This window comes from Pyrus communis, chromosome 7, assembly GCF_963583255.1.
Source record: "Pyrus communis chromosome 7, drPyrComm1.1, whole genome shotgun sequence".
NCBI lineage: Eukaryota > Viridiplantae > Streptophyta > Magnoliopsida > Rosales > Rosaceae > Pyrus > Pyrus communis.
Window position 1 is genome coordinate 9,847,818 of NC_084809.1, and position 71,429 is coordinate 9,919,246.

The 71,429-nt window shown below is 37.2% G+C and overlaps 4 protein-coding genes across 5 annotated transcripts; 1 reads left to right on the plus strand and 3 right to left on the minus strand.

The window, feature by feature from the left end:
* Positions 1-19,998: 19,998 nt before the first annotated feature.
* On the minus strand, positions 19,999-20,816 carry LOC137740523 (uncharacterized). Its single transcript, XM_068480371.1, has 2 exons — positions 20,727-20,816; positions 19,999-20,583 (listed from the first exon to the last, which is right to left on the minus strand). The coding sequence occupies exons 1-2, from the start codon at positions 20,814-20,816 to the stop codon at positions 19,999-20,001; spliced, it is 675 nt and encodes a 224-aa protein (XP_068336472.1).
* Positions 20,817-52,811: 31,995 nt separating this feature from the next.
* Positions 52,812-54,710, plus strand: LOC137740524 (uncharacterized). The gene is made up of 4 exons (XM_068480373.1): positions 52,812-53,335; positions 53,779-53,845; positions 53,936-53,971; positions 54,279-54,710. The coding sequence occupies exons 1-4, from the start codon at positions 52,812-52,814 to the stop codon at positions 54,708-54,710; spliced, it is 1,059 nt and encodes a 352-aa protein (XP_068336474.1).
* A 676-nt stretch (positions 54,711-55,386) lies between these two features.
* Positions 55,387-60,565, minus strand: LOC137739509 (uncharacterized membrane protein At1g16860-like). Its single transcript, XM_068479102.1, has 5 exons — positions 60,278-60,565; positions 57,854-58,828; positions 57,453-57,608; positions 56,805-57,016; positions 55,387-55,918 (listed from the first exon to the last, which is right to left on the minus strand). Exons 2-5 carry the CDS (start codon positions 58,748-58,750, stop codon positions 55,726-55,728), a joined length of 1,458 nt encoding a protein of 485 aa, XP_068335203.1. The 5' UTR covers positions 58,751-58,828; positions 60,278-60,565; the 3' UTR covers positions 55,387-55,725.
* A 2,298-nt stretch (positions 60,566-62,863) lies between these two features.
* LOC137739406 (uncharacterized membrane protein At1g16860-like) lies at positions 62,864-67,404 on the minus strand. 2 transcript variants are annotated; one of them, XM_068478974.1, is made up of 6 exons: positions 67,137-67,404; positions 66,987-67,029; positions 65,255-66,209; positions 64,532-64,687; positions 63,496-63,707; positions 62,864-63,381 (listed from the first exon to the last, which is right to left on the minus strand). In XM_068478974.1, the coding sequence occupies exons 3-6, from the start codon at positions 66,140-66,142 to the stop codon at positions 63,189-63,191; spliced, it is 1,449 nt and encodes a 482-aa protein (XP_068335075.1). In that variant the 5' UTR covers positions 66,143-66,209; positions 66,987-67,029; positions 67,137-67,404; the 3' UTR covers positions 62,864-63,188. The 2 variants fall into 2 exon arrangements, with proteins under 2 accessions (XP_068335075.1, XP_068335076.1); XM_068478975.1 differs by lacking the exon at positions 66,987-67,029 and having other exon boundaries at positions 67,137-67,403.
* Positions 67,405-71,429: the final 4,025 nt, after the last annotated feature.

Consider the following 71,429-nt stretch of genomic DNA (forward strand, 5'->3'; position numbering starts at 1 on the left):
AGTTGCTCTATTACGAGCCTTTGTACTTCCTTCTGGATTTGAGACTGATGAGGCAGCAGAGCCTTCAATTGCCCCTGGTTCAAACCTGCTGGTCCATATTGTTCCTCGGCATATCCTGCTCGTCTGTGCCGAGGTCGCGATGCACGTGGTTCGTCTTGTGCTACTTGCTGTTCCCCCTACCAGTGGAACTTGAGTTGGACTGCTCTCATGCTTTCCTTTATCCGTCATGCAGTTATCTACTCCGGCGTCACGCTGGATGATCTCCTTATGGGCCTAGCTTCATGTAAACGCTTCGCCTGGAATGTCTTGAGTGTTCATCGGAGTGTGAACCCAACCTCGAATGCACACTGACTTGATAGTTTAGTCAGGAATGAACACTTCTTTGTGCATCTAGGTAGGAGAAAAAGTTTTCTTGATGGCCTAAATAAAAGTGCACACTACCCGAACGCACGGTCCATGATGGACTGAGCGGCTCTTTGCCTGGACGTCACTGGAATAAGTCATATTCTTCCGTCCTTGTCTGGCTTCGGGACACCTCGTTCGGGGCGCGCTGCATCTCGATCCATTTGAGGAGTTGGTTCACCAATGTGGTATGCTGTACGAGGGTGCTCGTCAAATTAGTGACCTACTAGAGCAGGTAGTATTTGCCATTTGGATTGGAAGAATCTGGATAATGGGCGTTTCCATATGTGGTAGAAGTATAGTGGACTGCAGGTATATAGCTTAAGCCCATAGTGGGCATTCCTGCAGAAAAGTGGGGGTGAAAGTAACCCTGAATCGATCGCAAAACTTATGGTCAGAATCTGAATCACCGGAGATGGCCTTAGATTGGTTTGAGCCATGAGCCTGGTTGTCAAAGCGGGTTGCGGGGCGGGCCAACTCGGCTGGATGTAGGCAAGTATGCAGGGGCTCCTGGCCTAGCCCGTATGGCTACTAGCCTTGGGCTTACACTATGCGTTGGGCCGGTGCTAGCTCATCGCAGGCTTGGGCTTGGTTGGCAGTTGACTGGGCTTAGCTAGCAACGGGCTGTGCTAGCAGCTGGATAGGCTTGGGCCACTTACCCGTGGGCTACTCTTGTTGGCTGGGGCAGGTTTGCTGGGTTCTTGTGGGTCTGGACCTGCGGTGCAGCTTAGTTTGCTGCTGCGGTGGGTTGAGTCTTCTGCCCTAGGCTTACTATGGTAATTGCCAGGCTTTGGGCCTCCTAGGCTCGGCTGGTGGCTTCGTGGACTTGGTCCTCCTGCCCATGGGTTGGTGGATAGACCTGGGCCTCCTGCCCAGGATTTTGGTTGTTTGTGCACTGTAAAGGCAACAATGTATGAACTTGGGCTGTGGCCTGGTGGCCTTGTCGTGGCTGCTGGGTCACGGCGGTGGTGGTGACAAGGCTCCGTGACGGTGGAGCTCCGCTTGCCATCGCGTTGAGCCTTGACTATCTCCGTCACGTGGTTATGTCCACGTCTCCACTGTACGGGGTTCCGTTCGTCGTGGTGAATGTCCTACCATTGTATCTTTTTTCGAAGGATTGATCAAGAAACTTTTTTAAGAAAAATTAATTGATATGACATGTGAGAAATTTAATGTAACAGAAAATTCAAGAAGCCAAATGCAAGAGGCTTCTTCAAGTATTTGAATCAGCTTTCAATGAAGAACCAATTTGTTGATGCAAATTTCTACTGTCTTCAGTCTTGACGAAAATGCACATGCAAAACAATCAACACCTATGATCAAATACCTAAGCCTCACGCGTCCACGAGGTGGGAGGGGTTAGGCCAAAAGATCTCTGATGCCTAAGTCAGTTTCTCTGATGAGAATAAAGTGTTTAGGGCTTTTTAGGATAGCAAAAACCTTTGAAAATTGGTAGAATATGGGGTATTTATAGGGATAGAGCCGACCACAATGTTAGGGTTTTACCCTACACGTGGCGGCATTCTATTGGCCAAGGTTTTTGGAGAAATATTCTCAAGATATTAAATAGGAAATAATATCTTGAGATAATGGAGTAATTATCCCTAATTGATTTAAATTGGGATTACTTACTTGATTGAAGTCAATCTTCAATTGGGAATGTATTAAAGATAGGATTTGGGTAATTGATCTTTATCTTTAATGCTTTGACCTTTCCTTACCAAGGGCAGGTGAGCTGTGAGCAGTTGTAGTTAGCTGCTAGGACCTTCAGGGGTGTAAGCTGCGCGTGGGAGCATCTGAGAAGCCTGCCCATTTATTAAGGGCAATCTTGTCTTTCTTGAGAAAAAGTCCACGTGTCGCCTCTAGAATTTTTGGGATTATTTTAGGCTCCACAATAATGATGATGATGATGATGATAATAATCATCATAATAATAAAATAGAGTGAAAGATACATTTGGCCCACTGGCATCCTATCCTGATCGGCTCAAATGGAGGAAGAATCGTCATTGTTGAGAGTGTCAACCTCATATCGAGAAAATAGGGAACCTCAAGTTTTTTTCATAGTATCATAGTAGGTTGTTCTGCATGTAATGCCTAACGGCCATACATGCTCTACATCGCCTGATTTGTGTTGCCCACATGCTAAGCTTGAAAGTTCGCCACACTTGAGGGGGCGTATGGAGATATCAATCTCACATTGATGAAATGAAGGACCTTGCATGTTTTACTTCCTATATTACCAATTGGTTTTACGATAGAACCACTACTATAGAAAAGTGTTTTCCTGACAACACTTGTTTTCTAGGATACAATAACCACATCCTTATAATAGTAGCACTCCAAAGCATAAGGCTCTAGCGAGCCATGATTGTATTGAACTCTCTCAAAGACTCACTTAATTGTGAAAAGTTCCTTTCTCCCACTCATCAAATAAATTCTGGAAACAACTCTTCGTTTTTAGGATTCACATTGATGACAATTGCATCTTCAACATAGGAATCACCCTTGCCCCAGAATCAGTCTTAACCAATGCTTTAATTCAAGCTGAACTCAACGTGTCATGATACACTTGGAAATATTTTGTCCACCAATAAGACGGATTGAACTTCCCCAGCATGTTCAGATGGACAAACCAATATAAGCATTGGTAAAAGATGATAGACAAATAACTCAATTATTTATTTATTTTTCTATTTCACATTCATTAACTCAATATGATAAAACTCGGATGACATCATCCCTTGATGCATCATCACGTCTCAACACATTACCCTCGAGGCTGGCTAAAAAACTACATTTGGCCCACTAATATACGAGTACAGAGCCTTTCCGGATCTAAAAAAAAGGAGCCTAGGGATCAAATGATTCAGGCCATTGAAATTTGATCCAACGGCTACAAACATGGTGCCTCTCTAAAAGTTATAATAATTGTAGTCGTTGGATCAAATTCAACGGCCCAGACCATTTGATCCCTAAGCTCTGTTTTTTTAGATCCAAAGAGGATCTGTACTCCTAGTATTCTGTCTTGATCGACCGAGGTGGAGAAACAATTTTCATACAGTTGAGAATATCAATGTCACAAAAAGAAAAAGAGGCTATTCTCTGTATTGCTAATTGGTTTTATGGTGGAACTTCAAGTTTCTTCATGGTATCAGAGCAGGTTGCCCTGCATATGATTCTCAACAACTACACGTGTTCTATGTAACTTGATTTGTGTTGTCCACTTTCTAGGCTTGAAAATTCGCCACACGTGAGGGACCGTGTTGAGAGTATCAATCCCACCTCGGAGAAATGAAGGACCTTGCATGTACTTATAAGTAATTGAGCTACTTCCCATATTGTCAATTGATTTCATGATAGAACCTTTACTACAGCAAAGTGTTTTTTCGGTGACATACAATTTGTCGCTTACAACTTTGGGCAACGAAGTACATATTTCCTCGCATATTTGGTTTTCAAATTTTTATTTTGTTTATTTATTAAAATTTCATGATAGTAGGCGGAGAAACAATCATCATTGTTCGAAGTATCAATCCCACATCGAAGAAAAGGACATTATATGTGCCTATAAGTAATTTGCGTACTCTTTATATTGCTAATTAATTTTATAGTAGAACCTGAACTTTTTTCGATCATTGTATTTTCATTTCTTCGAGACAACTCCCGTTACACTAACTGTGCTACCTTCATCAATATACCTGCAAAATACGATATTTTAGTTTAGATGTACAAGCACATTAATTTGCTTCTATCAAATTCAAACTACTTAATTGTATGGAAAAGTTTACAAAGCTCTTTCACACCACGTATACAATATCAGTAGTCATCAGTTAACCACGCACATTTAACTTCCTATACTACATCCAATTTATTGTTTAAAAATAACCGAAGTATTTGTTTACTCGGATTTAGTACCAGGTTGGTTGGTTGCCATAGGATAGACGGACAAATGCCGTATATTTCAACCTAAAAAACCCAATCAAATCTGTCCATTGGCCACCCAACTTCATGTGCCGGTTTACTTCCAGAGAATATGAACACTGGCTATTCAAAATTACACTATAAAATCCATACAACGGGTATTTAAATTTAACTCATCTATAAGAAATATATATTATGAGGGGAAATATCATTGAAGCCTACCATTGTAGAAATTAAAAAAGAGCTTCAAGGTAAATTAATAGCCTGATAACTGTAAATTTACACTAAAGAAAAATTGTATGATAGAGTTATTACCTTTCTTTCAACGGCATCATGCAGTCATCATTTGAAAGATTCCTCTCGCCCAACCACCTAATAAACTCTAGAGACAACTCTTCATTTTCAGGATTCACATCAATGACAACCAAATCTTCGACATAAGGAGTCGTCATTGCCTTGACGTATCATGATACCCCAATAAGACATATTGAACTTTCTCAGCAAGTTGAGATGGACAAACCAATCTAACCACTGACAAAAGATGATATATAACTAACTCGATTATTTCTTTCTTTCTATTTCACGTCCATTTAACTCTGTATGACTACAACATGTAAAGTCCCCTCTTCGTCAAATCCAAACCCACCCACCCACCCACCCACCCACACCACCCCCCCCCGCGCCAAAAAAAACACAACAAAAGCTTTCAAAACAAAAGCTTTCAAAACCCACACAACTTCTTCACTCCTACCAGCATCGCGAACAACGACGAGGATGATGATAATAATAATAATAATAACAGAGCTAAAAGGGTAAGTCCACAATTTACTTTATTGCTAAATTGGGATTACATGCCATTTAGAACTACAGTCTGGTGGTACTCCTCTTCACTTGTAAGTGAGAGGTCTTAGGTTCGAATCTGTGGATGGCAAATTCGATACCAAATTAGGTTGCCCATCGTGTGGCTTAACCGAGCTCCCACTCCCCCTAGTGTAATATATTCGATGTACTAAAAAAAATGGGAGTACATAATTCTTTGAGAGCAGCTCCAGTGTGTGCTGGAGCCTGAAGGACAGGCCGCGAACAGTGGCAGAGAGCTCGAGCAAGCAAGCCCAGCATGTGCTGGCGAGGGAGCTCGAGCAGGCTTGAGGGAGAGGCCCAGCACGAGTTACCAGCCCGAGAGCCCGAGGGCAACGTTACGCAAGGCTGACATCTGGGCGACGTCAGCCATCATCTCCTCTGCATTTTTGGGCCTCAACCTTACAACTACTTGACCTCCGTCGTCCTTGGAAGAGAGGATCCTCTTCGAACCCAAACCCACCGGAGCCTCCAGATCCATCTTTAAAGGCCAAGTTGGCATCGTGGGCTTTCCTGGAGTCGGCATCGTGCTTTCCCGAAGCCGGCGTTGTGACTTCCTCGGAGATGTTTGTTGGAGAAGATGCAGAAGATGCATAATTCAGGAAGAAGTTTTCCGATAAACAAACAAAGAAGGAAGAAGGAAGTGAAGAAGAAGATGCATAATTGAAGAAAAAGAATTGAAGAAGAAGCATAACCAAATCTATAGAGAAGAAGGAAGAATGAGGAGGATCCGGAGATAAATTAATAACATAATATTAATTTATACAAAGTAAATAACATAATATTAATTATAAATAAAAAATATTAATATTTTATTGTCTATTACCAGGGCTATTCAGTGTAGGGGTGGAGATGCAAAAGGCAGTTACTGTTTATTAAGGGCAGTTACTATTCACTGAGTGAATTAAATAGTGAATAGCCCCTGGGGGGGGCCTTTGCAACAGTGGAGTTGCTCTGATGCATCATCACATCTCAATCTGAGGCTAGCTGGAAAGGTACATTTAGCCCACTGACATCCTATCCTGATCGACTCAAATGGATGAAGAATCGGGCTGGAAATATACAACTGGCCTACCGACATCCTATCCTGATTGGCTCAAATAGATGAAGAATCGTCATTGTTGAGAGTGTCAATCTCACATTGGGAAAACGGGGATCTTGCATGGGCTTAAAAGTAATGGGCTACTCCCTATATTGCCAATTGATTTTATAGTGGAACCTTAAATTTCTTCATAGTATCAGAGCAAGTTGTTCTGCATGGATGCCCAACTACCACACGTGCTCTACATCACTTGATCTGTGTTGTCCACTTGCTAACCTTGAAAATTCGCCACACGTGAGGAGACGTATTAGAGTATCAATCCCACATCGAGAAAATGAAGGATTCTACTCCCCATATTGCCAATTGGTTTTACGATAGAACTACTACTACATATAAGTGTTTTCCCGACAACACTTGTTTCCTAGTCCTTATTATAGTATAGAGTATCAATTTTAGAAAATGAGGACCTTGCATAAGTTTATAAGTAATTGGGCTACTCCTTATTTATTACTAATTGGTTGTTTCTTCATGGTAACAGAGCAAGTTGTCTTGCATATGATACCCAATGGCTACACGTGCTCTACATCACTTGATTTGTGATGTACACGTGCAAGACTTGAAAATTCGCCAAGGACGGGTGTTGAGATTATCAATCCCACATCAGGGAAATGAAAGACCTTGTATGTGCTAATAAGTAATTGGGCTACTCCCTATATTCCAATTGTTTTTTTATTTTATTTATGAAACCACTACTACTAAAAAGTGTTTTCTCAATGAAATACAATTCGTCACCTAAAAACCTTATGAACTTGGGCAAAGTTCGAGATGCAAAAATTTGCGCAATGAAAAATATAGCTTCGCAGAGGAATCAAAAGTAATTTTCAAATGCGACATCTACAAAATTATAATTTTAGTTATTTTAATTAGCTAGAACATCAGGCAACCCCGTTCCCCCCTCCCCCAACCCCAACCCCAACCCCAACCCACCCACCAAGCCTCGTGGATTCCAGCATAAATTCGCTTACCCAAAAATTTTGAGACACTTTTGAACATTGAAACCCCAATTATCATCACTACATTTAACATTGTGAACATAACTATCATAACCACATTTAACATTGAAAACATAATTTTTCCAAGTCTTGCGCAACAAACACAAACGTCTAACCTTCTAGAAAAAGTAATGTGTAAAACAAATTTTGACATCAAATTTGCAAATCATATGACGTGTCACCAATATTTTTAATTTAAATACTCATTCATTGCTTCTACGTATCAATTAAAGACTTGAAAATATCATTATTTTTTCAGTCTCATACTGACAAGGTTAACAAATAACAAAAAAACCTCACGATTAAAAATAAATTAGTTTTTTTGGTTCCCTTTTCTCAATACAAAATAAATTAGTTTTTCCGTATTTCTAAACTATTGAGGTTGAAACTATGTATTAAAAAGGCGAAGGCGTAGGCGAGGCGTACTACAGATAGCTCCGTCTAGGCGAAACCCTTGAGGCATGAGGCGAAGCCTCACAAGACTTAAGATTTTTAGTATAGATTATATATAATTTTATATATTATATAATATTTTGGTGGAATACTTAAGAGTCTTAAAAGAAAAAACAAGAATAAATTTTTTCAAAAGAAAAAAAAAAAACTATGTATTAAAAAGGCGAAGGCGTAGGCGAGGCGTACTACAGATAGCTCCGTCTAGGCGAAACCCTTGAGGCATGAGGCGAAGCCTCACAAGACTTAAGATTTTTAGTATAGATTATATATAATTTCATATATTATATAATATTTTGGTGGAATACTTAAGAGTCTTAAAAGAAAAAACAAGAATAAATTTTTTCAAAAGAAAAAAAAAAAATATAGCATGTCACATCCCTGCCCGGGCCCTCACCACATCCTGGGCTCGACTTTACCATAGCACGATATTGTCCGCTTGGGGCCCCGACCACACCTTCATGGTTTTGTTTTTGGGAACTCACACGAGAACTTCCCAGTGGGTCACCCATCATGGGATTGCTCTCGCGCGAACTCACTTAACTTCGGAGTTTCGACGGAACCTGAAGCTAGTGAGCTCCCAAAAGGCCTTGTGCTATATGGAGGTGGGCATGTTTATATAAGGCATAGAGGATCCACTCCCCTGGGCGATGTGGGATGTAACATAGCATTACACAAAAACAAAAACAAATAAATACTTATTTTTCTTACTGGTCAGTTACTTATTAGGAATATAAATTTATAAGATATTTTTATAGAAATGAGTTTTTATAAAGCTATAAAATAATATTAAAGAGAAAGAATCAGCTATAAAATAAATTTATATGCTTTAGGATGTTGGAAGTTCGAAGTGGGGATGCTGGACAGCTGGAAGTCACTTTAAAGAGAAAGAATCAGCCAAAAAAAATAATATTAAAAAAAAAAAAAGTAAGCAAATGAAAGCATAGCAAAAGACGCCTTGCTATTCATCTTCTTCAAGCAGCATTGTTGCATCTACAGCTTCCATATTCAATCGAAATTTTCCAGATTCTAGCAGCTCTTACACAAAAACGACGCCCAATTGACCGCCTTAGGCCCACCTTAACCGCCTAGGCGTGCCTCGACCATGTCTGGGAGAATTTTCGCCTTCTCCCACTGGGCAGAGGCGATTTCATTGACGCCTCACCTCCGAAGCCCCTAGGCGTGCCTCTGGGTGCGTTTTTTAAAACACTGGTTTGAAGTGCTTTTTTCCGTATTCTTATATAAAGTTCCAATACATTTTTTGGCACCACCCAGGGCCTTACAAATCTTAAGACCGGCACTGCTTCACTCCTACAATCTTTGCCAACAATAATGATGATGATATTGATAAAAATAACGATGATTAATAATAATAAGAAGAAGAATAACAATAATAAGAACAACAACAACCAAAGAACAACAACAACAGAGGGAAAGAATATACCACCAGGGCCGGCCCAGGCCCAGTGCAGGTAGGGCGACCGTCCAGGGCTCAAAAATAATGAGGGCACCAAAATTATTAGGGCGGTATATTTATATATGTTTTCATAAGAATATAAATTTATAAAATTTGGTTCAATGACATAGAAATTTATCTAGAAGTGGTGGTTTTGTCATTTGAAAATAGGGAGGAGGTCTTGGGTTCAAAACACCACATGTGCTTATTTACCTTCCAATTTTTTCAAATTTCTTTTCATAAGAGTATAAATTTATAAAATTTGGTTAAAGGATTAAGAAGTTTAATTAGAAGCAATGATTTTTGTTGTTTAAAATTGATGAGAGGTCCTAAGTTCGAAATGCTATGTGCATGTTTATTCTTTTCAATTTTTACAAATTTTTGTTTGGTTGTTAATTTATTTTTACTTATTAGCTAGTAGCTATGTGGGTTGTTATTTTAAATATTTGTTTCAATTCAAGTCTAATATTCAACAATGAGTAATAAGTAGAGCAAATTTGCAAATGATAGGATGTGTCATCAAAATGTTTAATTTAGTGACTATTCATTACTAATACATATCAATTAAAGACTCGAAAACATCATTATTTTTTGAGTCCCATATTGACAAGATTAGTAAATAAGAAAAAGCACCTCATGATTTATACAAAAATACTTTCAAAGTTCAGATGAAAAACAAAAGTCATCATATATCTACTTCTAAGCCCGGAGTTTTTTGGTTTTCTTCTTTCAATACAAAATAAATTAGTCTTTCTGTGTTTCTAAATTATTGAGTTTGAAATGTTTTTCTAAGTATAATTTTATTGATGTCTTATGTGTGAAAATAAATAATTTTCTTATATAAAGTTAGGGAACTTTTTTTTAACATCGTCCTGCGTCTCAAAAATCTCTGGACCGGCCCTGTATACCACCAAAGGAGAAATACCCAAAAGGGCAAGCACACTAAACTGGGATGACATCATTCTTTGAGGCATCATCACATCTGAACACATGACCCTCAAGGTTGTTTAGAAAGATACATTTGGCCCACTGGCATCCTGTCGTGATCGGCTCAGGTGGAGGAACAATCATCATTATTGATAATATTAATCTTAGATCGGAAAAAAGGGGGCCTATACCAACTCCAATTTATTGTCTTTAAATAACCCAAGTATTTGGTTGGTTGGGTCAAACTATCTTAAGGGTAAACTTTAGGGCGCATAGAAAAAAACACCGTCACTCGGCCAATCCAGGATTCTAACATTAGATGGTCATAATCAAGGTACGTTAGACACTTGTCAGGTAGTGGGTTGGAGGCTATCACCCATGTGCTTAGACGAGGCCTAGACGGATTTGAATAAATTTTTTATATATCAAATAAATAAGTCCATATTTACACTTAAAAACACTATACTTGTATTGAGAGTTTGAGTTTTATTATTCTAATTAGATTTATTATTTTAACATACACAAATATCATAATTTATGCTTTAATATTTTAGTGAATTTGATGGTATGAGGTGAAAAAGTGATTACGACTTCGTAGTACTTTACAAATAAATTCTCTCGAAGACTCACTTAGTGAACAACGATTGAATTCTCTCAAAGACTCACTTAATTGTGAAAAGTTCCTTTCTCCCACCCATCAAATAAATTCTAGAAACAACTCTTCATTTTCAGGATTCACATCAATGACAATTGCATCTTCAACATAAGAAGTCACCCTCGCCCTAGAATCAATCTTAACCAATGCTTTAATTCAAGTGGAACTCAATGTGTCATGATACAAGTGAAGAAATGATTTATTTTTTCTGTGTCACTACACTTATTTCATGATATATGGAGTACCTACTTGAATACTAGTCACTTATGGAAATATTTTGTCCACCAATAATACGGATTGAACTTTGCCCAGCATGTTGTTGGACAAACCAATGTAAGCATTGGTAAAAGATGATAGACAAATAACTCAATTATTTATTTTTTTCTATTTCACATTCATTAACTCAATATGATAAATCTCGGATGACATCATCCTTTGATGCATCATCACGTCTCAACACATTACCCCGAGGCTGGCTGGAAAACTACATTTGGCCCACTATTATCCTGTCTTGATCGGCCGAGGTGGCGAAACAATTCCCATACAGTTGAGAATATCAATCTCACAAAAAGAAAAAGAGGATCTTACACATGTTTATAAATAAGTGGATTATTTTTTATATTGCTAATTAGTTTTATGGTAAAACTTTAAGTTTCTTCATGGTATAAGAACATGTTATCCTGCATATGATTTCCAACGATTACACGTGTTTTACATAACCTGATTTGTGTTGTCCACGTTCTAGGCTTAAAAATTCGCCACACGTGAGGGACCGTGTTGAGAATATCAATCCCACATCGGAGAAATGAAGAACCTTGCATGTGTTTATAAGTAATTGAGCTACTCCCCGTACTGTGAATTGATTTTATGCTAGAACCTTTACTATAGAAAAGTGTTGTTTCAGCGACATACAATTTGTCGCTTAAAACTTTGGGGAATGAAGGACATATTTCCTCGCATATTTGGTCTTTGAATTTTAATTTTGTTTATTTATTAAAATTTAGGGATAGTAGGCAGAGAAGCAATCATCATTGTTGGGAGTATCAATTACACATCGAAGAAAGGAGGGACATTGTTTGTACTTATACGTAATTCGCCTGCTTTTTGTACTGTCAATTAATTTTATGGTGTAACCTTAGCTTTTCTCGATCATCGTATTTTCATTTCTCTTAGACAACTTCCATTACACTAATTGTGCTTCCTTCTTTAATATACGTGCAAAATACGACATTTTAGTTTAGATGTACAAGCACATTAATTTGCTTCTATCAAATTCAAACTACTTAATTTATGGAAAAGTTTACAAAGCTCATTCACACCACGTATACAGTATCAGTGGTCGTCAGTTAACCACGCACACTTAACTTCCTATACTATATCCAATCTATTGTTAAAAAAAAAAACCGAAGTATTTGTTTACTCAGATTTAGTACCGGGTTGGTTGGTTGGCATAGGAAAGACTGACAAATACCGTACATTTCAACCTAAAAAACCCAATCAAATCTGTACATTGGCCACCCAACTTCATATGCCGGTTTACTTCCAGATAATCATCATCCGCCATTGTAGGATTATAGTCGAATGTAAACAACTCCCGTTGGGCCATAATTTCCTTCTTTTTCTTATCAAAATAGGCCTTACTCATTGGAGTGTAATCCAAAGTGTTCCTTTGCATGTTCCTATAATCCATCTTTTCTTGAACTTTTTTTGCCCGTTCTTCATGCCTACGGTTCATTTCTTCCACAGTAAAGGCATTTTGCTCCACCATTAATCATAATGAGGCGCCATTTCCTATTGAAAGGCATAATCATCTTTTGCCTTCCCCTTTACCTTCAATTTTCGGGCCTTGTTTCGTCTCATAGCCCTAGGTATGGAACCTTCACCCGAAGACGGATTTTCTAACCTTGTTTCTTGAATGGTAGAAGATCCATGTTCATCCCCAACAACTGGAGTAGGAGCAACTATTTCTTGAGGTGGATTTTCAAATAACACACACCCTTTACAAATTTCCCAACAACCATGATGATTAAAGGGTTTCGAGTTGTCTTCCATATACAATTCCTCCGCTTGGCGTACCTTGAAAATATAATTACAAAATTAAAGGAAATTAATTTATGAAATTAAATACAATATAATTAAATATTTAAAATAACTTGTGAACACTGGCTTTTCAAAATTACACATTAAAATCCATACAACGAGTATTTAAGTTTAACTCATCTATAAGAAATATAGAGTGAGGGGAAATTTTTGGGGTTTTATAATAGATGGTCCTTGAAATTGTCCCTCACCACCGAGATGGTCCCTGAAATTGAAAATCAATCAATATAGTCCCTGAAAATAGGTGTCACAAATCAATGTGGTCATTCTGTCATAATTTATTTAAAATTCCGTTAAGTGCTGATGTGACACATAAATGGGTCATATAAGCCATTTTTTTTCTCACAAGTCGTTCTTGAAATTGACCCGCGACATCAAAATGGTCCTTGAAATTGACCTGCGACATCAAAATGGTCCCTAAAATTGGAAATCGATCAATGTAGTCCAGCAAGTAAGTGTCCTAAATCAATGTAGTCATTCTGTTACAATTCTGTCAAAAATTATGTTATGTGCTAATGTGACACATAAATGGATAACACAAGTCTAATTAAATTTAAAAAATTACAAATAGGTTTAATAATTTAATAGTTAATAAAAAGTTGTGAACCCAAAAACCCAGTCCTGTAATCACCTATAACTGTGGTCAACATTCCTCTACCTCATTCGCTATCTATTCTCTAAAAAAAAAAAAAAATCTCAATGCACTCATCTTTACACACTTCGACACCCTTCACCGAATTGAACCTAGATCGAGATCACCTTTGGTGACGGCTTGACTGATTGGCAACGACTTCTAAGACATCACCGCTAACATTTAAAAGGTTAACATCCTCACAACCTTAATCTTGGATAGCTTATTCGGCACTTCCCTGATGGTTTGGTGACTCAAAGAACCGTCACCTATGCCTTGAGATAATGAGGTTATAACCGAGGTGCGTCTATTGTTGGTTGAAAACTATTTTCAAACCCCCTCTTAAGCCTTGGGCCTTTGAGAATTTATGGAAGGGATCTCTCTTCGTAGTAGACCCTACTACAAGAAAAAAATTATATTGTGCAAAATTGTATTTAGGCAATTTTTTTTAACTAATTATTAAACCCATATGAGCACATAACAATTTTTTTTTTTTTACAAAATTGTGGCGAAATGATCATTTTGATTTGCGATGCCTATTTTCAAGGACTATATTCAACGATTTTCAATTATAGGGACCATTTTGATGGTGTGGGTCAATTTCAAGGACCATCTTGATGGTGTGAGTCAATTTTAAGGATCATTTGTGATAAAAACCTGTATATCTTGTGGGGCCCATTTATGTGCCACATCAACACTTAACGGAATTTTTAACAAAATTGTGACGGAAGAACCACATTGATTTGTGACACCTATTTTCAGGGACTACATTGATTGATTTTCAATTTAAGGGACCATTTTGATGGTCAGGGTCAATTTCAGAGACCAGTTGTAATAAAAACCTAACATTGAAGCCTACCATTGTATAAATTAAAAAAGAGCTTCAAGGTAAATTAATAGCCTGATAACTCTAAATTTAAACTAAAAAAAATCATATGATAGAGCCATTACCCTTCTTTCAACTGCATCATGCAGTCATCACTTGAAATGTTCCTCTCGCCTAACCACCTAATAAACTCTAGAGACAGCTATTCATTTTTAGGATTCACATCAATGACAACCAAATCTTCGACATAAGGGTTCACCATTGCCCCAGAACCAGTTTTAACCAATGTTTTTATTCAAGTGGAACTCAACGTGCCATGATACACCAATAAGACACATATTAAACTTTCTCGGCATGTTGAGATGGACAAACCAATCTAAGTGTTGACAAAAGATGATATACAAATAACTCGATTATTTCTTTCTTGCTATTTCACAATCATTAATTCAATATGATTAAATATGTAAAGTCCCTGCTTCAACAAATCCACCCCCATTTCCTACCAGCATTGCGAACATTTACGGCAACGACGATGACGACGATGATGGCGTGACGATGACGATGGTGATGATGATGATGATGATTGTCGACACAAATTTTTCTTCCCATCCCCTAGCTTTCTTTTTCTCTTGCCCTTGCAAAGAGTCGTCTCTTGTTATTGTTCTTATTCTCCGTGCCGCACCAAGGTAAGAAAAATTGAATTTTCTTCTTCTTGAAATTTGGGGAGTCTTGGGACTTCAAAAATTGGCTCGGCAGGGGCCGAGGGTGTGGGTAACACACAGCAAGGGAGCCACAGGGTGCTATGCACCATAGGCAGTATGGTGGTGCAGTGCGAAAGTCGGCTGACATGGGCCTGGTGGACGGCTCGACTCGGGTTGAGGTGGCTGGGCACTAGGGAGTAGAGAGGTCGGCTTGGGCCGGGCCTTCAGGGCTGCTGGGCATGGGCCCGTGCAAGTGTGAGGCGATAGAATGGGAGAAACTGGCTCGGGTCAGCTTTCGGGTCTTGGTAGCTTGGGCTGAGAAGCCTGGGTTTGCTTTGGAGCCCCTGGGCGTGCGAAGGAGGAAAGAGGGAGGCACAAGCCTCCTTTTATGTTGGGCTCAGCAATGCGGGCCGCGCATAGGAAAGAGGGAGTGAGGGCTGTGCCCTTTTCTAGCCTGGTGGTGTAGATGAGCTGGGGCGCTGGACTTTGCGGTCCTTTGCTTTTTTTTTTTTTTTTTTTTTTTTTTTTAAACTACTTTCTAAATATTTTTCCTCGTACTTATTGTAGGGACTTTGAGATGTCTTCCTCCGATCGCAAAAGTGACAAGTATCCTCCACTTTTGTACCATCAAGGTGGCTCTTCCGGCAAGGTGGGCTATTTCAAGGCTGCGCATGTCAAGATCAATTCCGACGAGCTGTTTCGAGATTTTCTTGAGGTGCATAAGCATGCAATTCCATTAGGGGCTCACGTTAAGTAGGTGATAAATGATAGCAGACATGAATCACGGGGCGAGGGTGCCACTGCTAGGAAGAGAGCTATTAAATTCCATTTGTATTACTTCGTGTTAGGATTCACTTTTCTTATGCTGCGTCTTTTCCAGGAGGTGATCTGCTCCATGAAATGCGTGCCTGCTCAGTGTTCCGCAAATGTAGCTCGTTCGATGGTAGGGTTCTTAAACTTGAGCAAGTTCTTTGATCTTGGCTTGACCATCAATGAGTTCTGGTACTTTTTCTAGATTGGCCACAAGGAAGGCGTGGGACAATTGAGGTCGCGCCATAGACTGTTTGATGCTTCCTGCAAAAGTGATCATGAGTGGGCGAGAGACACCTTGGAGATTAGTGGAGAGTAGGAGTCTGACTCTTCTTTTGAGTCGCGTTTCCCGACTGTCTTTATTAGTGGTAAGTGAACTGCTTCATTCTTGGCATGCTTGAATTTTTGTTGAAATGCTCCATGACTTCAGTTTACTGATTGTTCTTCTTACTTTTTGTAGATTCAAAATTTGTCTTAACTCCAAGAACTTCAGTGGATATGAAGAAAGTGCACATCGCATTGGGCATTCCTGCTGAGTACCATGAGTCGCGTTGGCTGCTCAGCCCTCTTCGTTGGAAAAAAGACGGGCTACCACCGAAGGAAGAGATAAAGCAGATAAAGGACGAGGCGTTTGCTCGTTCGATCACTGTTGTAGAGCCTGCTGCCAATGAGGGTGGAAAGAAGAGATCTTCCTCACCTGTTTGTGAGCCTTCAGCCGAGAAGAAGCCGAGGACTTTTTATGCTGCTCGCAGGGACCTCGTGAGCTGCGGAGAAGCTTGTCATCGATTTGACTTCTCCCAAGGGGACGAAAGAGTCCATTGAGCCTAAACCTGTAAAACCTACTTCTCTGAAGGTGACCACATCCATTGCCGAGCGGCTTGCCCAGCAGAAGGGTTCGGTGGTGCCCCTGGTGTCCGTGTTTGTATTGAAGCGTCTGTCGGGAGCTAAATCCGATTCGACTTCTGAGAGGCTCGCCGCTATGAAAAGCGAGAATGTGGATTATGCTGCTAATGAGGTGCCAGGGCCTGTTCATCCTCTGTCATGACTGACTTGTCTGCTGGGAAGAGGAAATTTATTCGCACGAGTAGTTGCGAGAAATCCACTGAGTCTGAGGCTAGTGAGTTTCCCAAGGTTTCTGCATTGGTGAAGGATGACTTGCTTGAGGACATCGATGTATGTGCCAAGTTTGTTAATAATGTTGGGAAAGTTGTCACTCACTCAGACTCTTTTGCGAAATGTCCTGCCTATTCGAGGATGTCTTCCATGATTGCCACAATGCATAAGACTTTGATCTTGGCAACTGAGTCTATGCGCATTGATCAGGATGCTGTTAAGTGTGCTAAGGAGGCCGAAGTGGCATTGGTGGCTCAACTTTGCTCAACTACTGAAAAAATCGAAAAGCTCGAATCTGAACTCACTGTTTTGAAGGGGCCTGATGTTTCTGCCCCCACCACAATGCAGCTAAAAATCGCTCATTAGGAAGTTGCCCATTTGAAGGCTAAGCTTAGTGTGACTCAAGTGATGTTGGAAACTATAGATAAGGAAGTCAGTCGTGTTTCTCCAGTGGTCGAAAACTTTGAGCGTGTCAATTTGGAGTTACAATCTGCTTATTTCGCTAAGGACGAGGATATTGTCTTCATGCATGCTGAAGTGTCTTGTCTCAATGAGGTTTCCAGTAAGCTTGAGTCTAAGGAAATGGATCTGCAAGGTGCTCTGTCTACTCACGATAACCTGAGAAAGAAACTGGATAAGCTGCAGGGTGCTCACACTGGGCTTGTTGAGGAGAATGTACAGCTGAAGAATGAGAAATTCGATCACGAAGTGGTGCTTGCTTCTTGTGAGGCCGATTTCTACAAGCTTGGCTATGTAGACCATCTTCAGGGCAGGTCGTCGAATTACGAGTTTTCTGAGAAGAACTTCAAGACTTTCTCCATTTCCTTAGTTGATCTGCTTGATTTCTCGTTTGAGGCTGCCTTTTGTAGAGCAGCTGAAGGTCAGGTAGTCTAGGCAGGGGTGGTTTAGGATAAGCTGATGGAAGCTTTGGCTACTAGGAGCGGTACGGCTACTGAAACCGTGGCAGTCGAGGAACCAGTGGCTACACAGGTTGCCAAAGATTAGCCTTTTTGCTTAGACTTAGGAATTGTCTTATTTTCCTTTTGTTCTGGTTCATTTGAACTTCGTTAGCCTTCGAACTGGTTTATCAATTTGCTAGAAATTTAATAAACAGTTTTCCTTGTTTTGCTTTATCTTTCTGTTTTGCCATGTTTTTTTGCAAAACTTTATCCTAGACTAGTCGGCTGGGTGAGCTGCCTTAATGAAGCAGCTAATCCTACTCGCCACTTAGGTTTTAGTTTCATCTTCAAAGCTTCAAGAGCTTTACCTACAAGAGGAAAAAAATGCGAGATTTCTAACTTATAGAGCTGACGGTCGAACTCGTCACCTCCGTAGAAAGCAGGCGAGTTCGCGTAGCTACTTAGAGTTGCGAATCTCGGCTTTTAATGAATTCTCGAGCTTTATCCCTGTAGGGACGTATTGCGAAGCTTTTAACTTGTAGAGTTATCAGTGAGACACTTGCTTCTCGTAGAAAGCAGAGGAAGTCTCCGTAGCTGTTATAGTTGTACCTCAGCTTTAAATGGCTTCTTAAGCTTTAGCCCTCCTAGGGCATGTTGCGAAGTTTTTAACTTACAGGGTCGTCGGCCGGACATTTGCTTCTGGTAGACAGCAGAGAAAGTCCGCGTAGCTGCTATAGTTATACTTCAACTTTACCCTGCAAAACTTAAACCATAGACCGTCGGCCGAAAACACTGCTTTTAAATAAGCAGACGAGTTCGCGTAGTTATAACAGGTATAAGTCACGACTTACAGATTGCCATGGGCTGCCAACACTCAAGTCGTCGGTCGGGCGTTTTACTTACAGAAGTAGACGACCCGCGTGACCACTTCAGGCTTCGTCCTTGGCTCTCGGAGGCATTTTAAATGTGAGGTGTAAGCGGAATTACGCTTCAGATGCCACGTCTTTCCGAGTTGTAACTTGATTCCGCAGGTCACTTAACTAGTATTGCAACACTTTAAAACCAAGCTACATTCATGAAGACTTGCACGTCGAGGACAGACTATCTAGACACACAAAATCTTTCATGGGTAGGAATCCTGCATTTAATGTCTCTTCTGGTTAGAGACCCAAGATCCCGTGAAATTGAATCCTTCAGTCGGTTAAGTTTATTCTAGTGGAAGGACTATCTTGGCCAATTCTAGGAGTCGTACGGCATAGGTAGTCAATGCATTCAGGGGAAACTGAGCAGTCATACAACCTATATATGTCTGGGTATTCCAGAGTAGTTTACTCTCTCGTGCTGGAGAGCAAACCCAGATGGGTGTTGGGGAATTAGTTTACCCTCTTGTATTGGAGAGCAGACCTAGATGGGTTTCGGGGAATTAGTTTACCCACTCATGCTAGAGAGCTTACCCAGATGGGTGTCAGGGGATTAGTTTACCCTTTCGCACTGGAGAGTAGCTCAGATGGGTGTCGGGGAATTAGTTTACCCTCTCGCGCTAGAGAGCATACCGAGATGGGTGTCAAGGGATTAGTTTACCCTTTTGCATTAGAGAACAGACTCAAATGGGTGTTGGGTAATTTACCCTTTTGCATTGGAGAACAGACTCAGATGGGTGTCGGGGAATTAGTTTACCCTCTGGCACTAGAGAACATATCCAAATGAATGTCAGGGAATTAGTTTACCTTCTCGCGCTGGAAAGCTTACCCAAATGGGTGTCGGGGGAGGGGGGATTAATTTACCCTTTCGCACTAGAGAGCATACCCAGATGAGGCTATGAACAGTGGTTGTAGGCAGCAGTTGAGCCAGGTTTATGAATGACTTCTTGGATCTTCATTGAAAATAAGGAAATGTATCAACTATGCTAGAAGGTAGAACTTCATAACAACTAGGATAATCCTTGGCCTACGAGGTCTTGTTCGTCGAACTGCTTGAGGTTTCAAACTTAATTGGATAGGCCTAAACGAAATTTAGGAGGTGATGGGAGATTTCTCTAGGCATTCCTTCACATTGTTAATTGTGGACCGAGAATGCTCTGACCTGGCATAGATGCCATTAATCCACATCATCTTAAATGGCGGTTCAGTGTTGGCTTCCATTGCTTGCGTAGGTCATGTAGCTGACTTGTCGAGGTATTTGTTGCACCAGTCTTCATTCGTCAGTTCCTCGAGGTACTGCTTCCACTTTAGGTAACTATTAGTAGTGTGACCCGGCCCTTGGTGGAATGCGCAATACTTTGTCTGATCCAGCTTGGTAAGATCACCCTTTATGGGTGATGGCAGTTGGAACCATGGTTCATTCTTGAGCTTATAGAGAATTTGGCCAATCGGAACTGTGAACTTGGTGAACGCCTTTGGTGCTGAGTCATCTTCGTTTGAGGAATGGTCCATGCATTTATTTTTTTGCTCGTTCCCGCAAGACTGCTTGGCTTCGTCCCATAATGTATGCTTCTTTGCCAAAGCATACAAAGCTGCCAGGGTCAGCTCCTCACCCATAATCAATTTTCCAAATAAAGGGTGTTTGGTGGGGAGCCCATTTTTGAATGCTGCCGCTGCTATGCCCTTGTTGCAACCGACAATCTTAGCCTTCTCCGCCTTAAACCTCTTGACATAGTTGTGGATTGACTCATTCAGGCCTTTCATAATGTTGAAAAAGTGGTCGAACGTCTTTTTGATTGAGCGGTGGGACAAATATTCCTTGGTAAAAACCAAAGAAAGTTAATTGAAGTTTTAGATTATTTGTGGTGGTAAGGCATGGAACGAGTCTTGGGCTTCATTTCGCAATGTCGTGGCGAAAACCTTGTAATGAGAGTGTCATTCTTGCTGTAAAGAATCATCACGTTGCGGTAATGCTTCAGATGCCTGTCCGGATCTTCATCTCCCTTAAAAATGGCTAAATCTGGTAGGCTAAACTTCCACGGTGGTTCCATCTGCTCGATCTCATCTGTAAAGGGTGACCTGCTCAGGTTGGCCACATCTCTATAGAGGGCATCGTCAAAGATATCAATGTGCTGGAACCCGCGCAGCTGCTCTGCTACGAGTCTTTGTACTTATTCCTGGATTTGCGCCTGGTAAGGCAACAGAGCCTCCAACTGCCTCTGGTGTTGACCTGCTAGTCCATGTTGCTCTTCAGCATGTCCTGGTTGTCTATGCCAAGGTCACGGTGCACATGTTTCGTCTTGTGCTGCTTCCCGTTACTCTTAGAAGGGGCTGCCAGTTGAACTTTGCTTTACTTTGTCCATCATGCAGCTGCCTACTCTGGTGTCTCGCAGGAGGATCTTCTTATTGGCCTAGCCTCGTGTGGATGCTTCGCCTGGAATGTCCTGAGTGCTTCCCTAGAATGGGCATCTCCATGTGTGGTGGAAGTGTAGTGGACTGCAGGTACAAAGCTTGAGCCCAAAGTGGGCATTCCTGCAGAAAAGTAGGGTGAAAGTAACCCTGAATCGATCGCAAAACCTATGGTCATAATTTGGATCGCTGAAAATGGCCTTGGATTAGCTTGGGCTACGGGCCAGGTTGTCAAAGTGGGCTGGATGGTTGGCACGTGTGCAAGAGCGTTTGGGCTCACGCGTATGACTTCTAGCCTTAAGCTTGCACTGCGCATTGGGCCAGTGCTAGCTCATCGTGGGCTTAGGCTTGGTTAGCAGTTGGCTGGGCTCGGCTGGTAGCGAGCTGGGCTTGGCTAGCCACTGGCTGTGCTCGGCTGGCAACTGGCTGGGCTTGGGCAGCCTACCTGTAGGCTACTCCTGCTGGTTGGGCCAGGTCTGCTGGGCTCCCGTGGGTTTGGACCTGAGGTGCAGCTTGGCTTGCTGTTGCGGTGGGCTAGACCTTATGTCTTGGGCCTACTGTGGCAGCTGCCATTCTTTGGGCCTCCTAGGCTAGGCTCGCGGCTTCGTGAACCTGGGCCTTTTGCCTGTGGGTTGGTAGATAGACTTGGGCCTTTTGCCCATGGTTTTGGTGGTTGTATGAACTTGGGCCGTGGCCTGGTGGCCTTGCCATGGCTGCTAGGTCACGGTGGTGGTGATGACAAGGCGCCACGACAGTGGGGCTCTTCATTCCGTCGCATTGAGCCTTAAAGATCTCCGTCTTGGGGCTATGTCCTTGTCTCCACTATCCGATCCAAATCCTTGTACGTATGGGGTTCCGTTCGTCGTGGTTTCTGAATTTCCCACCATTATATCCTTTCTCCAGGGATTGATCAAGAAACTTTTCTAAGAAAAATTAATTGATACGACTTGTGAGAAATTCAACGTAATAGAAAATTCAAGAAACTAAATGCAAGAGGCTTCTTTGAGTATTTGAATCAGCTTTCAATGAAAGCACCAATTTGTTGATGCAAATTTCTGCCGTCTTCAGTCTTGACAAAAATGCACCTGCAAAACAGTCAACACCTTTGAATAAAGACCTAAGCCTTCGGTGCCCACGAGGTGGGAAAGGTTAGGCCAATGGATCTCTGATGCCTAAGTCAGTTTCTCTGAGGAGAATAAAGTGTTCAGGGCTTTTTAGGGTAGCAAAAGCCTCTGAAAATTGGTAGAATATGGGGTATTTATAGGGATAGGGCCGGCCACAATGTTAGGGTTTTACCTTACACGTGATGGCATCCTATTGGCCAAGGTTTTTGGAGAAATGTTCTCAATATATTAAATAGGAAATAATATCTTGATATAATTGAGTAATTATCCCTAATTGATTTAAATTGGGATTACTTACTTGACTGGAGTCAATCTTCAATTGGGAATGTATTAAAGATAGGATTTGGGTAATTGATCCTATCTTTAATGCATTGAAATTTCCTTGCCACTTGCAAGTGAGCTGTGGGTTGTCGTGGTTAGCTATTGGGACCTTCAAGGGTGTGAGCTACGCGTGGGAGCATCTGAGAAGCATGCTCATTTATTGAGGGCAATCTTGTCTTTCTTGAGCAAAAGTCATCGTGTCGCCTCTAGAATTTATGGGATTATTTTAGACTCCACAATGATGATGATGATGATGACAATATAGAGTGAAAGATACATTTGGCCCACTGGCATCCTATCCTGATCGGCTCAAATGGAGGAAGAATCGTTATTGTTAAGAGTGTCAACCTCATATCGGGAAAATAGGGATCTTGCATGGGCTTATAAATAATTGGCTACTCCTTATGTTTCCAATTGATTTTATAGTGAAACCTCACATTTTTTTCATAGTATCATAGCAGGTTGTTCTGCGTGTAATGCCCAACGGCCATACGTGCTCTACATCACCTGATTTGTGTTACTCACATCACCTGATTTGTGTTGCCCACATCACCTGATTTGCCACACGTGAGGGGGCATATAGAGAGTATCAATCTCACATTGAGGAAATGAAGCACCTTGCATGTTTTACTTCCTATATTACTAATTGGTTTTACAATAAAACCACTACTATAGAAAAGTGTTTTTCATACGACACTTGTTTTCTAGGATACAACAACCACTTCCTTATAATAGTAGCACTCCAAATCATAAGGCTCTAGCGAGGCACGATTGTATTAAACTCTCTCAAAGACTCACTTAATTGTAAAAAGTTCCTTTCTCCCACCCATCAAATAAATTCTGGAAACAATTCTTCATTTTCAGGATTCACATCAATGACAATTGCATCTTCAATATAAGAAGTCACCCTTGCCCCAGAATCAATCTTAACCAATGCTTTAATACAAGCATAACTCAATGTGTCATGATACAAGCAGAGAAATGATTTTTTTTTTTTCTGCGTCACTACACTTATTTCATGACATATGGAGTACCTACTTGACTATTAGTCACTTGGAAATATTTTGTCCACCAATAAGACGGATTGAACTTTCCCCAGCATGTTCAGATGGACAAACCAATATAAGCATTGGTAAAAGGTGATAGACAAATAACTCAATTATTTATTTTTTTCTATTTCACATTCATTAACTCAATATGATAAAACTCGGATGACTTCATCCTTTGATGAATCATCACGTCTCAACACATTACCCTCGAGGCTGGCTAAAAAACTACATTTGGCCCACTAAAATACGAGTACATAGTCTCTCCGGATCTAAAAAAAGGGAGCCTAGGGATCAAAGAATTTGGACCGTTGAAATTTGATCTAATGGCTACAAATAAGGTGTCCCTCTAAAAGTTATAATAATTGTAGTCGTTGGATCAAATTCAATAGCTCAGATCATTTGATTCCTAGGCTCCCTTTTTTTAGATCCGGAGAGGATCTGTACTCCTAGTATACTATCTTGATCGGCCGAGGTGGAGAAACAATTCTCATATAGTTGAGAATATCAATCTCACAAAAAGAAAAGGAGGCTATTCTCTATATTGCTAATTGGTTTTATGGTGGAACTTCAAGTTTCTTCATAGTATCAGAACAGATTGTCCTGCATATGATTCCCAACGACTACACGTGTTCCACGTAACCTGATTTGTGTTGTCCACTTTCTAGGCTTAAAAATTCGTCACACGTGAGGGACCGTGTAGAGAGTATCAATCCCACATCGGAGAAATGAAGGACCTTGCATGTGCTTATAAGTAATTGAGCTACTTTCCATATTGTCAATTGATTTCATGATAGAACATTTACTACAGGAAAGTGTTTTTTCGGTGACATACAATTTGTCGCTTAAAACTTTGGGCAACGAAGTACATATTTCCTTGCATATTTGGTTTTCGAACTTTTATTTTGTTTATTTATTAAAATTTCGTGATAGTAGGCGGAGAAACAATCATCATTGTTGGGAGTATAAATCGCACATCGAAGAAAAAAGGGACATTGTATGTGCCTATAAGTCATTTGCCTACTTTTCATATTGCTAATTAATTTTAAGGTAGAACCTTAACTTTTTTCGATCATTGTATTTTCATTTCTCTGGGACAGCTCCCGTACGTTACACTAACTGTGCTTCCTTCATTAATATACCTGCAAAAGACGATATTTTAGTTTAGATGTACAAGCACATTAATTTGCTTCTATCAAATTCAAACTACTTAATTGTATGGAAAAGTTTACAAAGCTCATTCACACCACGTATACAATATCAGTAGTCATCAGTTAACCACGCACATTTAACTTCCTATACTACATCCAATTTATTGTTTAAAAATAACCGAAGTATTTGTTTACTCGGATTTAGTACCAGGTTGGTTGGTTGGCATAGGAAAGACGGACAAATGCCGTACATTTCAACCTAAAAAACCCAATCAAATCTGTACATTGGCCACCCAACTTCATGTGCTGGTTTACTTCCAGAGAATATGAACACTGGCTATTCAAAATTACACTATAAAATCCGTACAACCGGTATTTAAGTTTAACTCATCTATAAGAAATATAGATTATGAGGGGAAATATCATTGGAGCCTACCATTGTAGAAATTAAAAAAAGAGTTTCAAGGTAAATCAATAGCCCGATAACTGTAAATTTACACTAAAGAAAAATTGTATGATAGAGCTATTACCTTTCTTTCAACCGCGTCATGTTGTCATCACTTGAAAGGTTCCTCTCACCCAACCACCTAATAAACTCTAGAGACAACTCTTCATTTTCAGAATTCACACCAATGACAACCAAATCTTCGACATAAGGAGTCACCATGGCCTTGACGTATCATGATACACCAATAAGACATATTGAACCTTTCTCAGCAAGTTGAGATGGACAAACCAATCTAACCACTGACATAAGATGATATATAAATAACTCGATTATTTCTTTCTTTCTATTTCACGTTCATTTAACTCTGTATGACTAAAACATGCAAAGAATATACTGTCAAAAGAGTAATACCTAAAAGGGTAAGTCCACAATTTACTTTACTGCTAAACTGGATTACATGCCATTCAGAACTACAGTCTAGTGATATTCCTCTTCAATTGGAAGTGAGAGGTCTTAGGTTCGAATCTTGTGGATGGCAAATTCGATACCAAATTAGGTTGCCCATTGTGTGGCTTAGCCGATCTGCCAGTCCCCCTAGTGTAAAATATTTGATGAACTAAAAAAAAAAATAGGAGTACATAATTCTTTGATGCATCATCACATCTCAATCCGAGGCTGGCTGTAAAGGTAGATTTGGCCCACTGACATCCTACCCTGATCGGCTCAAATGGATGAAGAATCAGGTTGGAAAGATACATTTGGCCCACTGACATCCTATCTTGATTGGCTCAAATGCATAAAGAATCGTCATTGTTGAGAGTGTCAATCTCACAACTGGAAAACGGGGATCTTGCATGGGCTAATAAGTAATTGGGCTACTCCCTATATTGCCAATTGATTTTATAGTGGAACCTCAAATTTCTTCAAAGTATCAAAGCAGGTTGTTCTGCTTGGATGCCCAACTGCCACACGTGCTCTACATCACCTGATTTGTGTTGTCCACATGCTAGGCTTGAAAATTCGCCACACGTGAGGAGGCGTATTAAAGTATCAATCCCACATCGAGAGCAAATGAAGGATTCTACTCCTATATTGCCAATTGGTTTTACGATAGAACCACTAGTACAGATAAGTGTTTTCCCGACAACATTTGTTTCGTAAGATACAACAACCACATCCTTATCATAGTAGAGAGTATCAATTTTAGAAAATGGGAACCTTGCATATGTTTATAAGTAATTGAGCTACTCTTTATATTACTATTTGGTTTTATGGTGGAACCTTAAGTTTCTTCATGGTAACAAAGTAGGTTGTCCTGCATATGATATCCAATGGCTACACGTGCTCTACGTCACCTGATTTGTGATTTACATGTACTAGACTTGAAAATTGGCCACACGTGAGGAGATATGTTGAGATTATCAATCCCACATCGGGGAAATGAGAGACCTTGCATGTGCGGATAAATAGTTGGGCTACTCCCTATATTCCAATTGTCTTTTTTTTTATTTTTTATGAAACCACTACTACTAAAAAGTGTTTTCTCGATGAAATACAATTCATCACCTAAAAACCTTATGTACTCGGGGCAAAGTTCGAGACGCAAAAATTTGCGCAACGAAAAATATAGCTTCGCAGCAGAATCAGAAGTAATTTTCTAATAAAATTATAATTTTAGTTATTTTAATCAGCTAAAACATCAGGCAACCCCGTTCCCCCCTCCCCCAACCCACCCACCAAGCCTCGTGGATTCCGGCATAAATTCGCTTACCCAAAAAATTTGAGACACTTTTGAACATTGAAACCCTAATTATCATCACTACATTTAACATTATTTAACATTGAGAACATAACTATCATAACCACATGTAACATTGAAAACATAATTTTTCCAAGTCTTGCACAACAAACACAAACGTCTAACCTTCTAGAAAAAGTAATGTGTAGACCAAATTTTGAGATCAAATTTGCAAATCATATGACGTGTCACCAATATTTTTAATTTAAATGCTCATTCATTACTTATACATATCAATTAAAGACTTGAAAATATCATTATTTTTTCAGTCTCATACTGACAAGGTTAATAAATAACAAAAAAAACCTCACGATTTATATGAAAATACTTTAAAAGTTTAGATAGGAAATAAATTAGTTTTTCCATATTTTTAAATTATTGAGGTTGAAGCAATGTATTGAAAGGTGAAGGCGTAGGTGAGGCGTACTACAGATAGCCCCGACTAGGCAAAAGCCTTGAGACGTGAGGCGAAGCCTCATGAGACTTAAGATTTTTAGTATAAATTATATATAATTGCATATATTATATAATATTTTGGTGGAATACTTAAGAGTCTTAAAAGAAAAAACAAGAATAAATTTTTTAGAAAGAAAAAAACTATATAGCATCACACAAAAATAAAAACAAATAAACACTTATTTTTCTTGCTGGCCACTAACTTATTAAGGAATATAAAGTTATAAGATATTTTTATAGAAATGAGTTTTTATAAATCTATAAAATAATATTAAATTTTATAGATATGTTGGGAGAATATGCTTTGGGATGCTGGAAGTTGGAAGTGGGGATGCTGGGCAACTGGAAGTCACTTTAAAAAGAAAAAGAATCAACCAAAAAAATAATATTAAAAAAAAAAAAAGTAAGCAAATGAAAGCATAACAAAAGACGCCTTGCTATTCATCATCTTCAAGCAGCATTGTTGCATCTGAAACTTCCATATTCAACTAAAATTTTCCAGATTCCAGCAGCTCTTACACAAGAACAATGCCCAATTGATCGCCTTAGGCGCACCTAAGCTGCCTAAGCGCACCTTGACCACTTCTAGGCGAATTTTCGCCTTCTCCCATTGGGCAGAGGCGATTTCACCAAGGCCTGCCTCAGAAGCCACCTAGGCGTGCCTCTGGGTGCGTTTTTTAAAACACTGGTTTGCAGTGTTTTTTTCCGCATTCTTATATAAAGTTTCAACACAATTTTTGGCGCCACCCGGGACCTTTCAAATCTCAAGACCGGCACTGCTTCACTCCTACAATCTTCGCCAACAACGATGATGATGATAATGATAAAAATAATGATGATTAATAATAATAAGAAGAAAAATAACAATAATAAGAACAACAACAACAACAACAAAGGAAAAGAATATATCGCCAAAGGAGCAATACCAAAAAGGGCAAGCATACAATTTACTTTACTGCTAAACTGGGATGACATCATTCTTTGAGGCATCATTACATCTGAACACATGACCCTCGAGGCTGGCTAGAAAGATACATTTTGCCCACTAGCATCCTGTCGTGATCGGCTGAGGTGGAGAAACAATCATCATTATTGAGAGTATTAATCTTAGATCGGAAAAAAAAAAGAAAAAAAAAAAAAAAAAAAGGGACCTATACCAACACCAATTTATTGTCTTTATATAACCCAAGTATTTGGCTGAACCGAAGCCAACTAGGCGCGCCTCTGGGAGCGTTTTTTAAAACACTGGTTTGAAGTGCTTTTTACCGTATTCTTATATAAAGATTCAACACAATTTTTGGCGCCACCCGGGACCTTTAAAATCTCAAGACCGGCACTGCTTCACTCCTACAATCTTCGCCAACAACGATGATGATGATAATGATAAAAATAATGATGATTAATAATAATAAAAAGAAGAATAACATTAATAAGAACAACAACAACAACAACAAAGGAAAAGAATATACCGCCAAAGGAGCAATACCAAAAAGGGCAAGCATACAATTTACTTTACTGCTAAACTGGGATGACATCATCCTTTGAGGCATCATCACATCTGAACACATGACCCTTGAGGCTGGCTAGAAAGATACATTTTGCCCACTGGCATCCTGTCGTGATCGGCTGAGGTGGAGAAACAATCATCATTATTGAGAGTATTAATCTTAGATCGGAAAATAAAAAATAAAAAAAAAAGGACCTATACCAACACCAATTTATTGTCTTTAAATAACCCAAGTATTTGGTTGATCCGAAGCCACCTAGGCGCGCCTCTGGGTGCGTTTTTTAAAACACTGGTTTGAAGTGCTTTTTTCCGTATTCTTATATAAACTTTCAACACAATTTTTGGCGCCACCCAGGACCTTTAAAATCTCAAGACCGGCACTGCTTCACTCCTACAATCTTCGCCAACAACGATGATGATGATAATGATAAAAATAATGATGATTAATCATAATAAGAAGAAGAATAACAATAATAAGAACAACAACAACAACAAAGGAAAAGAATATACCGCCAAAGGAGCAATACCAAAAAGGGCAAGCATACAATTTACTTTACTGCTAAACTGGGATGACATCATTCTTTGAGGCATCATCACATCTGAACACATGACCCTCGAGGCTGGCTAGAAAGATACATTTTGCCCACTGGCATCCTGTCGTGATCGGCTGAGGTGGAGAAACAATCATCATTATTGAGAGTATTAATCTTAGATCGGAAAAAAAAAAAAAAAAAAAAAAAAAAAACAAAAAAAAAAACAAAAAAAAGTAAAAAAAAAAAGGGACCTATACCAACACCAATTTATTGTCCTTATATAACCCAAGTATTTGGTTGAACCGAAGCCACCTAGGCGCGCCTCTGGGAGCGTTTTTTAAAACACTGGTTTGAAGTGCTTTTTACCGTATTCTTATATAAAGATTCAACACAATTTTTGGCGCCACCCGGGACCTTTAAAATCTCAAGACCGGCACTGCTTCACTCCTACAATCTTCGCCAACAACGATGATGATGATAATGATAAAAATAATGATGATTAATAATAATAAGAAGAAGAATAACAATAATAAGAATAACAACAACAACAACAACAACAACAACAACAAAGGAAAAGAATATACCGCCAAAGGAGCAATACCAAAAAGGGCAAGCATACAATTTACTTTACTGCTAAACTGGGATGACATCATTCTTTGAGGCATCATCACATCTGAACACATGACCCTCGAGGCTGGCTAGAAAGATACATTTTGCCCACTGGCATCCTGTCGTGATCGGCTGAGGTGGAGAAACAATCATCATTATTGAGAGTATTAATCTTAGATCGGAAAAAAAAAATAAAAATAAAAAAATAAAAAAAATGGACCTATACCAACACCAATTTATTGTCTTTAAATAACCCAAGTATTTGGTTGATCCGAAGCCACCTAGGCACGCCTCTGGGTACGTTTTTTAAAACACTGGTTTGAAGTGTTTTTTTCCGTATTCTTATATATAGTTTCTGTGGACATCGAAATTTCGGTGAAATGAATGTTGACCAATAATTAAAATTTCAACGCTCACGTGTCACATAAATTTTACATGTAGCGTGTGACTCAACGAAAAATCGAAATAAATTGGAAAAGTCATCAAATAGGACACATGTCAATACTTGGCAGAAATGATTTATTTCATCTGATTATTTAAATCCAAAAATCAAGTTTTGGAATTCTATAAATAGGAAGCCAAGGCATTCATTTTGGAGAGAGGAAGAAGGAGGAAAGAAAGAAGGGAATTTACATCACACCAAAACCTTGAAGCCTTGAAACTCTAAAGCTCTGAAGCAAATCCCGAAGGACCAAGAAAACACTCTTCGTTCTTCGTCAAATCCTCCTTCAAGGTCAAGCCCCAACGGCCCTTGAAAAACTTCCACCGACTCAAGATCAAGCCCCGACGGCCCCTTGAAGAAAGTGTTCATCGTTCATCATCCGTTCATCCTAAGATCAAGCCCCAACGGCCCTTTGGATCAACAACCTCAACAAATTCACACATCCAATCGTTCTTCAAGATTAAGCCCAAAAGCCTTGAAGATCCGTTCACCCATCAACTTTCAAGATCAAGCCCAAAAGCCCTTGAAGAAATCCACACAACCATTATTCAAGATCAAGCCCCGACGGCCCTTTAAGAAAGTGTTCATCGTTCATCATCCGTTCATTCAAGATCAAGCCCAAAAGCCCTTGAAGAAATCCACACAACCATTATTCAAGATCAAGCCCCGATGGCCCTTGAAGAAAGTGTTCATCGTTCATCATCCGTTCATCCTAAGATCAAGCCCCAACGGCCCTTTGGATCAACAACCTCAACAAACTCATACACCCATTCTTCAAGATCAAGCCCAACGCCCCTTGAAGATCCATTCATCAACTGTTCATCCTTAGATCAAGCCCCGACGGCCTTTTGGATCAACAGCTCATCCACAAACCTACACCCTACGAAGATAGAATCAGAGGATCAAATTACAAAGAGATTGTAACCCCAAAATCATTAAACACAAAAATATATTTTGTACACGTATTCTTGTTTCTTGTTTTCAGGAATTTTTCGTGTTTACAGTTTCAACACAATTTTTGGCGCCACCCGGGACCTTTAGAATCTCAAGACCGGCACTGCTTCACTCCTACAATCTTCGCCAACAACGATGATGATGATAATGATAAAAATAATGATGATTAATAATAATAAGAAGAAGAATAACAATAATAAGAACAACAACAACAACAACAATAAAGGAAAAGAATATACTGCCAAAGGAGCAATACCAAAAAGGGCAAGCATACAATTTACTTTACTACTAAACTGGGATGACATCATTCTTTGAGGCATCATCACATCTGAACACATGACCCTCGAGGCTGGCTAGAAAGATACATTTTGCCCACTGGCATCCTGTCGTGATCGGCTGAGGTGGAGAAACAATCATCATTATTGAGAGTATTAATCTTAGATTGGAAAAAAAAATTAAAAAAAAAAAAAAAAAAAAAGGGACCTATACTAACACCAATTTATTGTCTTTAAATAACCCAAGTATTTTGTTGATCCGAAGCCACCTAGGCACGCCTCTGGGTACGTTTTTTAAAACACTGGTTTGAAGTGCTTTTTTCCGTATTCTTATATAAAGTTTCAACACAATTTTTGGCGCCACCCGGGACCTTTAAAATCTCAAGACCGGCACTGCTTCACTCCTACAATCTTCGCTAACAACGATGATGATGATAATGATAAAAATAATGATGATTAATAATAATAAGAAGAAGAATAACAATAATAAGAACAACAACAACAACAACAATAAAGGAAAAGAATATACTGCCAAAGGAGCAATACCAAAAAGGGCAAGCATACAATTTACTTTACTACTAAACTGGGATGACATCATTCTTTGAGGCATCATCACATCTGAACACATGACCCTCGAGGCTGGCTAGAAAGATACATTTTGCCCACTGGCATCCTGTCGTGATCGGCTGAGGTGGAGAAACAATCATCATTATTGAGAGTATTAATCTTAGATTGGAAAAAAAAATTAAAAAAAAAAAAAAAAAAAAAAGGGACCTATACTAACACCAATTTATTGTCTTTAAATAACCCAAGTATTTTGTTGATCCGAAGCCACCTAGGCACGCCTCTGGGTACGTTTTTTAAAACACTGGTTTGAAGTGCTTTTTTCCGTATTCTTATATAAAGTTTCAACACAATTTTTGGCGCCACCCGGGACCTTTAAAATCTCAAGACCGGCACTGCTTCACTCCTACAATCTTCGCTAACAACGATGATGATGATAATGATAAAAATAATGATGATTAATAATAATAAGAAGAAGAATAACAATAATAAGAACAACAACAACAACAACAACAACAACAACAAAGGAAAAGAATATACCGCCAAAGGAGAAATACCAAAAAGGGCAAGCATACAATTTACTTTACTGCTAAACTAGGATGACATCATTCTTTGAGGCATCATCACATCTGAACACATGACCCTCGAGGCTGGCTAGAAAGATACATTTTGCCCACTGGCATCCTGTCGTGATCGGCTGAGGTGGAGAAACAATCATCATTATTGAGAGTATTAATCTTAGATCGGAAAAAAAAAATAAAAAATAAAAAATAAAAAAAATTGACCTATACCAACACCAATTTATTGTCTTTAAATAACCCAAGTATTTGGTTTATCCGAAGCCACCTAGGTACGCCTCTGGGTACGTTTTTTAAAACACTAGTTTGAAGTGCTTTTTTCCGTATTATTATATAAAGTTTCAACACAATTTTTGGCGCCACCTGGGACCTTTAAAATCTCAAGACCAGCACTGCTTCACTCCTACAATCTTCGCTAACAACGATGATGATGATAATGATAAAAATAATGATGATTAATAATAATAAGAAGAAGAATAATAATAATAAGAACAACAACAACAACAACAAAGGAAAAGAATATACCGCCAAATGAGCAATACCAAAAAGGGCAAGCATACAATTTACTTTACTGCTAAACTGGGATGACATCATTCTTTGAGGCATCATCACATCTGAACACATGACCCTCGAGGCTGGCTAGAAAGATACATTTTGCCCACTGGCATCCTGTCGTGATCGGCTCAGGTGGAGAAACAATCATCATTATTGAGAGTATTAATCTTAGATCGGGGAAAAAAGGACCTATACCAACACCAATTTATTGTCTTTAAATAACCCAAGTATTTGGTTGATTGGGTCAAACTATCTTAAGGGTAAACTTTAGAGCGCATAGAAAAAAACACCATCACCCGACCAATCCAGAATTCTAATATTAGGTGGTCCTAATCAAGGTATGTTAGGCGCGTGTTAGGCAGTGGATTGAGGGCAATCATTCATGTGCTTGGATGGGGCCTAGACGGATTTGAATAAATTTATTATATATCAAATAAATAAGTCCATATTTACACTTAAAAACACTATACTTGTATTGAGAGTCTGAGTTTTATTATTCTAATTAGATTTATTATTTTAACATACACAAATATCATAATTTATGCTTTAGTATTTTAGTGAATTTGATGGTATGAGGTGAAAGTTCAAGTGATTACTACTTCGTAGTACTTAACAAATAAATTCTTTCAAAGACTCACTTAGCGAACCACGATTGTATTGAATTCTCTTAAAGACCCACTTAATTGTGAAAATTTCCTTTCTCCCATCCATCAAATAAATTCTGGAAAGAACACTTCATTTTCAGGATTCACATCAATGACAATTGCATCTTCAACATAAGAAATCACCCTCGCCCCAGAATCAGTCTTAACCAATGCTTTAATTCAAGCGGAACTCAACGTGTCATGATACAAGTGAAGAAATGATTTATTTTTTCTGTGTCACTACATTTATTTCATGACATATGAAGTACCCACTTAAATATTAGTCACTTGTAAATATTTTGTCCACCAATAAGACGGATTGAACTTTGCCCAGCATGTTCAGATGGACAAACCAATGTAAGCATTGGTAAAAGATGATAGACAAATAACTCAATTATTTATTTTTTTTCTATTTCACATTCATTAACTCAATATGATAAATCTCGGATGACATCATCCTTTGATGCATCATCACGTCTCAACACATTACCCCGAGGCTGGCCGGAAAACTACATTTGGCCCACTAGTATCCGGTCTTGATCGCCCGAGGTGGAAAACAATTCCCATACAGTTGAGAATATAAATCTCACAAAAAGAAAAAGAGGATCTTACACAAATTCACAAGTAAGTGGGCTATTTTCTATATTGCTAATTAGTTTTATGGTAGAACTTCAAGTTTTTTCATGGTATCATAGCAGGTTGTTCTGCATACAATTCCTAATGACTACACGTGTTTTACGTAACTTGATTTGTGTTGTCCACATTCTACGCTTAAAAATTTGCCACACGTGAGGGACCGTGTTGAGAATATCAATCCCACATCGGGGAAATGAAGTACCTTGCATGTGCTTATAAGTAATTGAGCTACTCCCTATATTGTCAATTGATTTTATGATAGAACCTTTACTACAGAAAAGTGTTGTTTCGGCGACATACAATTTGTCGCTTAAAACTTTGGGGAACGAAGTACATATTTCCTAACATATTTGGTTTTCGAATTTTTATTTTGTTTATTTATTAAAACTTCGGGATAGTAGGCGGAGAAGCAATCATCATTGTTGGAAGTATCAATCCCACATTGAAGAAATGAGGGACATTGTTTATGCTTATAAGTGATTTGCTTACTCTTTGTATTGTCAATTAATTTTGTGGTGAACTCTTAACTTTTTTTTTATCATCGTATTTTCATTTCTCTTAGACAACTTCCATTACACTAATTGTGCTTCCTTCTTTAATATACGTGCAAAATACGACATTTTAGTTTAGATGTACAAGCACATTAATTTGCTTCTATCAAATTCAAACTACTTAATTTATGGAAAAGCTTACAAAGCTCATTCACACCACGTATACAGTATCAGTGGTCGTCAGTTAACTACGCAGACTTAACTTCCTAGGAATTGGATCCTCTCCTGAGCAGGAGATCAAGATCCTCCTGACCCATTAACACGGATTATTGGATTTTGATTCAACAGCTACAAACAGAGGATCCATCTAAAAGTTATAATAATTGTAGCCGTTAGATCAAAATCCAACGACCTATGTTAATGGGTCAAGAGGATCCTGATTTCCTGCTCATGAGAGGATCCAATTCTAACTTCCTATACTATATCCAATTTATTGTTTAAAAATAACCGAAGTATTTGTTTACTCAGATTTAGTACCGGGTTGATTGGTTGGCATCGGAAAGACTGACAAATGCCGTACATTTCAACCTGAAAAATCAATCAAATCTGTACATTGGCCACCCAACTTCATGTGCCGGTTTACTTCCAGAGAATATGAACACTGGCTATTCAAAATTACACTATAAAATCCATACAACACGTATTTAAGTTTAACTCATCTATAAGAAATATAGATTATGAGGGGAAATATCATTGAAGCCTACCATTGTAGAAATTAAAAATGTGCTTCAAGGTAAATTAATAGCCTGATAACTGTAAATTTACACTAAAGAAAAATTGTATGATAAGAGTTGTTGCCTTTCTTTCAACCCCTTCTTGCAGTCATCACTTGAAAGGTTCCTCTCGCCCAACCACCTAATAAACTCTAGAGACAACTCTTCATTTTCAGGATTCACATCAATGACAACCGAATCTTCGACATAAGGAGTCGCCATTGCCTCGACGTATCATACACCAATAAGACATATTGAACTTTCTCTGCATGTTGAGATGGACAAACCAACCAAAGCATTGACAAAAGATGACATATAAATAACTCGATTATTTCTTTCTTTCTATTTCACGTTCATTTAACTCAGTATGACTAAAACATGTAAAGTCCCTTCTTCATCAAATCCAACCCCTACCACCACCACACCCCACACAACACCCCCCCCCCCCCCCCCCCGGGCCCCCCGCGGCGGTCCCCAAAAACAAACAAAAGCTTTCAAACCCCAGAATTTAATTTGTTACAGACACAATTTCTTCACTCCTACCAGGATTGCGAACAACGACGAGAATGATAATTATTAGGATCGCGAACAACAACGAGAGTGATGATGATGATAATGATGATAATGATAACAACAATAACAACAACAACAACAGAGTGAAAGAATATACAGTCAAAAGAGTAATACCTAATAGGGTAACTCCGCAATTTACTTTAATGCTAAATTGGGATTACATGCTATTCAGAATTACAGTCTGGTGGTATTCCTCTTCACTTGGAAATAAGAGGTCTTAAGTTCAAATCTTGGAGATGGCGAATTCGATACCAAATTATGTTACCCATTGTGTAGCTTAGCCGAGCTCCCCCTCCCTCTAGTGCAAAATATTTGATGTACTAAAAAAAACTGAAAATATGACTTTAGTCCCTGAAATTTATTTTTCTCCACATAAAACCCGACATAAGTTTTTTACTGGAAGAAAACTCATTGACTAGATTCCACATCAGCAAATTCATTAATTATATTTGATTTTAAACATTTAAAAAATTTTGATACCCAAAACACCCCTATTTGAATGTTTGATTTACACAATTAATTCCCTACAAATTGTAAGGGAGAATTAATGATTTAAAAAAAATAAAAAAATAATAAATTCATTGCATAATATATAATAACAATAAAACATGCCTAATAAATGTAGTAATACATGCTTAGTTAAGTCAATAAAATTATATTTTACATATAAATGTAGGTAAATTATTTTAAAAAACTGAAAATATGACTTTAGTCCCTGAAATTTATTTTTCTCCACATAAAACCCGACATAAGTTTTTTACTGGAATAAAACTCATTGACTAGATTCCACATCAGCAAATTCATTAATTATATTTGATTTTATACATTTAAAAAATTTTGATGCCCAAAACACCCCTATTTGAATGTTTGATTTACACAATTAATTCCATACAAATTGTAAGGGAGAATTAATGATTTAAAAAAAAATAAAAAAATAATAAATTCATTGCATAATATATAATAACAATAAAACATGCCTAATAAATGTAGTAATACATGCTTAGTTAAGTCAATAAAATTATATTTTACATATAAATGTAGGTAAATTATTTCACACACACACACATATATATATATAACAACAAAAAAAACATGCATGATATACATAAAAATTCATGCAAAAAATAATTTACCTACATAATAAAGCAAACCCAAATATATGCAAAATAATATACCTACATAAAAAATGTTTATTTTATTCAATACTAGTTTACCTATTATTTGTACATATAATAATAAAACCCAATATATATGATGATGCATACAAAATAAAATACCTACATAATGAAGAAATGTTATTTGATTCAAAATTAATTTACTTGCAAAATAAAGCAATTGTATTTTATTCAAGATTAATTTACCTATTATTTCTACATATATCTTATAACAATAAAATGTGCCAAATATATGTAATAATACATGGAAAATAAATTACCTACAAAATATATGTTATTTGCTCATCATAAATTTAAATATAGGTAGATTAATTAGTTTAATACGTTTGATCATATATGTAGTACTGTGCATGTATATGTATATATATATGTGAACATATAGTAGTATTATATATATAGGTAAACTATATATATAATACTACTATACGTTCATATAGGTAAACTATATATGTGTACATATATATATATATATATATATATATTAAGCTTATGGTAGCAATATATACATTTGAAGTATATATGTGTGTGTTAGGGGTAATAATATGTGCAATAATTATATTTTTATTGTAATTAAGGTGAGTAATAACATTTATTGATTTTATTTTGAATATTGTGGTGCAAATTGTAAATATTTTGTAATAATAGGTCAATTACTTCTATACTTGGCAGTCATTTTTAAATTTGGGTTTTGTTTAGATGTTTATAACTAGGTGGGTTTTTATCTAGGAAATAAGAGTTACAAGGGTCTATATCTAAAGAACCCAAAAAAAAAATATGGGATTACATAATTCTTTAATGCATCGTCACATCTCAATCCGAGGCTAGATAGAAAGATACATTTGGCCCATTGACATCTTATTTTGATCAGCTCAAACGGATGAAGATTCATCATTGTTGAGAGTGTCAATCTCACATCGCGAAAATGGGGATCTTACATGGGCTTATAAGTCATTAGGCTACTCCCTATATTGCCAATTGATTTTATAGCGGAACCTCAAGTTTTTTCATAGTATCAAAGCAGGTTGTTCTAGGTGTATGGCCAACGGCCACACGTGCTCGACATCACTTGATTTGTGTTGTCCATATGCTAGGCTTGAAAATTTTTCACACGTGAAGGGGTGTATTAGAGTATCAATCCCACTTCGAGAAAATGAAATATTCTACTCCCCATATTACCAATTGGTTTTATGATAGAACCACTACTACAAAAAAGTGTTTTCCCGACATCACTTGTTTCCTAGGATACAACAACCACGTCCTTATCATAGTAGAGAGTATCAATTTAAGAAAAGGAGGATTTTGCATATGTTTGTAAGTAATTGGGCTATTCCTTACATTGCTAATTGGTTTTGTGGTGGAAGTTCAAGTTTCTTCATAGTAACAGAGTAGGTTGTCTTGGATATGATACCCAATGGCTGCACATGCTCTACATCACTTGATTTGTTATGTACACATGCTAAACTTGAAAATTCACCATATGTGAGGATGCGTGTTGAGATTATCAATCCACATTGGGGAAATGAAGGACCTTACATGTGCTAATAAGCAATTCAACTAGTCCCTATATTCCAAGTGTTTTCTCGATGAAATACAATTCGTCACCTAAAACCTTGCAGAACGAAAAATATAACTTCGCAGCAAAATCAGAAGTAATTTTGAAACCCGATATCAACAAAATTATAATTTTAGTTATCCCCCCCCCCCCCCAAAAAAAAAAAAACCACCAATCCCCGTGGATTCCCGCATGAATTCTCAAAATTATAATTTAAGTTATTTTAATCAGCTAGAACTCACCCCTCCCCCCTCAGTGGATTCCCGCATGAATTCTCTTACCTAAAAAAATTTGGGGCACATTTGAACATTGAAACCATAATTATCATAACTACATTTAACATTGAGAACATAACTATCATAACCACATTTAACATTGAAAACATAATTTTTCCAAGTCTTGCGCAACGAACACAAATGTCTAACCTTCAAGGGAAAGTAATGTGTAGACCAAATTTTGAGATCAAATTTGTAAATCATATGACGTGTCACCAATATGTTTAATTTAAATGCTCACTCATTGCTTCTACATATCAATTAAAGACTAGAAAATATCATTATTTTTTCAGTCTCATACTGACAAGGTTAATAAATAACAAAAAAAAACCTCACGATTTATATGAAAATATTTTAAAAATTCAGATAAAAGGAAAACAAAACTCATCATCAATCTACTTGTAGACCCAAAGTTTTTTGGTTCCCTTCTCTCGATACAAAATAAATTAGTTTTTCCGTGTTTCTAAATTATTGAGTTTGAAGTGCTTTTTTCGTATTTCTCATATAAAGTTCCAACACATTTTTTGGCGCCATCCGGGGCTTTAAAAATCTCAAGACCGGCACTGCTTCACTCCTACAATCTTCACCAACAATGATGATGATGATGATGATGATAAAAATAACGATGATGAATAATAACAAGAAGAAGAATAACAATAATAACAACAACAACAAAATAACAACAGCAGAGGGAAATAATATATTGCCGAAGGAGCAATACCAAAAAGGGCAAGCACACTAAACTGGGATGACATCATTCTTTGATGCATCATCACATCTAAACACATGACCATCGAGGCTGGCTAGAAAGATACATTTGGCCCACTGGCATCCTGTCATCAGGGCCGGTCTAGGCCCAATGCGGGCAGGGCGACCGTCCGGGGCCCAAAAAAATTTGGGGCACCAAAATTGTTAGGGTGGTATATTTATATATGTTTTCAAAAGAGTATAAATTTATAAAATTTGGTTTGATGACAAAGAAATTTAACTAGAAGTGGTGGTTTTGTCAATTGAAATTAATGAAGAGGTCTTGGGTTCAAAACACCACATTTGCTTATTTACTTTCCAAATTTTACAACTACCTTTTCATAAGAGTATAAATTTATAAAATTTGGTTAAATGATCAAGAAGTTTAATTAGAAGCAATGGTTTTTGTTGTTTAAAATTAACGAGATTTCCTAAGTTCGAAATAATATGTGCGTGTTTATTCTTTTCAATTTTTACGAGTATTTGTTTGGTTGTTAATTTATTTTTAGTTACTAGCTAGTAGCTATGTGGGTTGCTATTTTTATATATTCGTTTGAATTCAAGTCTAATCTTCTACGAAGAGTAATGCGTAGACCAAATTTTTATAGAAAATTTGCAAATCATATGACAAGTCATCAAAAGGTGTAATTTAGTGCCCATTCATTACTTATACGTATTAATTAAAGACTTGAAAACATCATTATTTTTTTAGTCTCATATTGACAAGGTTAGTAAATAAGAAAAAACACCTCACAATTTATACAAAAACACTTTAAAAGTTCAGATGGAAAACAAAACTCATCGTCTATCTACATGTAAGCCTAGAGTTTTTTTGTTTCCTTCTCTGGATACAAAATAAATTAGTCATTTAGTGTTTTTAAATTGTTGAGTTTAAATTGCTTTTCTAAGTATAATTTTATCGATGTCTTATGTGTGAAAATAAATAATTTCTTATATGAAGTTAGGGCACATTTTTTTGGCGTCACACCGAGCCTCAAAATTCTATGGACCGACCCTGTTGAGTGTAACACAAGGTATAACTACGAGTCAAACGATGACCACCTCGGTAACGCCTATCTAATTGTAAGCCCAGAGTTTTTTATTTCCTTCTCTAGATACAAAATAAATTAGTTTTTTGTGTTTCTAAATTATTGGGTTTGAACTGTTTTTTTAAGTATAATTTTATCAACGTCTTACGTGTGAAAATAAATAATTTTCTTATATGAAGTTAGGGTACATTTTTTGGCATCGCCCTGGGCCTCAAAAATCTATGGACCGATCCTGTCTGTCATGATCGGCTCAGGTGGAGCAACAATCATCATTATTGACAGTATTAATCTTAGATTGGAAAAAAAGGGACCTATACCAACTCCAATTTATTGTCTTTAAATAACCCCTTGGTTGGTTGGGTCAAACTATCTTAAGGGTAAACTTTAGGGCGCATAGGAAAGGCTTTATATTTCACAATCATTAACTTAATATGATTAAACATGTAAATTCCATGCTTCATCAAAGCCACCACCATTACAAAAGTTTTCAAACCATAGAATGAAAACAATTAAGGGGAAACAAAACCTGGAAAAACTATACACCATGTTAAAAGAAAAAAACACCGCCATCCGGCCAATCCAGAATTCTAACATTAGGTGGTCCTAATCAAGGTACGTTAGGAGCTAGTCAGACGATGGGTTGGGGGCTACCACCCATGTGCTTAGACGGGGCCTAGACGGATTTGAATAAATTTATTATATATCAAATAAATAAGTGCATATTTACACTTAAAAACACTACACTTATATTGAGAGATTGAGTTTTACTATTCTAATTAGATTTATTATTTTAACATACACAAATATCATAATTTATGCTTTAATATTTTAGTGAATTTGATGGTATGAGGTGAAGGTTCAAGTGATTACGACTTCATAGTACTTTACAAAATATTTTTTAGATGTCGTATGAATTTATATATAGTGAATTTTATAAAGAAATAATGGTGTCAAACATATAATTAAAATGATAAGTGCCACAATCCGATTAGATAATAATTAAAAAATGAAGAAAAAAAAAATGGGGAGTTGGTCACGTGGGAAATGGAGAGAAAAAGTTTTTCTTCTTCGTTGGAACCAAGGTCTAAGAATAGCAAAGCCTTGGTGGTCTTCTCTGTAATCTTTTTTGTTTGAAATTAGATCTTTCTTCTTGGCAAACCTTTTGTTGCACAACATCTACAAATTCATCGTGGTCTTCCCTCTTCAACCATCTACACAGACCGTTGGGTGGTCCTCGGAGGTCCTAACAGGCACTTCTTCCAACTTCCAATGGTCCCATGTCCATAATTGGATATGCCTCTACCCATGTCTTACTTTGTTACAAACACAACTTCTTCACTCCTACCAGTATCGCCAACATCGATGATGATAAATCTTAATAATAATAATAATTAAAAATAGAGGGGATGAACATACTACCGAAAGAGCATACATAAAAGGCTAAGTTTGTAAATTGTCAATTGGTTTTATGTTGGAATCTCAAGTTTCTTCATAGTATCAAAGCAAGTTGTCCTGTTTGTGATGCTTAACGTGACAGCATCACAAGTGCTCTATGTCACCCGATTTGTGTTGTATACGTGCTAGACTTGAAATTTTGCTACAAGTGAGAGGGCATAGTGAGAGTATTAATCCCACATCTAGGTAATGAAGGACCTTGCATGTGACTATAAGTAATCGGGCTACTCAAATAGTATCAATTGGTTTTATAATGAAATCTCAACTTTCTTCAATAAGCACATTTTTTTTTTCTCTGGACGACTCGCATTACACTAACTGTGCTTCCTTCTTTAATGTACCTGCAAATACGACATTGTAGTTTAGATCCACAAACACATTAATTTGCTTCTATCAAAATCAAACTACTTGTGTGGAGAAGTTAACAAATCTCATTCATATTATGTATACAGTCAGTAGGTAATTAAGTTCCTAAACTAAGTCCAATTTATTGTCTTTAAATAACTGAAGTTTTTTTTACGCAGATTCAGTAGCAGGTTGGTTGGGTGGTTCAACTGTCTTATGAATAAACTTTTTTGAACAAACAATATTATCTACATTAAGAGGAGTAGGCTAAGTCTTACAATGGGCTAGCAATAATGTGGTTCAAATTCACCTTTGGTAAGAATTGAACCTAAGACCTCTCATCTTAGAAGTAAAGAGGAATACTATTATACCGTAATACTAAGTGGTATCTTATAGGAAAATATCATTGAAGCTTATCATTATATTAATTAAAAAAGAGCTTCAAGGTAAATTAGTTGCATGATAACTCTAAAATTTACACCAAAGAAAAAAAAAATTGTATGATAGATCTATTACTTTTCTTTCAACCACATCATACGGTCATTAATAGAAAGGTTACTCTCTCCCAACTACCTAATAAATTATGTTGACTTTCATCAATCAGTACATTTTCATTTCTGTGGACGGCTCCCATTACACTAGTTGTGCTTCCTTCGTTAATGTATCTGTAAATTGACATTGTAGTTTAGATCTACAAGCATATTAATTTCTTTCTATCATATTCAAACAACTTATATGGAAAAGTTAATGAATCTCATTCACACTTCGTATAGAGTATGAGTAGTTGTCGGTTAAGCACACACGGCTATTACCCTTCTTTCAACCACATCATGCAGTCATCACTGAAAGGTTTCTCCCTCCCAACTATTTAATAAATTATGGAGACAACTCTGCAATAAAGTCCTTTGCAGCGCAAAATTCTCATTTTATTGCAAAATTTTCAAAGTCTTGTGCGACGAACACAAACAGTCGTCAAACAAATTTGGTTCGCGCGAAGAACCTTTTTGTCACGCAAAGGTTTTTTTACGCTTTATTTTTTGCCATAGACATTTTTGCACGACGATTAATGATTTTTGTCACGCAACGGTTACTTGGGCCACAAATTTTGATTCATCGCCAAAATTCGTCGCCTAAAGTTCTACAGTGCAAGTTTTTTTTTTTTTTACTAATGAAAGACTGACTATAAACAAATGGATACTTTTTAACCTATAAAACCCAATCAAATCTGTACATTGGCTACCCAACTTCTGCTAATGCATATAAACACTGGCTATTCAAAATTACACTATGAAATCCATACATCGGCATCTAAATGTTTTTTCAAAATTTACTTGCATTTTTATTAAAAATAGGTTTAAAAATTTTCACCAAAACCGCTTTCTGACATTTTGAAAATACTTCCAAATAAGAAATATTGTAGATTATGAGGGGATATCTCATTGAAGCTTACCATTATGGTAATTAAAATAGGGGTGTGTGGAATAGGGGTGTGATATCCACACACCCTATTTTACTTCTCACACACCTTTTTAATTTTTGGTCGTCGGATCGGATGAATTAAAGAAGATCAACGAACATAAATTATCAAGAAGTGTGTAAGAAGTAAAATGAGGTGTTTGTATAGCACACCCCTTAAAATAAAGCTTCAAGGTAAATTAATTGCATGATAACTCTAAAATTTACACCAAAGAAAAATTGTTGATAGAGCTCTGCTCTCGCAACTAGAAAGGCACTGCTCTCCCAACTACCTAATAAATTTTAGAGACAACTATTTATTTTCAGGACTCACATCAATCAAATCTTCAACATAAGGAGTCACCCTTGCCCCGAAACCATGCTTAACAAAGGATTTGGATCCTCTCCAGAGCCAATGGAAAAGATATTTCTGACCAATCATTGTGGGCCGTTAGATTTTCATCTAATGGTTATAATTATTATAACTTTAAAGAGACTCACTGTTTGTAGTTGTTGGATGAAAATCCAACGACCCACAATGGTTGGTCAGGAGGATCCTCTCCATTGGCTCAGGATAGGATCCAAATCCCTTACCAAATGCTTTTATTCAAGCGGAACTCAACGTGTCATGATATAAATTGAGAAAATGATATATATTTTTTTGTATCATTACACTTATTTTATGGCACCTGGAATAGTCCCTTAAATACCAGGCACTTGGAAAATTTTGTTTATCAATATGACAAATTGAACTTTCTCCAGCATGTTGAGATGGACATACCAATATAAACATTGGAAAAGATTATCTACAAATAACTCAATTGTTTCTTTCTTTCTATTGTACATTCATTAACTTGATATGATTAAACATGTAAATTCCATGCTTCATCAAAGCCACCACCATTACAAAACCTTTCAAACCATAGAATGAAAACAATTAAAGGCGAACAAAACTTGGAAAAACTATACACCACGTCAAATGGGAAAAACACCGCCACCCACATCCAGTGCAAATCCAGAATCCTTACATCGGGTAGTCTTAATCAAGGTACGCTAAACGTTATTCAGGCGGTGGGATGGAGGCTAGCACCCATGCGCTTGGATGGGGCCTAAACGGTTTGAGTAAATTTATTATATATGCGCTTTGATGGGGCCTAAACGGATTTGAGTAAATTTATTATATATATCAAATAAATAAGTACCTATTTACATTTAAAAACACTATGCTTGTATTGAAAGTTTGGATTTTATTATTTTAATTTGATTTATTATTTTAACTTACACAAATATCATAATTTATGCCATTGTATTTTAGTGAATTTGATGGTATGAGATGAAGTTCAAGTAATTACGAGTTCGTAGTACTTTACAAAATATTTTTCAGAGATCCTATGAATTTATAGTGAATTTTAAATTGAAATAACGGTGCCAAACATATAGTATAGAATGTATTGGTTGAATAATACACTATCCCTTTATAAATTAAATTGCTAAGTGACACAACCCGATTAGATAATAATTAAAAAAAGAAAAAAAAAAGAAAAAAGAATAATAGGGGGTTGGTCACGTCGGAAATTGAGAGAGAAAGTATTCTTCTTCGTTGGAACCAAGGTCCAAGAATAACAGAGCCTTTGTGGTCTTATCTGTGACACTCTTCATCTGAAATTAGATCTTTCTTCTTGGTTCAAATCTTTTGTTGCTCAACATCTACACATTCATCGTGGTCTTCCCTCTTTAACCATCTACCCAAACCATTGGGTGATCCTCGGAGGTCCTCACAGACGCTTCTTCTGACTTCCGGGTAGTCCCTAGGTTCATAATTGGATATGCCTCCGCCCACGTCTTACTTTGTTATGGACACAACTTCTTCACTCCTATCAGCATCGCCAACATCGATGATGATAAATCTTAATAATAATAATAATTAAAAATAGTCAAACATACTGTCAAATGAGCGTACCTAAAAGCTAAGTTTGTATATTGTCAATTGGTTTTATGGTGAAACCTCTCATAGTATCAAAGCAAATTGTCCTATGTCTAATGCCCAACTTGAGAATATCACGCATTCTCTATGTCACCCGATTTGTGTTGTCCATGTATTAGACTTAAAAATTCGCCACATGTAAAAGGGCATGGTGAGAGTATCAATTCCACATCTAGGAAATGAAAGACCTTGCATGTGATTATAAGTAATTAGGTTACTCCCTATATTGTCAATTTGTTTTATGATGGAACCTCAACTTTCTTCAATAAGCACATTTTCATTTCTCTGGACGACTCGCATAAACACTAACTGTGCTTCCTTCTTTAATGTACCAGTAAATACAACACCATATATAGTTTAGATCTACAAACACATTAATTTGTTTCTATCAAATTCAAGCTACTTGTGGGGAAAAGTTAACAAATCTCATTCACATTATGTATACAGTCAGTAGGTTATTAAGTTCCTAAACTAACTCCATTTATTTTCTTTAAATAATCGAAGTATTTTTTTACTCAGATTCAGTAGCAGGTTGGTTGGCTGGTTCAACTGTCTTATGGGTAAACTTTTTTGAACAAACGATATTATCAATATTAAGGGGGAAGGGGGTGGGTAGGCTAAGTCTCACAATGGGCTAGCAAGAATGTGGTTCAAATTAGCTTTTGGCGAGAATCGAATCTAAGACCTCTTACTTACAAGTAAAGAGGAATACTACTAGATCGTAATACTAACTGGTATCTTATGGGTAAATTTTAGGTTGCATAGAAAAGACTGACTATAAACGAATGCAGTACTTTTCAACCTAACAATCCCAAGCAAATCTGTAAATTGGCCCACCCAACTTCATGCTAATGCCGGTTTACTTCTTCAGAACATGAACACTTTCAAAATTACATTATAAAATCCACACAATGGGTATTTAAGTTCAACTCATATAGGAAATATAGGTTATGAAGGAAAATATCATTGAAGCTTATCATTATATTAATTAAAAAAGAGCTTCAAGATAAATTAGTTGCATGATAACTCTAAAATTTACACCAATGAAAAATTGTATGATTGATATATTACCCTTGTTTCAACCACATGATGCGGTCATTACTTGAAAGGTTACTCTCTCCCAACTACCTAATAAATTCTGTTAACTTTCATCAATCAGTACATTTTCATTTCTCTGGACGGCTCCCATTATACTAACTGTGCTTTCTTCTTTAATGTTCCTGTAAATTGACATTGTAGTTTAGATCTACAAGCATATTAATTTTCTCTCTTTGTAAATTTTATTTTCAAAATTTTATATATAAGCACACTCATAGCATGTGTACGATTGCTAGTGGCTAATTAAGCCTCCTTGATGTTGTTATCCACAAAAGTAACATACATTATTTTTAGTTTCTCACACACTTCTCTTTATTTATAGCCATTAGAGCAACTCCACCGTGGTGGATTGCTCAGGGGACAGGCCAGAGAAAAGGGCCCGAGGCCCTATGGATTCGCTCCAGCGTGAAGGAGCCCGAGTGGAGGTGGAGGCCCGAGCTCAGGGCCTGTGAAGAATTGCCAACCCGAGAGCCCGAGTGGATGTGACGCCAGGGCTGACGTCAACCTGGTGTCAGGCCCTTTTTTTATTTTTTTCCTTCAAGAGCGTGCACCCTACTCGCGCGTGGGGGCGCGTTGCCCGACATATTTTTAGAAAAGTCAGCCCACTTTTCAGACTGAAATGTTACCGTTGGAAGCCACGTGGCTTCCCACAATCCGTTCGATCTCAACAACTCTTTAACTTGGACCGTTCGATCTCAACGGTAAAAAAAATAATAAAAAATCATATTTAATATCAACCGTTCGATCTGAGATCGACGGTTGATATTAATCTGCTTTATAAATAAAAAAATAAAAGAAAAAATAGTTTTAAAATTGAGAAAAGTCACCGTTGTGACACGTGGCACAATCTGGAGTGTTGCAATTCAAATTTTTTTTTTTATATCCAACGGCAGAGATTAATTAGTTGAATAAAAATTAAAAAAAAAATTGTAAAAAATTCGAAAAAAAATCTGAAATATTTTTAAAAAAAAATTGTTTTTACTTTTCTATAAATACATTCTCATTATCATCTACCTTACACCACAATTTCATATTTTCTCAACTACTTTCAATCACATTCCTTTCTTTCTCTCAAAGTTTCAATCCATTTTTTTTCAACAAAATGACTACTGATGCAGGTACGAATTGGTCGCTTCTTGAAGATATTGCGTTGTGTACTAGCTGGGTTGAAGTTACTCATAGTTCGCTTACAGGTAATGAGATGCAGTTATGAGAAATGTGGAGTCTTATTCATACCAATTATCTTGAGAAAATTGGTGGGAAAAGAACCAAAGAATCGATGTCCAGTCGTTAGAAATTACTTAGCCAATCGTTTAGTACGTGAAGAAACGCCTTGGCACAAGCTAGTACTAATATTCGAAGTGGGGAAAATTACTCGGATCAGGTAACAATATATTATTTATTTGTTTGTACTATACCCAAATTTACATTATAATTATTTGTTTGTATTATTTATTTGTTACCTACTTACATTATAATTATTTGTTTGTATTATTTATTTGTTATCTATTTTCATTATAATTATTTCTTCTCCCGCATTGTGTAGGAACTTCAAGCACAAGCTTGGTACGGTGCCAAAACCAAAAGCAAAAATAAATCTTGCAACCAGTGGAAATGTTGGAATATTGTCAAAGATTGTCCTAAATTTAAAGTTGTGTCTGTCGGTCCAGAAGTTTTCATGAACAGCACCCCTCTACACTCTACACTCTACACCCGATCATGGCTCGCATGTTCATGAAGATGATGCAGAAAAAGTGCATGAAACGCCCCTCCCTGAACAAGCGTCGGGTTCGACCCGTTATCCAATTAGGCCTCAAGGTAAGAAGGCTTCAAAGAGAAAAGGGAGTGCTTCCAAGAATGATTATGCAAAGTTCATGGAAGAACTTGCTTGCCAAGGTGAATTGACTTTGGTGAGGGAAATGGCGAAATATGAGGCTGATAAGGCTAGAGAGAACACAAAAGCTGCAGCTATTGAGAGAAAATTTTAGGCTAATGAGAGAGAAAGAGAGCTACTTAGGCAAGAAAGGGAACATGTTAGAGAAGAAAGACGGGCTCAACAAGATCGTGAGATTATGAACACGCCTTTTGAAAGGAAGTCTCCAAATTCAAAATTTTTTTGGAAGTCAGAGAAAGCGGACGTGGTGCGAAGGAGGCGTGCAAGAGAAGCGAGAGCAAGAGAAGATGGTCCTAGCACCACAAAAGAAGATCATCCTAGCACCACAAATTGGTTAAGTGATGATGAATAGAGTAGTTTTTGTAATCGGAGCCCATAATTTTCCAATCACTTTGGGTTGTAATTTATTATTTATTGAATATAGTACTTTATATTGTTTCCAATTTATTGAATATTTATTCAAATGAATTTGGTAAGTTATTTATACTAAGAGAATATTTATTCAAATGACAAAAACACACCAAATAAAATTACATAAGCATACCGAATAATAAAAAACTCACTAAAACTGAACTAAAAAAATTAAATAAACATACCAAATAATAAAGCACACCAAATAAAATTACATAAACATACCAAATAATAAAAAACACACTAAATGAACTTAATTATCTTCAGTTTGTTTCAATGCCCACTGGTGCTCTATCAAGTCATTTTGCCAGGCATTGTGCATGTCTGGCATTTGAAATGCAGTATATCGTTGAATGACCCTTTCATTGTAACGTCTATCCCTTTGTAATGGCTCATGTTGCACGGGCTCATCAGTGGCGCCATGAGCACAATATATACCTGTTCTTGAATTGTTCATCGTGTCTGGCTCATATTCATCAACAGCTTCATAATCGTACTCATCTTCCACAATCATGTTGTGAAGAATGATGCACATCATCATGATGGATTGAAGCAACTCTACATCAAACAATCTGGCAGCACCCCTGACAATCGCCCAGCGAGCTTGGAGGATACCAAAACAACGCTCCACATCCTTCCTGCACCCCTCTTGACAGCTTGCAAAGTGTTTTTCCTTTGCACTTTGCGGACGTGGCACTGTTTTGACAAATGTTGACCACCTTGGGTAAATGCCGTCAACTAGGTAGTATGGCCCGTCGTACATATGTCCGTTGACCTCATACGAGACTTTTGGTGCCTTTCCTTGCAGGACATCGTTGAACACTGGAGATTGGGTAAGGACGTTGAGGTCATTTTGAGCTCCCGGAACCCCGAAAAGGCGTGCCAAATCCATGTATCAAAATATGCCACCACCTCCAAAATGATACTTTTTGCTCATTTTCTGTCCCCATAAGCGCATTGTCATGCACTTGGATAGTTTTTCCATGTCCAGTGCATACAATCAATGCTTCCAATCATCCCAGGAACAACCACGCATCTCGGCCTTCTTCATAAGCCTTTGCAAGTCCATGTTTGTAGGTTTCCGGAGGTACTTTGCGGTGTAGATAGATTTGATTGCTCTGTAAAACCTCATCAGGGACTCAAGAATGGTTGATTTCCCCATCCTCGTTATCTCATCCACTTGGTCTGCAGATGATCCATATGCAAACATCCGCAAGGCAGCAGTAATTTTTTACTGAGGAAGGAGACCCATAGCACACAAAGCATCCTTCTTTTGCACAAAGTAAGAATCATGATTGCAAACAGCAGTCATGATTTTGTTGAACAAATGTCGTTCCATTTAAAACGACGTCTAAAGTACGTATCAGGGAATGCACTATTACGGACAAAATAATCGTCCAAGAGTTCCGTACCTCATCGTTGCCTGCTTCTATCAAGGTTTCTGGAACGGTTGGGCCTGCAGATCTGAGCCATAGCTTGGATGACTCGACGGGAATGTGAGGCTCTGCCCATTCTTACTTCGTCATCTCTCCTTCTACACTCCTCATCCTCTTCCCTCTCATTTTTTGCCACCTAGAGATTGAACATTCGTTCTAATTGGTTAAACAATTCTTCCTCTTCCTGATCGAGTTCCCACATCATCCTTGAGGAAGAAGAAGACATTGTAAGAAAGAAGCAGAAACTATGAATAATGATAGAGATTTTTGTGAAGAAAGAAGCAGAAACTATGAATAATGATAGAGATCTTGAGAAAATTGGTGTGAGATTTGTGAGGATGGATGGTGGATTATATGGAGGATTCAAAAAGGATTATGTTGTAGATAATGCCACGTGGCATTCCTTCATTCGTTAAAAATCTGATGGAAATATATCCTCAAATATTGTAAACAAATTATGACACGTGACGCGACGTGATTGGTTAATAATCTTATCAAAAATCTATCACCAATAATTGTATTTTCGGATAATGACACGTGGCATGCCATCATTCGTTAAAAATCTGATAGAAATATATCCTCAAAGATTGTAAACAAATTATGACACGTGGCACGACGTGATTGGTTAATAATCTTATCAGAAATCCATCACCAATAATTGTATTTTCAAATAATGACATGTGGCGCAACGAGAACGATTAAAAATCTTATCAGAAATCCATCCCCAATAAATGTTTTTTCGGATTTTATGACAAGTGACGCAACGAGAACGATTAAAAATCTTATCCGAAATTACAATGAAAATTATTTTGTATTATTTAATAATACTTCGGATAATGACACGTGGCGTAACGAGAACGATTAAAAATCTTATCCGAAATTACAATTAAAATTATTTTGTATTATTTTATAAATAAATAAAAATACGAATATTTTATTGCCTATTGCCAGGGCTATTGAAGTGCAACGGTGGAGATGCAAAAGGCGATTACTATTCATTAAGGGCAATTACTGTTCACCAAGTAGATTGAATAGTGAATAACCTAGGGAAAGGGCTCCCACGCTGGAGTTGCTCTTAGAGTGAATAAATCAAACAAAAACAACAATTATCATTAAACAGGAATGTACTTGCAAGAGGCTGAAAAGTATGTACCGATCACTTCTTCACTATAAATAGGCTAGCTTATCACGTTGAATTAAGCTAAGTATCCACCTAGAAAGACTCACACTAGGTACTACTACTTCCTCCATTGTTGAACATAATCCTCCTCCTCCTCCATCATATGGCTCAGGCGGACTTTAATCACTTCACCCATCTCAATCTTGAGCAGCTGCGCAAGCTTGCTCGTATACTTTACTACCAAGAAGTTGAGGCCATTAAGAATATCGAGTTCGAATCCGAAGCCAAACTCGCGAAATACCTCCAGGATTCTAAAGCTTGTTGTGATTCGGCGATGAGGCTTTTGGATAGTGCGACTAAGTTGGAGCCTTGGTTTGATCACGACGACAAGGTTCGGGATTCTATTGCTCACGACATCTACTGCTATACTGTAAACTCTGCCAACCATGCAATCCAGTACGTGAAAAACTTTCATGTGCGAATGGATTACGTAAACAAGATTGAAAAGCATGTCGATGAACTCCGTGGTAAACTGGATGATGATCGAACCGATATGGAAGAACTGGCAAAAGAAGCTCACAAATTCAGGAACGACTTGTTGGAGATTGCCAGGGGTAGTCCCGCAGCACGCCAATACTCCGCATGGATCGAGGCAACTGGCATGACGATTAAAGAACTAGTGCAGAGGTATGTATGTACGTTGTGTATGTGTGTATCTATTTACATACATACATATAGATATATATAGATATATATATATATATATATATATATATATATATATATATATAACCCCACACACATACCAACCCAGGAATCCCACTTTCTTCTAGCAAAAACGTACGGCATGATACAAAGCGCGCGCAACCCACCCAAACCCCAACCCCAAAACCACCACATATATAGGGGCCATGTGTCTACCATATAGCACCCTCGTCCTATGGCGCTCGACTAAAAAGAAAAAGAAGTCCTAGTGAAAACGTAATTCTTAAGATGGCCCAGTACATATCTCATTTTAATAGTAAAACACGGTATCTGCATGTATTTCCAATATCTGAATATTTTAGTGGTTATGGAGTTAAATTTCTACTCATGCGTTTCGGATTTGAAAAACTCCTTTATTCATGTAGGTATCAGACAGAGCTTGGTTACGGAGGACGTAGTTTTGCAGACCTCAAAGATTATGAAAAGATACATGTAAGGATTTTCTATTGCTATATTGCAAATTACGAATCTACTTCAATCAATATTTTTTTTATTTTTCAATAATACTCGGTGATTTTTTAGTACATGCTCACTCGTAGAGTAATTGCTATTCATAAGGTATTTTCTACTTTTTAGTATATTCTACATATATAGTTTCAGCCTTCAGAACGGAAAACACATATTTTTTTACAAACATTTTGACACACGTCTGGAAAACATGCATTTTTTAATAGACATTTGGATTAAATCCCCTTCAAACCTTAATTAATTTTGCATTAGCATGAAACCAATTTGTATTAGCCACTACAAAACACCTGAGTGTATGTACTTACATAGAAATGAAACTATGTATTGTAATTTGTTTTATCAACTTATCCATGTGCGATTTTCAACATCCTTAACTTGCTTCTATGTACATATATAGGTGTACGGCACAATGGTATCTAAATCCGGGCGGGCAAATATTGCTGTAACCGCGCATCCAATGGATTATGGGGGTGTTGGCAAGGCCGTTCTTGTTTTTGGTTTAGGAGTTTTGATATGGGTACTGCCGGCAGACAACCCGCTTCAAACTGCGGCGCGTAACGCTTTATCGAATATAGCATCAGATGGTAGTGCGCTGGGAGATGTTACTGCAGTTGTCCTATCCGTGGTCACTGACGAAGCTTTGTTAGGGCTCGTAATAGCCAGCATTGGCATATGTTCTCTTATCGGAGGAATCACCGTCTGGTTGATTAATGAAATTTTTGGGTCTGGAGGCAGTGGGCCGTTGAGCACGACAGGGCATCAATGTTACGTCGCTCAGTTGCCCGATGGCGAAGTTCTGGCACGCGAAATCGCACATCAGCAATCTTAATAGGGTGAGGATCTACAGATGTTTGCCGGTTTTGAGCACTACTGCGCCCAAGTCTACATATTCTCCCTACTGAATAACTTGAAGCCTATTTTATGTTGTATACTACTTTAAACTTGTACAGTGTGTGAGAGATGTGGGAAATGTTATCCAAATAAGAAACCAAATCCATAAATAAAGGTAATGAGATGCGCTGATTACCGAAACTTTATTTAAATTGAACATGAAGCCGCTGCAGATGGGTGCAAAACCATGGTGCAGGTTTGATTTTCAACGATTCTACTCGCCTAACGACCAACCATTTAACTTACTAACGCTATCACTCTACTACAAAAATTAAACATGAAGTCGCAGATTTATTACAACATCAAGCCAAATGCATTTGAAATTAACATCAAGCAATCCAGACCGCACCACATTTAAATAATAAAACTGAAATTACTATAATTATTGTAAATCTGCGTATTCAATAGGAGAGATTTTTTCAAGTGCTGGGTATTCAAGCAGAACTCGACCTGTAATGATACAAGTGAAGAAAATGATATATTTTGTGTCTCAACGTGGAGTACCCACTTGAATATCAGGCGCTTGAAAAAATTTCTCCGCCTATAGGATGGATTGAACTTTCTACGGCATGTTGAGATGGACAAACCAATGTAAGCATTGTAAAAAGATGACGTACAAATAACTCAATTATTTCTTTCTTTCTATTTCACATTCATTAAGTCAATCCGATTAAACATGTAAATTCCTTGCTTCATCAAAACCAACCCCATTACAAAGCTTTCAAACCCTAGAATAAAAACAATTAAAGGAAAATGAAACCTGGAAAAACTATACACCATGTTAAAAGAAATAAACACCGCCACCTCCGTCTTAATCTGTTACGGACACAACTTCTTCACTCCTAACATCATCGCCAACATCGATAACAACAATAATTAATAATAATAGAGGGAAAGAATATACTCCCGAAAGAGAAATACCTACAAGGGTAAGCCTGCAGTGTACTTCACTGCTAAACTGGGATGACATCATTCTTTGATGCATCATCACACCTCAACACAATACCCTCGAGGCTGGCTGGAAAGATACATTTGGCCCACTGGCATCCTGTTGTGATCGGCTCAGGTGGAGGAACAATCATCAGCACATTTTCATTTCTTTGGACGACTCCCATTACACTAACTGTGCTTCCTTCTTTAATGTACCTGCAAATAAGACATTGCAGTTTAGCGCTACAACCACTTTAATTTCCATCTACCAAAATCAAACTACTTGTATGGAAAAGTAAACAAATCTCATTCACATTACTTATACAGTATCGGTAGTTGTCAGAGCACACAGTTAAGTTCCTATGCTAACTCCAATTTATTTGTCCCTAAATAAGCACCCGCCGAATTGGTAAGGCAGACGTATCAATCCAAACCATACGATTCGTTCATTAAAACATTTATGGGTGTGAAGACGGGGCAAGGTCTAAGTATTCATTCACTCAGATTTAGTACCGGGTTGGTTGGCTGGGTCAACTATCTTAAGGGTAAACTTTAGGGCTGCATAGGAAAGACTGACTATAAAACAACTGCAGTACTTTTCAACCTAGAAAACCCAACCAAATCTATACGGGCTTGTTTGGATGTGCTTTTAAAATTACTGAAAGCACTTTTAGAGAAAATATTGGTTCCAAAAGCACTTTAAGTGCTTTTCCAGAATTTACTTGTAGTTTTACTAAGAATTGGTTCGAAAAACATTTTCACCAAAAGCGCTTTCAATCATTTCAAAAGCACATCCAAACGAGCTCCACATTAGCCACCCAACTTCATGCTAATGCCTCCACTGAGAAAACCTAAAATCAGTAGAAAGCCCTACATCCCGGTTTACTTCCAGAGAACATGAACACTGGCTATTCAAAATTACAATATAAAATGCATAAAATGGGCATTTAAGTTTAACTCATCTATAAATATAGATTATGAGGGGAAATCTCATTGAACCTTACCATTATAGTAATTAAGAAAGAGCTTCAAGGTAAATTAATTGCATGATAATTAACACTAAAATTTACACCAAATAATAATTGTATGATAGAGCTATTACCCTTCTTTCAACCGCATCATGCGGTCATCACTTGAAAGATTCCTCTCTCCCAACCACCTAATAAACTCTGGGGACAACTCTTCATTTTCAGGATTCACATCAATGACAATCGAATCTTCAACATAAGGAGTCACCCTTGCCCCAGAACCAGTCTTAACCAATGCTCTTAACCCAGATTGGAAATCAGAGATGTAGAAATCTACCACACGCCTCTGTCAAATGACATAAACAGAAAATTTGAGTCGTAAGTGTGAAATCTAAAGCAAAAGAATTTCCAAGCCTGGTAGACACAGAGGTCCCATGACATCACCATGGAATGACTCCTAGAAACTAAGCATTCAACGCAAGAAGCCAAGTAAACCAGAAACATACATATCAACAAATAGCAGCACTTCGAGGATTGACAATTTAGTATTGTACACTGTTTGTCAACCTCTAAAACACATTAAAAACTGTCACAATTTCACCTGCATGCAAACTTAGCCAACCTCATACTCTTAAATCATTTGAAAGTTAATGAAAAAAAAGGGAAATCAGTTAGCTAATTTGAAAACCCCAAATCCCCAACCCAATAAAAAAGGAAAGAAGAAGCAGAAAGAGAAAGACCGCTTTATCCATCAAATATTAAGCTAAGTTTCAGTTACTCACTTCTATGGACCTGAGCCCCCAAGTAAATCGACGATGTGTAGGGTTGGCAGCTTTTGAATCCCATCCTCGATACTCATATAAACTGGTAGATGTATACACACATCTAGGAATTTTTTCAAAGGACGACTCAAGAGGCAGATTGCCACAAGTGACCACCTTCAGAAACAGAACCAGATAAGAATTGTAAAAAAAATACTGATTTGCATATACAGTACAATAACCAAGCTCAATCCAAAGAAAAAAACACACAAACCCAACTCATTTGTATTGGAACCTAGAAGATAATATTATACAGAAATAGAATTTCCAGCAATTAAATGCCCCAGTGTATCTCCATCTCGCCCTCCTTCAGAGTTCTTAATAACATTTATAGGCCACACTTTCAAATCCATCAAACTTACCCCTGAGACCTTCACAAATTGCCCATTCTTTGCAGTCCTCAGCTCAGAATCTGAATAACTAGCAATATAACCTATAATAGCTCGTCTTCCCCAATAAGTATTCCATGTGAATAGTGTAGCAACTGCACCGAAAAGGATCACAACCACGATGAGGAGAATTGCATTGTGGACTGCGCCTAGAATAAAACCACCAGCTATGAACCCCATCACAAAAAGAAGAATCAAAGACCACATAATTAACTTTGGGAAGTTCTTCCTAAATGAAAACTCGTCATCTTGGCTGAGAGTAGTAATGGCCTGATTGTGACCAATGGAGGAACCGTGTACTTTCATTGAACCCATTGGCTCCAAAGGACCAGATACCTTACGAGGAGCACCAGAAGAATTTAGTGGGCCAGAAGAAATGGGCCCAGATGTAATGAGACCTGTTGCAGGGAGAACAGGAGGAAGAGGTCCAGAGTTTGGCCGGCCAGTTGGTGTTACCCCACCAGATTGTGGACCAGACGACTTCTTTAGAGGTTCCCCATGCTTATTCAGTGGTCCAGAATTTGACTTCTTTAAGGAAGCAGAACCGGGCATGCCTCCAGATGATACGGGACCTGATGTGGTATAGCCTGCACGAGCTGCAGAATTAGGGATTGGTCCTGAATGTGAAGCAGCACCTCCAAAAGATCCAGTCCTTGAAGGAGCACCAGTTATAGGTCCAGATTTTCTAGACTTAGAGCCATCCGTAGGGATATCAAACATCTTCCCTAGTTCTCCCGACTTCTTGATATCTCCACCAGTATAGGGCACAGCAACTGAGCTCATAGTTGGAGTCCTTTCCTTTGGTTGCTCTGGCCGGCCTGAAACGTAAAGGCCATTGCTGAGTTGATGAGAATTGAATCTGGAACCCATCTAGCTCCTTGAAAGATCCCACGAGATATTACACAATAAACTCAACTAGCAGACGAGCAGTTCAGTGATGTGATCCTCCTAGGGGAAAAAAGGCACCGCAAAAGTTAAAATCATCACTTATTGATTATCTAAAAACCAAATAGTAACCCACAGCCACACACAATATAGTAACACATAAATGAATTGCAGAATGGAAAGGAACAAGGAGTAAATGGAGAAAATAAAGGTTATGTAGTTACTAACAAATAAAGAAGAGTCACAAAAGAATTAGATTACGAAGCTGTCTCAGATCTCCAGTAAAGGCTGTAAAGCTAAAACATTTTTAAAAATTTATATACTTCATTCATATGTCATGGAAAATTTATCACAAAACACGTCTAATTTATACACCACCACTGAAATAGTCATCACCCATGCCATGTTTTTTCCTCTATATTTACCACAACAACCTATAGTTACTCCTACAAGTGTACAACCTTTTTCCTCTCTTAAAAATAATAGAACTAAATATACAAGTGGAGTTTCAGAGAATATACAAGAACTATCTTATTGAGTATAATCCTTATAATGTGGTTATGATTTGTGCCACTTATGAAACCAATCCTTTGTGTAGCAATGCTCATGCGCATGCATAACATCTTGTTTATGATAATCAAGAAAGTAAAGACAAAGCCAGAAGCAACAAATTGATTCACTGAAGTTTAGTTGAGTTTGAGTGGAGAGTATTATATACGTAGATTCATATAAGAATCCATGGTCCAGAAATCATATGCACATTCAACTTTATACAATGAAAGCAGTATATCAATTGAAATGCCATCCTAACTCAAACGAACAATACCACGGACAAAATGAATTAATTTCAGGAACTGTAAGAAAAGCATTTAAAAAAAATAAGCATGTTTTAGAAGGTCAGAAGTAATACTTAGATAATTAGGAGAAAGTATCTGAAATTCAGAATCTTCCATTTTTAGAAAGATGCAAAAACTAAATTTCACCTCAAATCAGATTAACAAAGCAAGCCCACATCAATATTTTACCCTTAAATCAAAGACACGAAAAAGATCTACATAACAAGTGCAGATTTCAAGTGCTGCAGAGTTCAATGGGGGGTTTTAGCAATACCAAAATTCCAATGCAACAAAAAGGAAAGTTCAAGCATGTCCTTTCCAATTCCTCTACCCACACTTTCTCAACAACCAAACAAAACTCAAAGAAACACAAACCAACCCAGATTTCAGGGAAGGTTAATAGCCAGCATAACCATTCCAAAAATGGAAAAAATCTTCAAAATGGCACAATCTTCAAGCACCAACCAACCAAATGTCCAATCTTTCAGCCCAAATCAACAAATTAAACCATACCCAGATCACCATTTCGAGCAAAAACTAAGAAAATCGAAAGATCTAACATAACAAGTAGAGATTGACTCTGAAATCTCAGTCAGATAGTAGCTGACAAAAGAGAAAAAATTTCATATGGGCAAGGGCCAAATGGCAACTAAGAAAAAGTTATGCATACACATACCTGAAGGAGAAGCAGGGGGAGCTGAAATCTGGAGAATTGAAGACATAATGGCTTCACTGATAAGGACAAAGAGCACCCAGAAAGGAAAAACCTCAGACTTTCTCTCTCTCTCTCCCCCAAAATCTCTTTTGGGGTTTCTGTTTGTTTCTCACTAGCTAGAGAGAGAGAGAGCGTGAAGAGATAGTTAGAGAGAGAGAGAGAGAGAGAGAGAGAAGAGCAAGCAACAACTGGTGGGTGTTTGTCTCGTCCGGCCAAAAACCTCCGAACCCAAAGAAATTGCGATTGCTTAGTACTAAGGTATACACGAATTTTATATACCAAGTATTATATATAGCTCACTCTTACAGTGTATACACTGTCAATCTCTATTTTCCAATTAAAGGGAACCTGTACAAATTATATGAAATGTCTGACATGCCCCTAATTTTGTGGGGATAATTTTTTTGGAATTGGAAGTTCTATTCACGCCCCAATTTTTAGCTTTTACACTCTTATTTTTTATTTTTATAAATCTTCTTTTATTTATTGAATTCAGCGATAAAAAATTAAGAGTGTGTAACGAGTAAAAATGCATGTGTAGATAACTGGCTAGTGTGTAGATAACGAGTAAAAATACTATTTCGAGTATTTTGTACCTTTTGGTTGTTACAATAGTTATGTACAGTACTGGTTAGTGGTCACACTCACAAGGTAGGATCTTTTTTATTTATTTTATCCCAAGGTTTAATCTTTGTCTTATTTTTTTTTAAATTATTTGTTAATTTTGTTTAAAAAATAAAGATTTTCCTTAAAAAAAATAAAGATTTAATTTTTGAAGGAGGAAAATATGTAGAGTTATGAGGGGCATAAAAGAGGTTATACCTCACGGATATGCTGGGTTTCACCATCATCCCTAATGTCCCTTCAAAATTCCCATAATAACCTATTTAATATTTGTAAATTTCTAAAGATTTGAGTTGATAAGTACGAATGATTCAATGAGTACACGCAAAGTTAGTTAAGATAAGCTCGTTAGCAAAATTTCGCTTGCTAGACAGTACGATTTGTTCTGTTGCCAAATGATAAATGCGTACGTATATTATGATAAAATGTTAAAGTGATAGTCGGTTAACATAACTTGTCATATAAGCTTCATAAAATATGTGGAGAAACGATCAAATGCACGCATGCTGCATGTGGCGTGAAAGTGTTTTCCTTGTGGAGACTACTCCTGAAGTGGTGAGTAAACCGCTTAAACTCTTTCAGGGTCGAACTTAATTATTAATGACGTAAAAGTTAATGCATGGAAAGATAGTTAGGAATTTTCTTGCTTTTAGACAATCTCTAAGTCTTGAGGATAAAGCTTAAAAATTTAAGCTAGAAGATTTTAAACAATAACTCAGAAACTGTTTTTCTCCTCTAACCTTTATGACTTAAAGTATAAGCTTTAAAACCTCCAAAATCATTTCCAACCATTGGGCTAAAATAAGCCATGGGGGGAAAATATATCTCTGGGTTAGATTCCCACAGGATTTAAGTCTGTATTAAATTATTCTTGACCCACCAAACTACTATATTTCAAACTTTTTTTTGTTTTGTTACTTATAATCTAACAGCTGTGATCAAATGAGATCAAATTTAATGGTGAAAAAAAAAAGATATGATTGCCCAAAATTAAATCTAACGTCTAAAATAATTTAAGAAAATTATTTTAATCAAATATTTTTAGATTAAAATGTTTTTAGAAATTTAAATATTTTTAGATTAAAATCTTCATAAAAATAAATTAGTATAATCTACATAAATTTTATTATAAAAAATTTACCAAAACAAAAAAAGGCTAAAATCAATATTTAATATCTCGGGCTAAAATTTTAAGCTCTAAGGTTTCGATGAGAAAAGCAGTTTCTGGGTTATAGCTTAAAATTTTTTTGGCTTAAAATTTTAAGTTTTATCCCCAAGAATCGGAGATGGTCTTGTAAAAACTCTCAAATTTTTCAAGTGTCTGTTTGGAAATTTCTAGAGAAGCACGTTTCCTTGCGAAGCACTTAGATTTTCTAAAGAAATTTTAAACGTAATTCATATAAAATCACTTCTAAAAAATGAGCGTAGAATTTTTAGGAAAACTAATGAAAAATGTTTGAAAATTTTGATTTTTAACGATAAAGACAAAATAAAAGGTAAAGTGAATATACAAGGATTGACTTTTTAGTGTAAAAATATGATTTTTCAATAAAATGAACAGTACCACGAGTATTTCGTTAGAACTCCCTAGATTTTTTCTTAAGAAGTAGCACGAAACCAGCCCAAGCATTCGTACAATGATTTGGGATTAGGTAAAATAGGGGAAAGGGGCATGATGAATGATGAACCGAACAGTTGCCTCGTCCTTCTCAAGAGAAATTGGTCCGCGCTGTCCGGCTACAATGCTACATTCCACTCAGGGGTACAGGTTTTACGTAGGATATAATTGTTCTATTATATACAAGATCTAAACTGTTAATTTCCCGGACCATTTAGTAATACGTACCATGAAAAAACAATCGAAAATAGTGAAAACCATGCAGGCTGTGAGAGAAGAAAGCAAATTTGAGAGAGGCAAACGGATGAACAAAAACAAAAAATGAACCGATGAATTATGTAACACTTTCCTTTATAACAAAGTCTCCTCACACTTGTAAAATCCCCACTACAAGAAGCCACACCATTACAGAAACTTTCAAACCCTACGAAAAACAATGGATAAGAAATTTTCTAAAATCTATACACAAGGAGAGAAAAAAAAATCACGTTGTCTTAAACCATCAAGCTCGTCACTGTTTATCACTACACCACCGTCACTGCCGCCACCCCCATCAATTTTGACACCGGGAACAAAATATTTCTCAAAAGAGCAACAATACCCGAAAAGTTTCATGGAGCACACAAACAACTAAACAGGTATGACATCGTTTTTCGAGGAGTCTTCACATCTCAAAACAACCCCCTCAAGGCTAGCTGGAAAAATACAATTGCTCCATTGACATCCAGTCGTCAGTGGCTCGGGTGGAGGGACGATCATAAGAACATTGTCATTTTTATGGACAACTCCCATCACACTTACCGTGCTACCTTCCTTGATGTACCTACAAAACGAACATCACTTGCAGTTATGCAAGACTGACTCGGAGTAAACTGATTCATGCATTTCTTACAAATAATTACGAGCGCCTACAATGGATTAAGTGATAAGTTTTTACCCTTCTTTCAATCGCATTGTACGGTCATCGCTTGAAAGATTCCTCTCTGCCAACCACCTGAGAACCTCCGGAGACATGTCTTTGTTTTCTGGGTTAACGTCAATAACGACGGACTCATCAACGTAAGGAGTAACTCTTGCTCCATAGCCGGTCTTAACTAGTGCTCTCAAACCAGACTGGAAATCAGAGATGTAGAAGTCCACTACGCGGCTCTGTCAAGCAACATAGACAAATGTACACTTCAGCATTTAAGATCCTTAAACTCAAAAATGCAACACCATCGCTTCATGCACATCGGCCCTCCAGTTGTCAACTGGGGCATTTATGTGATATGGGAGAAAGAAAAATGATTAGCAGAAGAAGCTTTGTAGACATAAAGCGGTAACTAAGATGCCTAGTGTACGCATCACAAAGGCAATCAACCACTTCACCAACATGCAAATCTTTTGTAATTTTTTCCTTCTTTCTTACTTGTGAAAAGAAAAAGGTCCCTGATTTGAGGATAAAAAAGAATATAACATTCTCTTTGCAATTGTTCTACTTAAAAACAGAAAAAATGTACAATTTCATTCGTAAAAGGCACTGAATTGAGAATTAAGAGATACGTAGAATATGAGCCTACGAGGAAACATATTACAAGGCTAATAAAGTTACAAGGCCTTTAAGCATTAACATGAAGTTATGAACACAACTTTTAAGCAATATATACAAGATAACAATTCTCGTGAGAAAAAGTATGATGTGCCAAGGACATACTAATTGTAGTCGTTAATGCCAAGGACATACTAATTGTGTGTGCTATGTCTTTTGTTGTCCAGTCGTTAATGCCATATACATGCCATTAAACTCTCAAGAAGTGCCTGACCATAACTTCAAGAAACATGTGAATAACTACGAGAAGTCTAAATGCATATAACTATAATCAGATATATGTTGCGGAGTATTCATAAGTTACATATCCATATTCAAAAGTGGGTATGGTTCTCCAATAGAATTATCCATGCTACATAATATTCCACAGGATTCAGTTACTGACCTCTGATGATCTAAGTCCCCATGTAAATCGACGATGTGTAGGGTTTGCTGGTTTGGAACCCCATCCTCGGTACTCATACAAACTCGTAGATGTGTAAACACATCTAGGAACTCTCCTGAAGGATGACTCAAGGGGCACATTACCACAGGTAACCACCTTCAAGAATTACGAAAAACATAACATCAAAATTTCGGCATGCTAGTTATGCAGAAAAAGATACACGATGACAGATGATAAACCACTTAGCAACAAGTACCATCCAGGATATGTTCACAGTTGCATCATCCATATATGCATTTGAATGTCAAAGTAGGAAATTTTCAAGATTGCAGGGCTTATTTACACACTTCAAAATATTAAAAAAGTCCAACCTGTTTCTGTACTTTATCAAGACTCATTTCCCACTTTTATGTAAACAGATTAACTCATCTGTTCTTCCGTTCACAGCATTGCAGTTCTCAGTAAAAGATGTCATCTCTCCAATTCAAATCAGTGGAGAAACAATGATGGATGATTATTGTGCAAAGTGCAACTTTATAACATGAATCAAAGTAAAAGAAGAACAGACATATGCACATAGTGAGAAACAACTTAGTGATGGTATTTGAGATCTAAGGCAAGGAAGAAAAGTACCAGCTAGAATTATAATATCAATTGGAATATAAGCCAACAAGAGGAGATAGAAATATAAGATATTTTATCAGAATTGGCTATGCTACATACCCCAGAGACTTTCACGTATTGCCCATTTTTAGCAGTTCTGAGCTCAGCATCAGGATACCTAGAAATATAATTTACAATAGCATTTCTTCCCCAACAAGTATTCCATGTGAACAAAGCAGCAACAGCAGCGAAAAGAATTCCCACAACAGCAAGGAGTATGGCATTGTGGACGGCTCCAAGAATAAAACCACCAGCTATGAACCCCATCACAAATATCAGTACCACAGACCACAATATTGTCTTTGGGAAGTTCTTTCTGAAAGAAAACTCATCTTGGCCAAGAGTAGTCACTGCTGGATTGTGAGCAACTGAGGAACTTTGTAATTTCATTGATGCCATAGACTCTAAAGGTCCAGATACCTTTCTAGGTGCTCCTGAGGAATTTAGAGGACCTGAAGAAATGGGACCAGATGTGATAAGACCTGTTGTGGGAAGAACAGGTGGAATATGGCCAGAGTTTTGACGTGTCACTCCACCAGATTGAGGGCCAGAAGACTTCTTCAATGGTTCACCATGCTTGTTGAGTGGCCCAGAATTAGTCTTCTTTACTGAAGCAGAACCTGGCATGCCTCCAGATGATACAGGACCTGATGTGGTATAGCTCGCTCGAGCTGCAGCATTAGGCATGATAGGACCTGAATGTGAAGCCGCACCTCCAAATGATCCAGTCCTTGAAGGAGCACTGGTCAATTGTCCGGATTTCCTAGACTTGGACCCATCCATAGGGATATCAAACATTTTCCCCAGTTCTCCTGACTTCTTGATGTCACCTCCAGTATAGGGCATGGCCATTGAACCCATCGTAGGGGACCTTTCTTTTGGCTGCTCAGGCCTGCCTGATACATAGAGACCATTGCTGAGCTGATGAGATGGGAATCTGGAACCCATCAAGCTTCTTTCAGGGGCACAGAATCAAGGCACGAGAATGGATGACCAAGAGATACTCAAAGTCCTACTGTGAGAGAGAAAGAGAGGCAATCAGGTCTTGTTCATATAATCCTTAACCAGCATGAAAACTTGAGACAATCAAGAAATAAAAGTTAAAGGTATAATGGTGATGATCCAATCAACCACACCACAATATAGCAAGAAAAGCAAGCAATCTTGATATAACATCTAAACCTTCACGGCATTACTGAATTGCGAAAACGAACATCCAACATCAATTGCGAAAATGAACATCCAAGATCAAGTCTTGAGAGCAACATTTTGTTCTGGGTGGCACAAAGTTTCTTAATTTTTGGGCAAAATGCTTAAACTACAATAGAATTGCAAGTACAACAAATCATTTACTAATTACAAAGATTCCAGTCAGAAATCTGTCATCTTTCGAACAAATTTCATGAATGAAAGATCTGAAGCAAAAAGAAGGAATAGCCGAATTCTGGCTCTTTCTGGATCTCAGATATAATTGATAGGCAGCAAAACAAAAACTCCCAAAACCATCTTAAATGGCTTTGCTCCCATAAGCTTTCGGTCATCTCTTTTAACAAGAACTGACAAAACCCAGCATTGAAAGGTTGTTTCCTTTCCACATTTTCCCATCAACCAATCAGAGTACAGAAAAAAGGAACTAAATTGATGACAGATATTCAATAAAGCAAGAAAAACAACACAAAATCCTCCAGTTTAAGCATGCTCCAGTAAAAACCATGACATTCCCATATAAAAATAAATATAAATAAATAAAAGGAACAACTTTCACAGCCCAAATCAGAGAAACAAAGCATACCCAGATCACCATTTTGAACTACAACCATGGAAATGTGGAAGATCTACAAAAATTAGCAAAATTAGGATATGGGTTCTTCAGAGCAGATTGGTGACAATGGGGGAGGGGCAAAATGGGAAGAAAAATGGGGGTAAAGAGTAAGAGCAATACCTGAAGAGGAAGAAGAAGCAGAAGATTTGGTTGCTGAAATGGATCAAACACAGTGGTTGAAATGGTAATAATAGTAGCAATGATTCTGCTGGTGAGAGTGAGATCCCATCTCTGGAGCAGTCACAGTCTGTTTCTCTCTCTGAAATGCTTTGTTTCTCTCTCTCTCTCTCTCTCTCTCCCCTAAAAAAAGTCTCTCTCTTTCTCACTCTTCAAAGAGCCGCAACAACTGGTAGGTTGTCTCATCCGGGAAAAACCACCAAACTGAGTAAATGACTTTGGATAAACAAACATATTGTTTCAAAATTACCTCAAAAGTCACCTTCCACCTCCCACCCTCTCCCTATATCACTCTCTCTTTTGTATTTGTCCCTTTTTCTCCATTTTATTTGGGGTTTATTTATTTCTGCAGCTTTTTTTCCTCCTAATTTATATTCAATGAGTATTCTTTAATATCATGAGTTTTGAAGGTTCACTAGTATTTTTTTTAACATAAGATAAGTACCTACCATCCTTGAGAAATACAGTTGTCTTTATTTATTAAGACTTTATTTAATCATTATAGAGTAAACGACGTAGGCTCAAATCCTACTACTCAAGCAAAACAAAAACAAAAACAAAATAAACAAACATGGGTTAAGGTAGTTGGCTACGAGTTAGTTTAGGGTTATTGTGTGTTTTTTTTTTCTTTTGAAAACTGTGTTGTGAGCATAAAAAATTGTAAAAAAAAAATAGGTAAGTATTTGGTAAATTATAGTGCTAAAAATACTTTTAGCAAAAAACAATGGGAGTAAGATTGTCAATATGAAAACTTTATAATTGATATTGTTTATCAACCTCTAATGAAAAAGCACTATTTTGATGAGTATGTGCAGAGCTACTTCTGCTTTTTATTATTTTGGACCCATGTTTTTGAAAAGAAAACACTTTTTTTCCATGTATTAAACAAAATTAAGGCCCTAATTTTTTTAAGGAGCTGCTTTTAAAAATATTTAACCAATTCCAAATCAGTCTCGAAACGATATGCACGACACATTTGTCAAAGTTTTAACTTCATTTTTTTTAAAATTAGATTATTTTAAAATATTTAAAAAATTGCACTCAAAGTCTTATAAAGATACTCCAAAAGTAAAAGCATTTACCCTCATCCTGAGATCTTTTCATTATAATAAAGTAACTGTGGAAGTGTTTGATATCCTTCAACTTTCTTCTTTCTTCTCCATTTCCAATTGCTCATCTCATGTCTGGTTTCAGTTGCTCTAATAATATTTTATCGATTTTCTTCCAAAAAAAAAAAAAAATATATATATATATGAACACTACACCATTCCATTAAAGTTCAATTTGGTACGCTTGTGAAATAATTTCGATGTATTGTTTTAGGGTCTGGTTGGTTTGTTGAACGAACTTTTGAGGAATAAAACTTTCTTCTCATTCTTCATAGGAAATGACAATGACAGATGCCATCTCTCGTGTTCGAAAACGCAGAAAATTCGTGTTAAGGAAATATCATTTGTGGATCCTTGCCGGATCTTTTTTTTAGGGATCCTAAGAATTTCGTGATCGTGATCATTTATCGTACATCATACGGTCAGTTTTTATTAGATACTATTTATATTTAATTTTAAATTTTAAATTTTAGAATAATTTTTGACCATACGATATATGATGAACGGTCCCTATCATAGAATCTCTAAGATTCCTAGAATCCTTTTCCTTCTCTTCCCATGTTTGGTTCACAAAGTAACAAAAATCATGAGTGTTCAATATCATACGCTCGCATTAATTGAACTAAATTGATATTTTACGTTTCTAACAAGGGTAAGTTAGTAAATACAAATGTATTAAATGTTTTCCCCAGTGATTGGAGGAAAAAAATTTGAAGTACGACAAATTTACGAATATGCCAATTTCGTACATTAAATGTCATAATACTAATGATTAAAAAAAAACCAAGGCAGCTCCCTTTTTATTTGACACTTGTCCAATTCGCTTTTCAAACTGAATAATTCTTGGCCGGTGTCAAACTAAAGAATAACGACATAGGTTGTTAGCAGTAGGGATGGGCACTTAGAATCGAAAACCGAAACCGAAACGTGAACCAAATCGAACCGTACCGAATGGTTTGGTTTTGCCGTTTTGAAACCGAACCGCAACATAGAAAACGATTTGGTTTCAGTTTTGGCTTTTGAAAACCACACCGCAAATATTAATAAATATTTAATTAAATGTTCATTTTAGATTTCATGTTTTAATTAGTTGTTTGTTAGAATCTATACACTTAGTATGGACTCAACCACACTAGAATATCATCATTCATCACTTTCTTTCGTTCATTAACTTGAATGACCTTTGTTATTTTATACCATCACACACACATCTATGTACAAGGGTGGACTAATCTTGTTATCAAGAGTCGAACAATGATCTAATGAAGTCCACTCATTTGAAGCATGATATCACATATTCTAGTATGAAAGTTTCGGTCACATTTAATGAATTCAAATTTATTCAACTTGTTTTATGATAAACATTGAAAGGGACACATTTTTGTTGCACAAACATGTTTTAACATCACAACTGCGTGCAACATGCTAATTGTTTACATAACAAATGTCATTTTCCTATTGCTATTGGGAAATGCTTATTAATATGTTAAATTGGAAATTGTACATTTTTTTCTTAAAAACCAAACTGAAACCGTTTGAAACCGCACCGAACCGAATCAAATGGTTTGGTTTCATTTCAGTTTTGACTTCAAAACTGAACCGAACCGAACCATAAAAAATTTCGATTTCGATTTTGGTTTCACTCAAAACCGCACTAAATCAAATTGTGCCCACCCCTAATCAGCAGGAGCTGCTGCTAATTGTGCAGCAGCCAAACTTTGTCCTAGATTTAATTTAGGATGCCACTTTGAAGTTTGTACATTTTTTTAATGTTCTAATAAAACTAATAATGTTTTACCAAAAAAAAAAAAAAAAACATGGGAATGGTTTGGTTTCTCATATCCAATTTCATGTTCGAATTCGTGAACCAAACAGACGAAGAGAAATGGAAGATTTCTTTCATATAATTGGTAATGCTAAGAAAGGAATCACACAATTCTATTTTCTTCGTGATATAATAGAGATTTTTAATTGTCAAAAGGGGTAGATTAGTTAAAAAATGAAAATAGTTATGTACCTGAAACTCGATTTTGGTCCCACCCTTTGAAACTTAAAAAGGAGACCAAATAAAGTTCCAAGGAGCATAACTAATGTTGTCTTTGTTCCCACATAAGAATTGAACAGATCTAAGGCAATGTGAAGCAAATTTTGTGTTTTATAAAGACGACTTTCAAAAGTTTCAGAAAGCAAAACGAAATCAAAATTGAGTTCCAAAGAGTAAAATGGAGCGAACTTTGAGTTTCAAATAGTAAAATGGTGAATCAAGCCATAGGATTGTAGCTAAAATTAAGTTTTTTTCTATGCACATTTAAGTGTTAGTGTTGCGTCTCTTAATTCACTTTTAATTTAAATATAAAAATAAACAAAAGTGTGCATATATAAAGTAAAATATGTGAGTAAAAATCACTTTCGTTTTCAAACAAACATGAACAAGACAAGAATCCAATTCCCAAGTGCAGTTACATTGATTAGGCTAAGCCGTGTTGTATGTAGTGTCACATTGATCAGGAGTAAACAGATGGAATATAATTTTCCACCGTTTTAAGTGATTGCTTAGATTAGTACATCTTACCAAGAAATGAAGTTTGCTAATTGATAAAGAATATGACTCTATCAAAGTAGGTACTTGTGCTGACTTGTTCCATGAAGTTGGAATCAACTACAAACATGTGTTGGGCAGAGAGAGGGGGGAGAGTAAATGTCATTTATAATTAGATTACATTTGGTACGAGAGATTGCTCAATGTATCAGAAACACAATATGATATATTAAGTGTAATAATACAAGTAGTTAAATACTTAAAAAAAAAATTTAAAACTATTTGTATTAAGATACTTGATATGTCAAACAGTGTTTCTGAAATATTGAAAAATTTGTCGTTTGAAATGTTGGAAATAAAGTTTGAGAATGGTTGTATTTGCCGTGTTTGATAAGTCCAGACTTGAAAAAGTGAAGCCCTCCTCCATTTCCTCGTATTCATTTTGCTGATTGTTATCTTTCCCTTCCTCATGAAATGACACGAGAAATCATTTTCTATGAATTCCTTTTCGTGTACTAAACACAACCTTTGGATGGTGATTTCTGCATTTCACCCCTACTTTCTATTAATTTCATCCTTTGATTTTCC

What these genes read in the sequence shown, in the direction of transcription:
- LOC137740523 (XM_068480371.1), bottom strand. Translation starts at nt 20,816, where the DNA reads ATGGAACCACCGTGGAAGTTTAGCCTACCAGATTTAGCCATTTTTAAG. An exon ending in ATCTGAAGCATTACCGCAAC is followed by an intron (nt 20,584 to 20,726) that starts GTGATGATTCTT and finishes GTTTTTACCAAG; the next exon opens with GAATATTTGTCCCACCGCTC.
- LOC137740524 (XM_068480373.1), top strand. Translation starts at nt 52,812, where the DNA reads ATGGCTCAGGCGGACTTTAATCACTTCACCCATCTCAATCTTGAGCAG. An exon ending in AAGATTATGAAAAGATACAT is followed by an intron (nt 53,846 to 53,935) that starts GTAAGGATTTTC and finishes GTGATTTTTTAG; the next exon opens with TACATGCTCACTCGTAGAGT. An exon ending in GAGTAATTGCTATTCATAAG is followed by an intron (nt 53,972 to 54,278) that starts GTATTTTCTACT and finishes GTACATATATAG; the next exon opens with GTGTACGGCACAATGGTATC.
- LOC137739509 (XM_068479102.1), bottom strand. Translation starts at nt 58,750, where the DNA reads ATGGGTTCCAGATTCAATTCTCATCAACTCAGCAATGGCCTTTACGTT. An exon ending in AATTTGTGAAGGTCTCAGGG is followed by an intron (nt 57,609 to 57,853) that starts GTAAGTTTGATG and finishes CTGTTTCTGAAG; the next exon opens with GTGGTCACTTGTGGCAATCT. An exon ending in ATGATGCGGTTGAAAGAAGG is followed by an intron (nt 55,919 to 56,804) that starts GTAATAGCTCTA and finishes TCTTATTTGCAG; the next exon opens with GTACATTAAAGAAGGAAGCA.
- LOC137739406 (XM_068478974.1), bottom strand. Translation starts at nt 66,142, where the DNA reads ATGGGTTCCAGATTCCCATCTCATCAGCTCAGCAATGGTCTCTATGTA. An exon ending in GGGGACTTAGATCATCAGAG is followed by an intron (nt 63,708 to 64,531) that starts GTCAGTAACTGA and finishes GTTGCTTGACAG; the next exon opens with AGCCGCGTAGTGGACTTCTA. An exon ending in ACAATGCGATTGAAAGAAGG is followed by an intron (nt 63,382 to 63,495) that starts GTAAAAACTTAT and finishes TTCGTTTTGTAG; the next exon opens with GTACATCAAGGAAGGTAGCA.